Source organism: Pristiophorus japonicus, chromosome 18 (genome assembly GCF_044704955.1).
Source record: "Pristiophorus japonicus isolate sPriJap1 chromosome 18, sPriJap1.hap1, whole genome shotgun sequence".
Classification (NCBI taxonomy): domain Eukaryota; kingdom Metazoa; phylum Chordata; class Chondrichthyes; family Pristiophoridae; genus Pristiophorus; species Pristiophorus japonicus.
The window spans coordinates 29,738,838-29,810,926 of NC_091994.1; the positions used below are offsets into that span (position 1 = coordinate 29,738,838).

Here is a 72,089-nt window from a genome sequence, read left to right on the forward strand (position 1 = left end):
TTCGTAGCTTGTGAAACATGGGCCATTATCGCTAACGAGGATGTCCGGCAAGCCGTGGGTCGCAAAGACCCCGCACAGACTCTCCACAAATTCAAAATGATGCACTCGATCTATTTCGTGTACACATCAACCACAATGAGAAACATTTTTCCCATGAACGGGCCCGCGTAATCTACATGAGTACGTGACCATGGCCTGGTGGGGCATGGCCACGGGCTGAGCGGGGCCTCCCTGGGGGCATTATCTAGCTGGACACACGTCGTGCACCTGCGAACACAGTGTTCCAGGTCTGAATCAATTCCCGGCCACCACACATGTGATCGGGCAATGGCCTTCATCAGCACGATGCCTGGGTGCTCGCTATGGAGTTCCCTGATGAATGCTTCCCTGCCCCTCTGGAGCATGACTACCCGGCTGCCCCACAGTAGGCAGTCGGCTTGGATTGAGAGCTCATCCATCCGTCAGTGAAACGGTCTGACCTCCTCAGGGCATGCTCTGTGTGCGGGCGCCCAATCCCCAGTCAGGACACATTTCTTAATCAAGGATAGGAGGGGATCTCTGTTGGTCCAGATTTTGATCTGGCGGGCTGTGATGGGGGAGCCTGCGCTGTTAATGGCATCAACAGCCATGACCATCTCGGCAGTTTGCTCCGCTGCCCCCTCAGTGGTGCCCAGTGGAAGCCTGCTGTGTGCGTCGGCACAATTTGCGATGTCGGGCCGGTGCCAGATGGTGTAGTCATATGCAGCGAGCGTGAGAGCCTATCGCTGTTTGCGAGCTGACGCATTGGCATTGACAGCCTTGCTGTCTGACAGCAGGGATGTTAACAGCTTGTGTTCCGTTTCTAATTTGAACCTCCTGCCAAAAAGGTACTGATGCATCTTTTTCACCCCATAGACATATGCGAGTGCCTCCTTCTCAACCATCCCATATCTCTGTTCTGCTTGAGAGGCATAGGCCACAGGTTGTAGTTGGCCCTCAGTGTTACCCTGCTGCAACACGCACCCAACCACACAGGACGTTACATCACATGTCAGAACCAATTTCTTACGAGGGTCGTAAAGGTTCAACAACTTATTTGAACAAAGTAGGTTCCGCGCCCGATTGAAAGCCCATTCCTGACAGTCCCCCCAAAACCAATCACAACCCTTACGCAGGAGCACGTGCAGCGGCTCCAATAATGTGCTTAAGTTCGGCAGAAAGTTCCCGAAATAGTTCAAGAGTCCCAGAAATGAACGCAACTCCGATGTGTTGCAGGGCCTGGGCACTCGTCGAATCGCCTCCGTTTCGGATTCGGTGGGCCAAATCCCGTCTGCAGCAACTCTCCTGCCCAGGAACTCAACCTCAGGAGCCAAAAACACACACTTAGACTTCTTGAGTCGCAGGCCTGCCCAGTCCAGTCAGCGTAGCACCTCCTCCAGGTTGTGGAGGTGTTCCTCAGTGTCACGACCGGTGATGAGGATGTTGTCCTGAAATACGATTGTTCCGGGAATGGATTTGAGCAGGCTTTCCATGTTTCTTTGAAAAATCGCGGCCACTGATCGAATGCCAAATGGACACCTGTTGTAAACAAACAGTCCCTTGTCCCTTGTGCGTGGTGATGCTGGTCAGTAGTTTAGATTCGTCGGCCAATTCTTGGGTCATGAAAGCTGAAGTGAGGTCCAACTTGGTGAACAGGTTGCCGCCTGCCAGCATGGCAAAAAGGTCCTCCGCTCTCAGGAGCGGATATTGGTCTTGTAGGGACACCCGGTTGATAGTGGCCTTGTCGTCGCCACAGATCCTGACCGAGCCATCCGCTTTTAGGACGGGAACGATGGGGCTCGCCCAGTCGCTGAATTCAATGGGCGAGATGTTGTCCTCTCTCAGCAACCGGTCCAACTCGCTTTCAATTTTCTCCCGCATCACATACGGCACAGCTCTGGCTTTGTGGTGCACTGGTCTGGCATCCGGGGTGATGCATATCACTACTTTGATACCTTTGAACGTCCCGACGCCAGGTTGAAATCGTGATTCAAATTGCTGTAGGACCTGTGAGCAAGACCTTCGCTCCACAGATGACATGGCGTGCACATCCCCCCATTTCCAGTTCATCTCAGCTAACCAGCTCCTCCCCAACAGTGCAGGACCATTGCCCGGGACAATCCAGAGCGGCAGCTGGTTCACCGATCCATTGTGTGTGACCGCCAACATTGCACTGCCTAGCACTGGAATGATTTCTTTGGTGTACGTCCGTAATTGCGTCTCAATGCGTTCTAGTTTGGGTCTGCTGGCTTTGAGTGGCCACAGCTTTTCGAATTGTTGAACACTCATGAGTGACTGGCTGGCTCCCATGTCCAGCTCCATGCGTACAGGGATGCCGTTTAATAGGACTTTCATCATCATGGGTGGCGTATTGGTATATGAGCTGTGAATGTTTGCCACATGAACCCGCTGAACTTCAGCGTCCATTGATTTGCCCCAAGCGTCATCCTGCCTCGCAGACCCCTCATCTGGTTCATCCGCCTCTGCACATTCTGGCTAAATGGCCACTGAGGTTACAATTTCTGCAGACGAACTGTTGAAACCTGCAAGTCCTGGCAGCATGTCTGCCCCCACACCTCCAGCATGAACTGAGATTCCCATTGTTGTGAACAAAAGAGCTGTTACAAGGCATTCCTCGCTGATTGTCCCTTTGACTGCTCTTGAGCACCCTGTTAGTGGGTGTCAATGGCCCCATCCTGGGCCTCATTTTCCACTGGGGTGGCGTAAATATCGGTTCAGCCTGCCATTGTCTCTGTTGGAGACTTACTCTTGGGTCTATTGGCGCCTGGGGTGTGTTGAACTGCCCTTACCTGCCTGCGGGGTTCTGTGTCGCGTTTATGATATTGACTCCCTGATCCACGTTGGAGGCAGAATGCGCGCGTATATTATCTTAGTTTCCTCCTCCCCCACCATAAAAGTCTGAGCCATCAACGTCGCCGCTTCCAAGGTGAAGTCCTTGGTTTCGATTAGCTTTCTGAAAATCCCAGCATGACCGATGCCCTCAATAAAGAAATCCCTTAGCATCTCCCCCCTGCAGGCATCTGTGAACTTAGAAAGGCTGGCCAAGCGCCGGAGGTCTGCAACGAAATACGGCATGCTCTGTCCTTCCCGACGTCGGTGGGTATAGAATCTGTGTCGGGCCATGTACGCTGCTCGCTGGTTTGAGGTGCTCACCGATTAGTTTGCTGAGCTCTTCAAAGGTTTTGTCCGCTGGCTTCTCAGGTGCTAGCAGGTCTTTCATGAGCGCGTAAGTCTTAGGTCCACAGCTGGTTCGCTTGTTGGCCGCTGCATCTCCCAGCCAGTCCTTCATGACAGAACTCTGCTGGAGCCTCTCAATGAAATCATCCCAGTCCTCGCAAACACAGTACCATTCATCTGAGCTGCCGGTGGCCATTCTCGTGGGTTGTTTCTCGTCGCCAATATAAAGTCGTTACACAATACCACAAATCAACACGAGGCACATTCTATGGACAAGGTCACTCCATGACCTGAACCTTTATTCACAGGACCAAGAAGTGATGAGCCTACATGGGACCTCCCTTTATATCCTGGATGACCAGGTGAGGAATGTCTCCTAGAAGTTCATCCCTGTGGTCAAGGCGTGCATTTCTTACGTATATACAGTATTGCAGTGTTGTTTCATAAAGGTTACATACATGACAGCAACCTTGCTCACACATCATCCCGGGACCATCTGCCTCCCATGTAAAGTTGAAAGTTACTTCCTTGTTTTTATGGAGGATCAGTACAAAATTCCCAAAAACTGGTGCCAAATAGGTCCACCGTCTACAGTCAAACGGTAAATTAAAAACAGGACATTCAATTCCCGTGGGGCATGTATAGTTTCCCTGGGTTACGTTTCGTTGCGACTTCCACATCATATAACGTTTAAGCCCTTTTCCTTCCAACTGTGGAGGCACTGGGAGGGCCAGAGCAGCCACTAACCCAGTCGCCACCAGCACTATCCACAGGTTCATCCCGTTGTTTTCTGGCCTGCTTCCTTATCGGACGCTTCCGAGGTCGCCGGGTGCACTGTTACTTTGGGTTAAAACAGACGGGGGTTGTTTAGTATTATATGGCTTAACCTGTGTCCAGTGCTTCCACCTAATCCCAGTGGGCTCCTGTAGACAAACACAAGTATCACTTGTCATTAGTACCGAGTATGGCCCGATCCATCGGGGCTCCATTCCCTTTCGCATCCCTGTTACCTTTATCATGACCTGTTCTCCTATTTTAGGTAATGTTTCGGGTCTCATTCCCTCATTCTGAATTTCTAGATCTCTTATCTGCTATCTGGTTTTAACTTCTTTATTCATAGCCTGCACCTCTTGGTTTAGCTGGACCAAGTACCGCCTTAGCCTATCCTGAATTGGTCCTGCTTCACCTGTCACTCCGGCTAAGTCCTCTGGTAGCCTCATAGCCCATCCAGTCATCAGCTTATAAGGTGTTCGTCCCATGGTGTAATGTTAGTACTGTAGTGCCACAACTTGCTCCTGGGGACCCCATACCCATATGTCACCCTTTTGGTGGGCCCCGTGCTTACTCCATTCACGTCTTTCTTCCTGATCGACACTATGGTGGACCTGTGTTATATTTATGTCTGTCTGAACACTGTTAGTCATTAAACTGGCTGAATTTCAGCCTTAAATGCTGGCTCTGGCTTCTGTTCAGCTGCCACTTGTTTGGCTGCTAGGTCTGCAAAATGATTCTCCAAGGTGGGTAGGTCTTGGGGGTGTGTGCGGCCCTTACTAGTTAGTTTTGTGTGTGCCTTTACCTTGCTTACCATTGCTTTCCATGGTTCCTTTGCTGCTTTCACTAGCCTTTCTACTAGCCTTCCATGTTTTACCACCTCGCCAGTAGATGTCACGAACCCTCGTTGTGACCAGGCTGCCATATAGTTGTAAACCATCCCGAAAGCATATCTAGTGTCTGTATATATGTTTATTCGCCTTCCTTTAGCTGACTTGAGAGCCTTTATAAGGGCCACCAGTTCTGCCACCTGAGCTGACTTATCTCCTGGGACTGCTCCTGTCATTATTGTCTCTCCCTCCTGTGTTACCAGCACCCACCCAGTATGGGGTTCTCCATCAAAGTATTTTCTGAATCTGTCCACATATAAAGTCTCATCTGGGTTGTCCAATGGCTCTTCCTTTACCCTGCTATCCGTTTCCTCCTCTACTTGTTCCCTACAGCTATGTTCCTCCCCTTCTGTTAGTACCCCGGTAACGGGGTTAACTCCATTATGCTTTTTTATTATTACTGACTTGTCTTTGGGCAGCAATACGGCCTCCCACTTAGCCTTTCGGCTGTCCAAGATCGACCGCAGATTTCCAGTATTTAGTAATTCTACCAGGGTATGTTGTGTGTGCAAAATGGTCTGTCCCACCAGCATCACTACTGGTTCGCTTACTTTGACCGCCCAAGTTGCACAGTTCAGTGCGGCCACACATCGGGGCATCCCACTAACCACTGGGTCTTTCTTCGTCGGTTAGTAGGCTAAAGGTCTCTGCAGGCCCCCAATCTATCTTCTGTAGGGGTCCCCCAGTCCCTTTAATTAATTTCTGTATGGGTTCCGCTATCGTTGTATGTTGAGGTATAAAATTCTGACTATAATTAAAGGGTCCGAATACCTTCCTTACTCCCCTGGTTTACAATGCTCAGGTAACATTCTGTTACCCACTCATCTTGTGGCTTCAAGATAAACGCTCCTGACACTCGGATGTCGCCTCCTAGGGGCTGCTTTACGTAGTTGTTGTACTCTTATTAGCTCATAGCGGGTTAATACTGTCATTTGATTTGATGTGGCACGTAACCTCATTGGTATCATGGGTATAATTCTGGCCAGGATTGTCTGGTTTCCTCCATTCAAAAACAAGTCATAGTTTATAAACTATCTTAACATACAAGTGCTCGGAATTTAAGTTCTCGCAAATCATTTCCAAGGCTACTTCCATATCTTATCTCATCTCCCCCAAACGGCTTTTCTGTCTCTCATCAGAAAAATTGACATTTTTTGATTGTTTTTAGTTTTTTTTTCCCCACACTGTTTGGTATTATTTCTTTTAAAAAGGTTTCCAAACCCAAGATTTTCCAATACAACCGAAATGTTTATCAAGGAGAATCACCTAAAATATCTCAAAATCCCAGTTCAAAAACTGTACTGTCAATCTTTGATTTAAATGTCTTTTACTAAGCGAGAAGCTTTCATGTCATTTAAAATACGATTAACTAGGGCGATGCTTCCCCCAGCCTAGAGCCTCGAAAAACCCACGCAGGCTTTTTAAAAAAAAAAGGTGTTTAGTATCTTTCAACCCAATGTAATCAATGATTACGTGTTTTCTTATGACAAGTAAGTGAGCAGGTCGGAATTTTTAAAAAAAACAAGAGCATGCATTTTTTTTACTGTAATCCAATGAGAGTGTCCAAGAGCTGAAGCTTCTGTGTCGGTTTTATTTTCTTTTTTTTATCCATTTTTTTGTTAAACAAACCCCTCGCTCCGTAAATCATAATCAAAATAAATCTACACCTGCGTTTCTAACTTAAAATGTAATTCAATTCGAGGTAAACTATGAATATAAAACTTCCCACATCCATGATAAAAGGGTTAACCAGCTAGCTTCTGCACAGAAATGGGTGGAGCTTAAACAAAGATGACAGACACTTGATTTTAAAGACAGACATTCGCACCAACTTCCATTCAACAAAGCTTATTTTCTTTGAATTTATTAGTTTTTTTTTTAGCAACTTATTTTCTGGTCCCTTGTTTTCCTTCATCAGTCTCTGTCCCAACTGTCCGGTGGGTGTCATTCTCAAACTACTCACTTCTACTCTTCACCTCCATAAATGTAGGCACTGACTTATTACCATTAATCCTGCTTTGGTTGTTTTCTTATTTTTTCTGTTTCTCTCTACATCTATTTTTCCACTCCTCCTTCTTTTCTCCTTGCATTTGCGAAACACACTATAACCGCCTCCTTCCCTTTGTTTCCCTTTCTTTGCAACCACCAGTTGGGTTTCCAGGGTATCTCGTTTTTCTTCATCATATCCTTCCTTGACCATTTTCCTCTAAACCTTTGCATATTTATCTCTCAGAAACTCTTCTGGTAGTTTGTACCTCACCCCTCCAAGGGCCTTGGCAGTTTCCTTTGCCCTTTCTCACACCGGGGCATTTGAGTTAAGAATTTGTGAGATGTTAGATTAGAAGGCAAAATTCCCCAATCTCATTCTCCAAGCAGTTAGAGGTCTTGAAGGAAGTGCTGGGCACAGAGAGGGCTGAAGTCCTGTCATCCTGAACATCTAGGTCACGGTCCCTTCAAGCACTGATTTTCACTGGTAGCACAGGATCATACAATCTTCCCTATAAAGACTGCAAAGGTGTAGAATTCTGTTCTTTCCATAAATGAATCAAGGGCAGCTCAATTACCCATCTTCTTTTTCACTTGCAGCAACCTTTCCACAGTTGACATCTACAGTGCTCAGTATAACAGAGACAGCAAATTCATCACCAACACAATCATCTTCCTCAGTGAGCACTACTGTGACATTAGCCACAATGGAAACAAGTAAGACAAAATAATTGTACAACACTTTGGGGACAACAGTTTGCAGCACTCTCTTTCAATTGTTTTACAATGTGGAGTTTCATATAAGAGAGCAAGTTGAAATTCTGTGTCTTGCAACAAGAACCTGTATTCGTTACATCCTTGCACAATATGGATTCATGCGCATAAATGTTTCTGTTCTTTCAAAAGGTGCATCCATTGCAGCCACATCAACTAAATCTGGGTCATCAGTAATAACATCTGCACAGGCAACACCTTCATCTGGCAGTACAGTGCAGGCAACAAATTCCATATCAACAAGAGCAAGCTCAGCCACACAATCATCTTCACCAGGAAGCACATCACTGACATCAGTTGCTACTGAAAGAGGTAGGATGGAAACCATTGCAACACTTTGTCAAACACTATTTGTCAATGCAAGGCTTTCAGAAATTTAGAAAAATGGATTGAAAAGTTTGCAAAAAATGATATTACTCTTTTATCAAAAGGTGCGTCAAGTATATCAGCATCAACTCCATTCACATCATCTCCAGAAACAACTCCACATTCATCAGTGTCATCCATTGGTTCAAGAGAGACAACAAATTCCCCACCAACACATTCACCTCCACTGACAAGCAGTACTGGGACATTATTCACAACTGAATCAAGTAAGACAAAGTCAATGATGGAATTCATGGTGTACAATGTGACATTTATGGCCAGAAAAATATTCATTCTTTTCCATTCTAAAGGTGGATCCAGTACAGTGCGATCATCTGCCATTAAATCATCTCCATCATCTCCACTGTCAACATTGTCATCTTCTGGTACAGCAGTCACAACAAATTCTATATCAACACCAACAATTTCACCATCTGAATCATATTCCCTGACAAGCACGCCAGTGTCACTTGCGATAACCGAAACAGGTACGATGGAAATTATGACACCACACTTTGTGAAACTCTACAAGTAAGGTTTTTGAGTTATGAATTTGTGAAATGTTAGATAAGAAGGCAAAATTCCCCAATCCCATGCTCCAAGCAATTAGAGGCTTTGAAGGAAGCGCTGGGTACAGAGAGGGCTGAAGTCCTGCAATCCCGATTTTCACAGGAAGCACAGGATCTTACAATCTGCCCGAAAAGATTGCAAAGGGGTAGAATTCTGTTCTTTCCAAAAAGGAATCAAGGAAGCTCAATTAACCATCTTCCTTTTCACTTGCAGCAACCTTTCCAGAGTTAACATCCACAGTGCTCAGTACAACAGAGACAGCAAATTCATCACCAACTCAATCATCTTCCACAGTGAGCACGACTGTGACATCATCCACAGTGGAAACAAGTAAGACAAATCAATTATACAATACTTTGTGGGACAACAGTTTGCAGTGCTCTCTTTTAATTCATTGTTTGTTTTACAACGTGGAGTTTCATGTAAGAGAGCAAGTTGAAATTCTGTGTCTTGCAACAAGAAACTGTATTTGTTACATCCTTGCACAATATGTATTGTAGAATTCATGTGCTGAAATGATTCTGTTCTGTCAAAAGGTGCATCCATTGCAGCCACATCGACTAAATCTGGGTCATCAGTAATAACATCTGCACAGGCAACACCTTCATCTGGCAGTACAGTGCAGGCAACAAATTCCATATCAACAAGACCAAGCTCAGCCACACAATCATCTTCACCACGAAGCACGACATTGACATCAGTTACCATTGAAACAGGTAGGATGGAAACCATTGCAGCACTTTGTCGAACACTATTTGTCAATGCAAGGCTTTAAGAAATTTAGAAAAATGGATTGAAAAGTTCACAAAGAATGATATTACTCTTTTATCAAAAGGTGCGTCAAGTATATCAGCATCAACTCCATTCACATCAGCTCCAGAACCAACTCCACATTCATCAGTGTCATCCATTGGTACAAGAGAGACAACAAATTCCCCACCAACACAATCACCTCCACTGACAAACATTTCTGGGACATTATTAACAACTGAAACAAGTAAGACAAAATCAATGATGGAATACATGATGGACAATATGACATTCACAGCCAGAAAAATATTCATTTTTTTCCTCTCTAAAAGGTGGATCCAGTACAGTGCGATCATCTGCCATTGAATCATCTCCATCATCTCCACTATCAACATTGTCATCTTCTGGTACAGCAGTCACAACAAATTCTGTATCAACACAACCAATTTCACCATCTGAATCATCTTCCCCGACAAGCCCGCCAGTTTCACTTGCTGCAACTGAAACAGGTACGATGGAAATTATGACACCACAGTTTGTGAAACTCTACAGTCAGGTTTTTGAGTTAAGAATTTGTGAAAGGTATCAAGGGGTATAGAGAGAAAGCAGGAAAGGGGTACGGAGGTGAATGATCAGCCATGATCTTATTGAATGGTGGTGCAGGCTCGAAGGGTGGAATGGCCTACTCATGCACCTATTTTCTTTGTTTCTTTTTTTCTATGCATCCATTGCAGCCACATCAACTAAACATGCATCACCAGTAATAACATCTGCACAGGCAACACCTTCATCTGGCAGTACAGTGCAGGCAACAAATTCCATATCAACAAGACCAAGCTCAGCCACACAATCATCTTCACCAGGAAGCACGACATTGACTTCAGTTACCACTGAAACAGGTAGGACAGAAACCATTGCAACACTTTGTCGAACACTATTTGTCAATGCAAGGCTTTAACAAATTTAGAAAAGTTGATTGAAAAGTTCACAAAAAATGATATCACTCTTTTATCAAAAGGTGCGACAAGTATATCAGCATCAACTCCATTCACATCATCTCCAGAAACAACTCCACATTCATCAGTATCATCCATTGGTACAAGAGAGACAACAAATTCCCCAACAACACAATCATCTCCACTGACAAGCAATACTGGGACATTATTCACAACTGAATCAAGTAAGACAAAGTCAATGATGCAATACATGGTGTACAATATGACATTCACGGCCAGAAAATCATTTATTTTTTTGCTTTCTGAAGGTGGATCCAGTACAGTACGATCATCTGCCATTGAGTCATCTCCATCATCTCCACTGTCAACATTGTCATCTTCTGGTACAGCAGTCACAACAAATTCTACACCAACACCACCAATTTCACCATCTGAATCATCTTCCCTGACAAACATGACAGAGTCATTTGCTACAACTGATACAGGTACAATGGAAATTATGACACCACAGTTTGTGAAACTCGACAAGTAATTTCTTGAGTTAAAAATTTGTGAAATATTGGATTAGAAGGCAAAATTCCCCAATCCCATGCTCCAAGCAGTTAGACGTCTTGAATGAAGAACTGGGCACAGAGCGGCCTGAAGTCCTGTAATCCTGAATGTCTCGGCCACAGTCTCTTCAAACACTGATTTTCACTGGTAGCACAGGATCATACAATCTGCCCTATAAAGATTGCAAAGGGGTAGAATTCTGTTCTTTCCAAAAAGGAATCAAGGACAGCTCAATTAACCATATTCCTTTTCATTTGCAGCAACCTTTCCACAGTTAACTTCTACAGTGCTCAGTACAACAGAGACAGCAAATTCATCACCAACACAATCATCTTCCACAGCGAGCACTACTGTGACATTAACCACAAAGGAAACAAGTAAGACAAAACAATTATACAATACTTTGTGGGACAACAATTTGCAGTGCTCTTTTTTAATTCTTTGTTTTACAACATGGAGTTTCATGTCAGAGAGCATGTTGAAATTCTGTGTCTTCCAACAAAAAACTGTATTTGTTACATCCTTGCACAATATGGATTGTATAATTCATGAGCATAAATAATTCTGTTCTTTCAAAGGTGCATCCATTGCAGCCACATCAACTAAACCTGGGTCATCAGGAATAACATCTGCACAGTCAACACCTTCATCTGGCAGTACAGTGCAGGCAACAAATTCCATATCAACAAGACCAAGCTCAGCCACACAATCACCTTCACCAGGAAGCACAACACTGACATCAGTTACCAGTGAAACAGGTAGGACGGAAACCATTGCAGCATTTGTCAAACATTATTTGTCAATGCAAGGCTTTAACAAATTTAGAAAAGTTGATTGAAAAGTTCACAAAAAATGATATCACTCTTTTATCAAAAGGTGCGGCAAATATATCAGCAAAAACTCCATTCACATCAGCTCCAGAAACAACTCCACAATCATCAGTGTCATCCATTGATACAAGAGAGACAACAAATTCCCCACCAACACAATCACCTTCACTGACAAGCAATACTGGGACATTATTCACAACTGAATCAAGTAAGACAAAGTCAATGATGCAATACATGGTGTACAATACGACATCCACGGCCAGAAAATCATTTATTTTTTTGCTTTCTGAAGGTGGATCCAGTACACTGCGATCATCTGCCATTGAGTCATCTCCATCATCTCCACTGTCAACATTGTCATCTTCTGGTACAGCAGTCACAACAAATTCTATATCAACACCACCAATTTCACCATCTGAATCATTTTTCCCGACAAGCCTGCCAGTGTCACTTGTTGCAACCAAAACAGGTACAATGGAAATTATAACACCACACTTTGTGAAACTCTACAAGTCAGGTTTTTGAGTTAAGAATTTGTGAAATGTTGGATTAGAAGGCAAAATTCCCCAATCCCATGCTCCAAGCAGTTAGACGTCTTGAAGGAATCGTTGGGCACAGAGCGGGCTGAAGTCATGTAATCCTGAACGTCGAGGTCACGGTCTCTTCAAACACTGATTTTCACTGGTAGCACAGGATCATACAACCTACCCTATAAAGATTGCAAAGTGGTAGACTTCTGTTCTTTCCAAAAAGGAATCAAGGACAGCTCAATTAACCATATTCCTTTTCATTTGCAGCAACCTTTCCACAGTTAACTTCTACAGTGCTCAGTACAACAGAGACAGCAAATTCATCACCAACACAATCATCTTCCACAGCGAGCACTACTGTGACATTAACCACAAAGGAAACAAGTAAGACAAAACAATTATACAATACTTTGTGGGACAACAATTTGCAGTGCTCTTTTTTAATTCATTGTTTTACAACATGGAGTTTCATGTCAGAGAGCATGTTGAAATTCTGTGTCTTCCAACAAAAAACTGTATTTGTTACATCCTTGCACAATATGGATTGTATAATTCATGAGCATAAATAATTCTGTTCTTTCAAAGGTGCATCCATTGCAGCCACATCAACTAAACCTGGGTCATCAGGAATAACATCTGCACAGTCAACACCTTCATCTGGCAGTACAGTGCAGGCAACAAATTCCATATCAACAAGACCAAGCTCAGCCACACAATCACCTTCACCAGGAAGCACAACACTGACATCAGTTACCAGTGAAACAGGTAGGACGGAAACCATTGCAGCATTTGTCAAACATTATTTGTCAATGCAAGGCTTGAAGAAATTTAGAAAAATGGATTGAAAAGTTTGCAAAAAATGATATTACTCCTTTATCAAAAGGTGCGTCAAGTATATCAGCATCAACTCCATTCACCTCTTCTCCAGAAACAACTCCATATTCATCAGTGTCATCCATTGGTATAAGAGAGACAACAAATTCCCCACCAACACATTCACCTCCACTGACAAGCAGTACTGGGACATTATTCACAACTGAATCAAGTAAGACAAAGTCAATGATGCAATTCATGGTGTACAATGTGACATTTACGGCCAGAAAAATATTCATTCTTTTCCATTCTAAAGGTGGATCCAGTACAGTGCGATCATCTGCCATTAAATCATCTCCATCATCTCCACTGTCAACATTGTCATCTTCTGGTACAGCAGTCACAACAAATTCTGTATCAACACAACCAATTTCACCATCTGAATCATCTTCCCCGACAAGCCCGCCAGTTTCACTTGCTGCAACTGAAACAGGTACGATGGAAATTATGACACCACAGTTTGTGAAACTCTACAGTCAGGTTTTTGAGTTAAGAATTTGTGAAAGGTATCAAGGGGTATAGAGAGAAAGCAGGAAAGGGGTACGGAGGTGAATGATCAGCCATGATCTTATTGAATGGTGGTGCAGGCTCGAAGGATGGAATGGCCTACTCATGCACCTATTTTCTTTGTTTCTTTTTTTCTATGCATCCATTGCAGCCACATCAACTAAACATGCATCACCAGTAATAACATCTGCACAGGCAACACCTTCATCTGGCAGTACAGTGCAGGCAACAAATTCCATATCAACAAGACCAAGCTCAGCCACACAATCATCTTCACCAGGAAGCACGACATTGACTTCAGTTACCACTGAAACAGGTAGGACAGAAACCATTGCAGCACTTTGTCGAACACTATTTGTCAATGCAAGGCTTTAACAAATTTAGAAAAGTTGATTGAAAAGTTCACAAAAAATGATATCACTCTTTTATCAAAAGGTGCGGCAAATATATCAGCAAAAACTCCATTCACATCAGCTCCAGAAACAACTCCACAATCATCAGTGTCATCCATTGATACAAGAGAGACAACAAATTCCCCACCAACACAATCACCTTCACTGACAAGCAATACTGGGACATTATTCACAACTGAATCAAGTAAGACAAAGTCAATGATGCAATACATGGTGTACAATACGACATCCACGGCCAGAAAATCATTTATTTTTTTGCTTTCTGAAGGTGGATCCAGTACAGTACGATCATCTGCCATTGAGTCATCTCCATCATCTCCACTGTCAACATTGTCATCTTCTGGTACAGCAGTCACAACAAATTCTATACCAACACCACCAATTTCACCATCTGAATCATCTTCCCTGACAAACATGACAGAGTCATTTGCTACAACTGATACAGGTACAATGGAAATTATGACACCACAGTTTGTGAAACTCGACAAGTAATTTCTTGAGTTAAAAATTTGTGAAATATTGGATTAGAAGGCAAAATTCCCCAATCCCATGCTCCAAGCAGTTATGTCTTGAATGAAGAACTTGGCACAGAGAGGGCTGAAGTCCTGTAATCCTGAACGTCTCGGCCACAGTCTCTTCAAGCACTGATTTTCAAGTGGTAGCACAGGATCATACAATCTGCCCTATAAAGATTGCAAAGGGGTAGAATTCTGTTCTTTCCAAAAAGGAATCAAGGACAGCTCAATTAACCATATTCCTTTTCATTTGCAGCAACCTTTCCACAGTTAACTTCTACAGTGCTCAGTACAACAGAGACAGCAAATTCATCACCAACACAATCATCTTCCACAGCGAGCACTACTGTGACATTAACCACAAAGGAAACAAGTAAGACAAAACAATTATACAATACTTTGTGGGACAACAATTTGCAGTGCTCTTTTTTAATTCATTGTTTTACAACATGGAGTTTCATGTCAGAGAGCATGTTGAAATTCTGTGTCTTCCAACAAAAAACTGTATTTGTTACATCCTTGCACAATATGGATTGTATAATTCATGAGCATAAATAATTCTGTTCTTTCAAAGGTGCATCCAGTGCAGCCACATCAACTAAACATGCATCACCAGTAATAACATCTGCACAGGCAACACCTTCATCTGGCAGTACAGTGCAGGCAACAAATTCCATATCAACAAGACCAAGCTCAGCCACACAATCATCTTCACCAGGAAGCATGACATTGACTTCTGTTACCACTGAAACAGGTAGGACAGAAACCATTGCAACACTTTGTCGAACACTATTTGTCAATGCAAGGCTTTAACAAATTTAGAAAAGTTGATTGAAAAGTTCACAAAAAATGATATCACTCTTTTATCAAAAGGTGCGGCAAATATATCAGCAAAAACTCCATTCACATCAGCTCCAGAAACAACTCCACAATCATCAGTGTCATCCATTGATACAAGAGAGACAACAAATTCCCCACCAACACAATCACCTTCACTGACAAGCAATACTGGGACATTATTCACAACTGAATCAAGTAAGACAAAGTCAATGATGCAATACATGGTGTACAATACGACATCCACGGCCAGAAAATCATTTATTTTTTTGCTTTCTGAAGGTGGATCCAGTACACTGCGATCATCTGCCATTGAGTCATCTCCATCATCTCCACTGTCAACATTGTCATCTTCTGGTACAGCAGTCACAACAAATTCTATATCAACACCACCAATTTCACCATCTGAATCATTTTTCCCGACAAGCCTGCCAGTGTCACTTGTTGCAACCAAAACAGGTACAATGGAAATTATGACACCACACTTTGTGAAACTCTACAAGTCAGGTTTTTGAGTTAAGAATTTGTGAAATGTTGGATTAGAAGGCAAAATTCCCCAATCCCATGCTCCAAGCAGTTAGACGTCTTGAAGGAATCGTTGGGCACAGAGCGGGCTGAAGTCATGTAATCCTGAACGTCGAGGTCACGGTCTCTTCAAACACTGATTTTCACTGGTAGCACAGGATCATACAACCTACCCTATAAAGATTGCAAAGTGGTAGACTTCTGTTCTTTCCAAAAAGGAATCAAGGACAGCTCAATTAACCATATTCCTTTTCATTTGCAGCAACCTTTCCACAGTTAACTTCTACAGTGCTCAGTACAACAGAGACAGCAAATTCATCACCAACACAATCATCTTCCACAGCGAGCACTACTGTGACATTAACCACAAAGGAAACAAGTAAGACAAAACAATTATACAATACTTTGTGGGACAACAATTTGCAGTGCTCTTTTTTAATTCATTGTTTTACAACATGGAGTTTCATGTCAGAGAGCATGTTGAAATTCTGTGTCTTCCAACAAAAAACTGTATTTGTTACATCCTTGCACAATATGGATTGTATAATTCATGAGCATAAATAATTCTGTTCTTTCAAAGGTGCATCCATTGCAGCCACATCAACTAAACCTGGGTCATCAGGAATAACATCTGCACAGTCAACACCTTCATCTGGCAGTACAGTGCAGGCAACAAATTCCATATCAACAAGACCAAGCTCAGCCACACAATCACCTTCACCAGGAAGCACAACACTGACATCAGTTACCAGTGAAACAGGTAGGACGGAAACCATTGCAGCATTTGTCAAACATTATTTGTCAATGCAAGGCTTGAAGAAATTTAGAAAAATGGATTGAAAAGTTTGCAAAAAATGATATTACTCCTTTATCAAAAGGTGCGTCAAGTATATCAGCATCAACTCCATTCACCTCTTCTCCAGAAACAACTCCATATTCATCAGTGTCATCCATTGGTATAAGAGAGACAACAAATTCCCCACCAACACATTCACCTCCACTGACAAGCAGTACTGGGACATTATTCACAACTGAATCAAGTAAGACAAAGTCAATGATGCAATTCATGGTGTACAATGTGACATTTACGGCCAGAAAAATATTCATTCTTTTCCATTCTAAAGGTGGATCCAGTACAGTGCGATCATCTGCCATTAAATCATCTCCATCATCTCCACTGTCAACATTGTCATCTTCTGGTACAGCAGTCACAACAAATTCTGTATCAACACAACCAATTTCACCATCTGAATCATCTTCCCCGACAAGCCCGCCAGTTTCACTTGCTGCAACTGAAACAGGTACGATGGAAATTATGACACCACAGTTTGTGAAACTCTACAGTCAGGTTTTTGAGTTAAGAATTTGTGAAAGGTATCAAGGGGTATAGAGAGAAAGCAGGAAAGGGGTACGGAGGTGAATGATCAGCCATGATCTTATTGAATGGTGGTGCAGGCTCGAAGGATGGAATGGCCTACTCATGCACCTATTTTCTTTGTTTCTTTTTTTCTATGCATCCATTGCAGCCACATCAACTAAACATGCATCACCAGTAATAACATCTGCACAGGCAACACCTTCATCTGGCAGTACAGTGCAGGCAACAAATTCCATATCAACAAGACCAAGCTCAGCCACACAATCATCTTCACCAGGAAGCACGACATTGACTTCAGTTACCACTGAAACAGGTAGGACAGAAACCATTGCAGCACTTTGTCGAACACTATTTGTCAATGCAAGGCTTTAACAAATTTAGAAAAGTTGATTGAAAAGTTCACAAAAAATGATATCACTCTTTTATCAAAAGGTGCGGCAAATATATCAGCAAAAACTCCATTCACATCAGCTCCAGAAACAACTCCACAATCATCAGTGTCATCCATTGATACAAGAGAGACAACAAATTCCCCACCAACACAATCACCTTCACTGACAAGCAATACTGGGACATTATTCACAACTGAATCAAGTAAGACAAAGTCAATGATGCAATACATGGTGTACAATACGACATCCACGGCCAGAAAATCATTTATTTTTTTGCTTTCTGAAGGTGGATCCAGTACAGTACGATCATCTGCCATTGAGTCATCTCCATCATCTCCACTGTCAACATTGTCATCTTCTGGTACAGCAGTCACAACAAATTCTATACCAACACCACCAATTTCACCATCTGAATCATCTTCCCTGACAAACATGACAGAGTCATTTGCTACAACTGATACAGGTACAATGGAAATTATGACACCACAGTTTGTGAAACTTGACAAGTAATTTCTTGAGTTAAAAATTTGTGAAATATTGGATTAGAAGGCAAAATTCCCCAATCCCATGCTCCAAGCAGTTATGTCTTGAATGAAGAACTTGGCACAGAGAGGGCTGAAGTCCTGTAATCCTGAACGTCTCGGCCACAGTCTCTTCAAGCACTGATTTTCAAGTGGTAGCACAGGATCATACAATCTGCCCTATAAAGATTGCAAAGGGGTAGAATTCTGTTCTTTCCAAAAAGGAATCAAGGACAGCTCAATTAACCATATTCCTTTTCATTTGCAGCAACCTTTCCACAGTTAACTTCTACAGTGCTCAGTACAACAGAGACAGCAAATTCATCACCAACACAATCATCTTCCACAGCGAGCACTACTGTGACATTAACCACAAAGGAAACAAGTAAGACAAAACAATTATACAATACTTTGTGGGACAACAATTTGCAGTGCTCTTTTTTAATTCATTGTTTTACAACATGGAGTTTCATGTCAGAGAGCATGTTGAAATTCTGTGTCTTCCAACAAAAAACTGTATTTGTTACATCCTTGCACAATATGGATTGTATAATTCATGAGCATAAATAATTCTGTTCTTTCAAAGGTGCATCCATTGCAGCCACATCAACTAAACCTGGGTCATCAGGAATAACATCTGCACAGTCAACACCTTCATCTGGCAGTACAGTGCAGGCAACAAATTCCATATCAACAAGACCAAGCTCAGCCACACAATCACCTTCACCAGGAAGCACAACACTGACATCAGTTACCAGTGAAACAGGTAGGACGGAAACCATTGCAGCATTTGTCAAACATTATTTGTCAATGCAAGGCTTGAAGAAATTTAGAAAAATGGATTGAAAAGTTTGCAAAAAATGATATTACTCCTTTATCAAAAGGTGCGTCAAGTATATCAGCATCAACTCCATTCACCTCTTCTCCAGAAACAACTCCATATTCATCAGTGTCATCCATTGGTATAAGAGAGACAACAAATTCCCCACCAACACATTCACCTCCACTGACAAGCAGTACTGGGACATTATTCACAACTGAATCAAGTAAGACAAAGTCAATGATGCAATTCATGGTGTACAATGTGACATTTACGGCCAGAAAAATATTCATTCTTTTCCATTCTAAAGGTGGATCCAGTACAGTGCGATCATCTGCCATTAAATCATCTCCATCATCTCCACTGTCAACATTGTCATCTTCTGGTACAGCAGTCACAACAAATTCTGTATCAACACAACCAATTTCACCATCTGAATCATCTTCCCCGACAAGCCCGCCAGTTTCACTTGCTGCAACTGAAACAGGTACGATGGAAATTATGACACCACAGTTTGTGAAACTCTACAGTCAGGTTTTTGAGTTAAGAATTTGTGAAAGGTATCAAGGGGTATAGAGAGAAAGCAGGAAAGGGGTACGGAGGTGAATGATCAGCCATGATCTTATTGAATGGTGGTGCAGGCTCGAAGGGTGGAATGGCCTACTCATGCACCTATTTTCTTTGTTTCTTTTTTTCTATGCATCCATTGCAGCCACATCAACTAAACATGCATCACCAGTAATAACATCTGCACAGGCAACACCTTCATCTGGCAGTACAGTGCAGGCAACAAATTCCATATCAACAAGACCAAGCTCAGCCACACAATCATCTTCACCAGGAAGCACGACATTGACTTCAGTTACCACTGAAACAGGTAGGACAGAAACCATTGCAGCACTTTGTCGAACACTATTTGTCAATGCAAGGCTTTAACAAATTTAGAAAAGTTGATTGAAAAGTTCACAAAAAATGATATCACTCTTTTATCAAAAGGTGCGGCAAATATATCAGCAAAAACTCCATTCACATCAGCTCCAGAAACAACTCCACAATCATCAGTGTCATCCATTGGTACAAGAGAGACAACAAATTCCCCACCAACACAATCACCTTCACTGACAAGCAATACTGGGACATTATTCACAACTGAATCAAGTAAGACAAAGTCAATGATGCAATACATGGTGTACAATACGACATCCACGGCCAGAAAATCATTTATTTTTTTGCTTTCTGAAGGTGGATCCAGTACAGTACGATCATCTGCCATTGAGTCATCTCCATCATCTCCACTGTCAACATTGTCATCTTCTGGTACAGCAGTCACAACAAATTCTATACCAACACCACCAATTTCACCATCTGAATCATTTTTCCCGACAAGCCTGCCAGTGTCACTTGTTGCAACCAAAACAGGTACAATGGAAATTATGACACCACACTTTGTGAAACTCTACAAGTCAGGTTTTTGAGTTAAGAATTTGTGAAATGTTGGATTAGAAGGCAAAATTCCCCAATCCCATGCTCCAAGCAGTTAGACGTCTTGAAGAAATCGTTGGGCACAGAGCGGGCTGAAGTCATGTAATCCTGAACGTCGAGGTCACGGTCTCTTCAAACACTGATTTTCACTGGTAGCACAGGATCATACAACCTACCCTATAAAGATTGCAAAGTGGTAGACTTCTGTTCTTTCCAAAAAGGAATCAAGGACAGCTCAATTAACCATCTTCCTTTTCATTTGCAGCAACCATTCCACAGTTAACATCTACAGTGCTCAGTACACCAGAGACAGCAAATTCATCACCAACACAATCATCTTCCACAGTGAGCACTACTGTGACATTAGCCACAATGGAAACAAGTAAGACAAAACAATTATACAATAATTTGTGGAACAACAGTTTGCAGCGCTCTCTTTTAATTCATTGTTTGTTTTACAAGTGGAGTTTCATGTAAGAGAGCAAGTTGAAATTCTGTGTCTTGCAACAAGAACCTGTATTTGTTACATCCTAGCACAATATGGATTGTAGAATTCATGCGCATAAATGAATCTGTTCTTTCTAAAGGTGCATCCACTGCAGCCACATCAACTAAATCTGCGTCATCAGTAATAAGATCTGCTCAGGCAACACCTTCATCTGGCAGTACAGTGCAGGCAACAAATTCCATATCAACAAGACCAAGCTCAGCTGCACAATCATCTTCACCAGGAAGCACAACACTGACATCAGTTGCCACTGAAACAGGTAGGATGGAAACCATTGCAGCACTGTGTCGAACACTATTTGTCACTGCAACGCTTTAACAATTTCAGACAAATGGATTGAAAAGTTCATAAAGAATGATAATATTCTTTTATCAAAAGGTGCGTCAATTATATCAGCAACAACTTCATTCACATCATCTCCAGAAACAACTCCACATTCATCAGTGTCATCCATTGGTACAAGAGAGACAACAAATTCCCCACCAACGCAATCACCTTCACTGACAAGAAGTACTAGGACATTATTCACAACTGAAACAAGTAAGACAAAGTCAATGATGCAATAGATGATATACAATATGACATTCAGGCAAAAAAAATTATTCATTTTTTTGCTTTCTCAAGGTGGACCAAGTACAGTTCGATCGTCTGCCTTTGAGTCATCTCCGTCATCTCCACTGTCAACATTGTCATCTTCTGGTACAGCAGTCACAACAAATTCTATACCAAGACCACCAATTTCACCATCAGAATCATCTTCCCCGACAAGCACGACAGTGTCACTTGCTACAACTGAAACAGGTACGATGGAACTTATGTCACCGCACTTTGTGAAACTCGACAAGTCAGGTTTTGAGTTAAGAATTTGTGAATTGTTGGTTTGGAACGCAAAATTCCCCAATCCCATGCTCCAAGCAGTTAGACGTCTTGAAGGAATCGCTGGGCACAGAGAGGGCTGAAGACCTGGAATCCAGAACGTCTAGGCCGCAGTCTCTTTTTTCAGTGGTAGCTCAAGATCACACAATCTGCCCTATGAATATTGCAAAGGAGTAGTATTCTGTTATTTCTTTCTCTGTTTCTATTTCCAAAATGGAATCAACGACAGCTCCATTAACCATCTTATTTTTTATTTGCAGCAACCTTTCCACAGTTAACATCCACAGTGCTCAGTACAACAGAGACAGCAAATTCATCACCAACTCAATCATCTTCCACAGTGAGCACTACTGTGACATCATCCACAATGGAAACAAGTAAGACAAAACAATTGTACAACATTTTGTGGGACAACAATTTGCAGTGCTCTCTTTTATTTCATTGTTTGTTTTACAATGTGGAGTTTCATGTCAGAGAGCATGTTGAAATTCTGTGTCTTGAAACAAGAACCTGTATTTGTTACATCCTTGCACAATATGGATTGTAGAATTCATGTGCTGAAATGATTCTGTTCTTTCAAAAGGTGCATCCATTGCAGCCACATCAACTAAATCTGGGTCATCAGTAATAACATCTGCACAGTCAACACCTTCATCTGGCAGTACAGCGCAGGCAACAAATTCCATATCAACAAGACCAAGCTCAGCCACACAATCATTTTCACCACGAAGCACGACATTGACATCAGTTACCACTGAAACAGGTAGGATGGAAACCATTGCAGCACTTTGTCGAACACTATTTGTCAATGCAAGGCTTTAAGAAATTTAGAAAAATGGATCGAAAAGTTCACAAAGAATGATATTACTCTTTTATCAAAAGGTGCGACAAGTATATCAGCATTAACTCCATTCACATCATCTCCAGAAATAACTCCACATTCATCAGTGTCATCCATTGGTACAAGAGAGACAACAAATTCCCCAACAACACAATCAACTCCACTGACAAGCAGTACTGGGACATTATTCACAACTGAAACAAGTAAGACAAAGTCAATGATGCAATACATAGTGTACAATATTGTCAGGGTTAACTTCAAACCACCACTCAGAGTCCATTAGCCTTAAAGTAAATGCAGTTTTATTAATCAATACAACCAATAGGGGAGCTATTCCGTAAGGAACGCTCAAAGAGGACTTGCAGACATTGGGCTCAAATTTCCCCGGGAGTTGCCCAGTTTTTTTTGGAGTAAATTGCTTTTTTTGGAGTAACTTAAAAATCACAAATTTCCCCATTTAACTTGCTCCAGTGTCAGTCAGTTAGTTAGGTTTTTTCTAGTTTAGTTTTTTCTCTCTAAAAGGATGCGTGACCAGCCACTTATGCCTCTTTTGGCCAAAGAAGCAAAATTGGCCAGCTAATAGTTCCTCCAAACTAACTTAGTCCAGTGTATGTGGCCACTTTTGTAGGCACAAAAAAACCTTACCTACATTTAAGAAATTAGCGCAGGTAGCTAGTGATAGGGTGGGGGAAGATGAGTTCGAGGATTCTAAAGCACTAAGCACCTTCACAACATCAGCACAGCATCACGTCTTCATCACAACAGTTGCGCAACATCATCAAAAATAAATGAAAGATAAATCATGTACTGAAAATAGAGCACTCCTACCTTGCTGACTGCAGAACGCAGAGGCTAGCACTCCCGCCAGGGCTCGGGGCAGCAGGCATGCATGACTGTCGGGGTGAGGGATTTTTACTCTTTACAGTTGTTCCTAAATGTTGTGTGGTTCCAATGGAACATTATTCAGTTTTAATGCAAAATGTCTTTTAATGGATATTTTATAATGCACTTCAATAACAACAACAACAACAGCAAAGAAAGGCTGCACCCATCCCTCACTCACATCTCGGGGAAAATGCACTTCCTTATAGGGTCGGTGATGGTGGTGGGGGGGTGTTGGGGGCCCGGCTTGCTTCTCCCCAGTGGCTGGTGCGTGGATTGAAGTGGGAGTGGCATTTGAGTATCCAACATTTGTATCCTTATTGCAGCAGCTAGCTCCCTCATGGCATTTGCCACCATTTGCACACTCTCTGAAATGCCCACCCTCAGTACCCATCTCAGTGCTGATATTTCTCCCGACACTGTCGCTACTTCATCACACTCCCCACTGACGGTCGCCACAGGTGATCTTGTAAGGGCATTGGTCTCCTCACCCAATGACATAACCTGATTAATATCTGATAAAGGCTGCATCTCAGGGGAGACTGGTTGGCTTCTCCTTCCCCTCGCCGTGGGTCTGCCTAGTGGCACCCCTCTGGGACGGTGGAGCACTGGGAGTTCCAACATGCATTTCACCACTGCCACTGGGACCCGCAACCTCGGAAGGTGTGAAACCATGGAATGTCGCCGCGGAGCTCATGGAGGTTTCTGGCAATGTGATGCCCTGTACTATGGACTGATCCATATCACGATCAGCATTCTCCCGTGAACACATTTCCATGGATCCCTCCTCCCCACACCCACCTTGGTCTGGAGCGTACACATCTGGATCTTCTGGTGGACCTTCAGGATTGTCTTCTTCTTCTTCAAAATACTGCAGCACAGTCAAATGGTTAGCAGCACAGGAGGGGGCAGGATAAGTGGCATGAGTAGTCTCACGTGTAGCAGGCCTGTCAGCGGGTTGATTTGAAGGTTCATTTTAATGACTCACCCTCACCCTCGCGTGTGGGTCCAGCTTGTGCAGAGCTGATTCTTTTTCTGCAGATGCGACTCAGCAAGGCAGCAACCCTCTGTTCCAGGGGTGATATTTGGTGCAGATTTGGTGGCCCTCCTCCTGTTCTAAGTCTTACCCTTTTGTTGTGGGCCAATTTCTTCTGCAAAGATGAAAATATAAATTTTTACCAATGGTGCGCTTCTGATGGGTGGGACATATACAGATGCTCACATTTACAATTTAATTCATTTAAAGATGAAGATATTACTTACACTCACCATTTGACCTACGTCCTGCCATTTCTTTTTGCGCTGGCATCCAGATCTTGCGGTATTCACCCCTGCGGAGTACTCTTCTGCAACTAGGTTCCATCGTCTTCTCATTTCTTTGGGTGAAACTTTTGTGGGACCACTCTTAGGGCCCAAGTTTCCACAGGATAAAAAACGGGCGCCCCTCCCAGCTGGGCTCCCGTTTTTCGCGCCTAAAACGGCGCCAGAAATAAAACGCGCTATTCTCGAGCGACCTGCAGCTCCTTGTCTGTTTGGCGCGGCGCCCAGGGGGGCAGAGCCTACACTCACGCCGATTTTGTAAGTGGGAGGGGGCGGGTACTATTTAAATTAGTTTTTTTCCTGCCGGCAACGCTGCGCGTGCACGTTGGAGCGTTCGCGCACACGCAGTGTGAAGGAAACATTGGCACTCGGCCATTTTTGTAGTTCTAGCTGTTTAATTTTTGAAAATTTTTTAATAAAATCACATTGCCATCAGCACATCAGCACTGAGGCTTCCCTTCTCACTGTCTCCTTCCCCTCCCTCCCCTCTGCGGCAACAAACGGCTGTCTCCTTCCCCTCCCTCCCCTCCACGGCAACAAGCCACTGTCTCCTTCCCCTCCCTCCCCTCCTCTGCGCGGCAACAAGCCGCTGTCTCCTTCCCCTCCCTCCCCTCTCTCCACCGCAACAAGCCACTGTCTCCTTCCCCTCCCTCCCCTCCTCTGCGCGGCAACAAGCCGCTGTCTCCTTCCCCTCCCTCCCCTCTCTCCACCGCAACAAGCCACTGTCTCCTTCCCCTCCCTCCCCTCCACAACAACAAACCGCTTTCTCCTCCCCCCCCCCCTCCCGCTCAGCGGCATGAATGGCTTTCTCCCCCCCCACCCCTCCCGCTCAGCGGCACGAACGGCTTTCTCTCCCCCCCACCCCCCTCCCGCTCAGCGGCACGAATGGCTGCAGAATTCTCCCTGGCTGAAGCACTTTCACACAGGTAGGAAGATGGTTTATTTAATCTTTTCTTTGCTTATAAATGTTTATTCAGGTTGGATTTATTTGTATAATATTTGTATAAGTATAAATAAGGATTTAATATAGAATTTAATGACTTCCCTTCCCCCCCCCCCCACCTCGTTCTGGACGCCTAATTTGTAACCAGCGCCTGATTTTTTAATGTGTAGAACAGGTTTTTTCAGTTCTACAAAAATCTTCACTTGCTCCATTCTACTCCATAATACCATCTCATGCTCTTCCTCAGGTTCCTCAGTGTCCATGCTGAACCTTTTTTTTACTTGGTCCAAATGCTTGTGGCATTTCTGCCCATTGTTAAGTTTAACCACTATGACCCTATTCCCCTCTTTGTCTATTACAGTAACCTCAAGCCATTTGGGCCCCAAAGAGTGATTGAGAACAAATACGGGGTCATCAATTTCTATACATCTCCCCCTTGAATTTCAGTCATGGTACTTGTTTTGGGACTGGCGCTTGCCCTCAACAATGTCAGACAGGACTGGATGAATGAGGGACAGCCGAGTTTTGACTGTTCATTTCATGAGTAGCTCCGCGGGCGGGACCCCTGTGAGCGAATGCGGTCGGGACCAATAGACCAGCAGGAGGCACGATAGGCAGCATTGAAGGGAGGGTCCTTGAATCCAGAGTTTTATGATTTGGACCGCACGTTCCGCCTAGTCATTGGAGGCGGCTTGTACGGTGCTGTCCTGACATGGTTAATGCCATTACCCGACATGAACTCCCGGAATTCGTAGCTTGTGAAACATGGGCCATTATCGCTAACAAGGATGTCCGGCAAGCTGTGGGTCGCAAAGACCCCACGCAGACTCTCCACGAATTCAAAATGATGCACTCGATCCATTTCAAGTACGCATCAACCACAATGAGAAACATTTTTCCCATGAACGGGCCCGCGTAGTCTACATGAATATGTGACAATGGCCTGGTGGGCCAGGGCCACGGGCTGAGCAGGGCCTCGCTGGGGGCATTATCTAGCTGGTCTGAATCAATTCCCGACCACCACACATGTGACCGGGCAAAGGCCTTCATCAGCATGATGCCTGGATGCTCGCTGTGGAGTCCCCTGATGAATGCTTCCCTGCCCCTCTGGAGCATGACTACCCGGCTGCCCCACAGTAGGCAGTCGGCTTGGATGGAGAGCTCATCCATCTGTCTGTGAAACGGTCTGACCTCCTCAGGGGATGCTCCGTGTGCGGGCGCCCAATCCCCAGTCAGGACACATTTCTTAATCAAGGATAGGAGGGGATCTCTGTTGGTCCAGATTTTGATCTGGCGGGCTGTGATGGGGGAGCCTGCGCTGTCAAAGGCATCAACAGCCATGACCATCTCGTCGCCAAAGATCCTGATCGAGCCATCCGCTTTTAGGATGGGAACGATGGGGCTCATCCAATCACTGAATTCAACAGGCGAGATGTTGTCCTCTCTCAGCAACCGGTCCAACTCGCTTTCAATTTTCTCCCGCATCACATACGGCACAGCTCTGGCTTTGTGGTGCACTGGTCTGGCATCTGGGTTGATGCGTATCACTACTTTGGTACCTTTGAACATCTCGACGCCAGGTTTAAATAGTGATTCAAATTGCTGTAGGACCTGTGAGCATGAACTTCGCTCCACAGATGACATGGCGTGCACATCCCCCCATTTCTAGTTCATCTCAGCTAACCAGCTCCTCCCCAACAGTGCGGGACCATTGCCCGGGACAATCCAGAGCGGCAGCCGGTTCACCGGTCCTTTGTGTGTGACCGCTAACATTGCACTGCCTAGCACTGGAATGATTTCCTTGGTGTACGTCCGTAATTGTGTCTCAATGCATTCTAGTTTGGGTCTGTTGCTTTGAGCGGCCAAAGCTTTTTGAATTTTTGAACACTTATGAGTGACTGGCTGGCTCCCGTGTCCAGCTCCATGCGTACAGGGATGCCGTTTAATAGGACTTTCATCATCATGGGTGGCGTTTTGGTATATGAGCTGTGAATGTTTGCCACATGAACCCGCTGAAATTCAGTGTCCATTGATTTGCCCCAAGCGTCATTCATCCTCGCAGACCCCTCATCTGGTTCATGCGCCTCGTATGTTAGCCTGGTTACAGGCTTTCTGCACATTCTGGCTAAATGGCCACTGAGGTTACAATTTCTGCAGACGAACTGTTGAAACCTGCAAGTCCTGGCAGCATGTCTGCCCCCACACCTCCAGCAAGAACTGAGATTTCCATTGTTGTGAACAAAAGAGCTGTTACAAGGCATTCCTCGCTGATTGTCCCTTTGACTGCTCTTGAGCACCCTGTTAGTGGGTGTCAATGGCCCCAGCCCGGGCCGCATTTTCCACTGGGGTGGCGTAAATGTCGGTTCAGCCTGCCATTGTCTCTGTTGGAGAATTACCCTTGGGTCTATTGGTGCCTGGGGTGTGTTGAACTGCCCTTACCTGCCTGCGGGGCTCATGTCACGTTTATGATATTGACTCCCTGATCCATCGTCACGTTGGAGGCAGAATTGCGCGTGAATATTATCTTAGTTTCCTCCTCCCCCGCCATAAAAGTCTGAGCCATCAACGCCGCCGCTTCCAAGGTCAAGTCCTTGGTCTCAATTAGCTTTCTGAAAATCCCAGCATGACCGATGCCCTCAATAAAGAAATCCCTTAGCATCTCCCCCCTGCAGGCGTCTGTGAACTTACAGAGGCTGGCCAAGCGCCGGAGGTCCGCAGCGAAATCCGGTATGCTCTGTCCTTCCCGACGTTGGTGGGTATAGAATCTGTGTCGGGCCATGTGTATGCTGCTCGCCAGTTTGAGGTGCTCACCGATTAGTTTGCTGAGCTCTTCAAAGGTTTTGTCCGCCGGCTTCTCAGGTGCTAGCAGGTCTTTCATGAGCGCGTAAGTCTTAGGTCAGCAGCTGGTCAGCAGATGAGCCCTTCGCTTGTCGGCCGCTGCGTCTCCCAGCCAGTCCTTCATGACAAAACTCTGCTGGAGCCTCTCAATGAAATCGTCCCAGTCCTCACCAACACAGTACCGTTCATCTGTACTGCCGCTGGCCATTCTCGTGGGTCGTTTCTCGTCGCCAGTGTAAAGTCCTTACACAATACCACAAATCCACACGAGGCACATTCTATGGAAAAGGTCACTCCATGACTTGAACCTTTATTCACAGGACCAAGAAGTGTTGACCCTGCGTGGGACCTCCCTTTATATACCTGGATGACCAGGTGAGGAGTGTCTCCCACAAGTTCACCCCCTGTGGTCATGGCGTGCATTTCTTACGTATATACAGTATTGCAGTGTTGTTACATAAAGGTTATATACGTGACAGCACCCTTGCTCACACATCATCCCGGGCCCGTCGGCCTCCCATGTAAAGTTGAAAGTTACTTCCTTGTTTTTATGGAGGATCAGTACAAAATTCCCAAAGACTGGTGCCGAATAGGTCCACCGTCTGCAGTCAAACGGTAAATTAAAAACACGACATTCAATTCCCGTGGGGCATGTATAGTTTCCCTAGGTTACATTTCGTTGCAACTTCCACATCATATAATGTTTAAGTCCTTTTCCTTCCAACTGTGGAGGCACTGGGAGGGCCAGAGCAGCCACTAACCCAGTCGCCACTAGCACTATCCCATTGTTTTCTGGCCTGCTTCCTTATCGGACGCTTCCGAGGTCACCGGGTGCACTGTTACTATGAGTTAAAACAGACTGGGGTTGTTTAGTACTATATGGCTTTACCTGTGTCCAGTGCTTCCACCTAATCCCAGTGGGCTCCTGTAGACAAACACAAGTATCACTTGTCAGTACCGAGTATGGCCCGATCCATCGGGGCTCCATTCCCTTTCGCATCCCTGTTACCTTTATCATGACCTGTTCTCCTATTTTAATGTTTCGGGTCTCATTCCCTCATTCTGAATTTCTAGATCTCTTATCTGCTGTCTGGTTTTAACTTCTTTATTCATAGCCTGCACCTCTTGGTTTAGCTGGACCAAGTACCGCCTTAGCCTATCCTGAATTGGTCCTGCTTCACCTGTCACTCCGGCTAAGTCCTCTGGTAGTCTTATTGCCCATCCAGTCATCAGCTCATAAGGTGTTAGTCCCGTGGTGTAATGTTAGTAGTTGTTGCCTACAACACTGTAGTGCCACAACTTGCTCCTGGGGACCCCATACCCATATGTCACCCTTTTGGTGGGCCCCGTGCTTACTCTATTCACGTGTTTCTTCCTGATCGACACTATGGTGGACCTGTGCTATATTTATGTCTGTCTGAACACTGTTAGTCATTACTGGTTGAATTTCAGCCTTAAATGCTGGCTCTGGCTTCTGTTCAGCTGCCACTTGTTTGGCTGCTAGGTCTGCAAAACGATTCTCCAAGGTGGGTAGGTCTTGGGGGTATGTGTGGCCCTTACTAGTTAGTTTTGTGTGTGCCTTTACCTTGCTTACCATTGCTTCCCATGGTTCCTTTGCTGCTTTCACTAGCCTTTCTACTAGCCTTCCATGTTTTACCACCTCGCCAGTAGATGTCACGAACCCTCGTTGTGACCAGGCTGCCATATAGTTGTAAACCACCCCGAAAGCCTATCTGGTATCTGTATATATGTTTATTCGCCTTCCTTTAGCTGACTTGAGAGCCTTTATAAGGGCCACCAGTTCTGCCACTTGAGCTGACTTATCTCCTGGGACTGCTCCTGTCATTATTGTCTCTCCCTCCTGTGTTTTCAGCGCCCACCCAGTATGGGGTTCTCCATCAATGTATTTTCTGAATCTGTCCACATATAAAGTCTCATCTGGGTTGTCCAATGGCTCTTCCTTTACTCTGCTATCCATTTCCTCCTCTACTTGTTCCCTACAGCTATGTTCCTCCCCTTCTGTTAGTACCCTGGTAGCAGGGTTAACTCCATTATGTGTTTTTTTTATTACTGACTTGTCTTTGGGCAGCAATACGGCCTCCCGCTTAGCCTTTCGGCTGTCCAAGATCGACCGCAGATTTCCAGTATTTAGTAATTTTACCAGGGTATGTTGTGTGTGCAAAATGGTCTGTCCCATCATCACTACTGGTTCGCTTACTTTGACCGCCCAAGTTGCACAGTTCAGGGCGGCCACACATCGGGGCATCCCACTAACCACTGGGTCTTTCTTCTGTAGTTGGCTATAGGTCTCTGCAGGCCCCCAATCTATCTTCTGTAGGGGTCCCCCAGTCCCTTTAATTAATTTCTGTATGGGTTCCGCTATCGTTGTATATTGAGGTATAAAATTCTGACTATAATTAAAGGGTCCGAATACCTTCCTGACTCCCCTGGTTTCCAATGTTCAGGTAACATTCTGTTACCCACTCATCTTGTGGCTTCAAGATAAACGCTCCTGACACTCGGATGCCGCCCCCTCGGGGCTGCTTTACGTAGTTGTTGTACTCTTATTAGCTCATAGCTGGTTAATAGTGTCATTTGATTTGGTGTGGCGCGTAACCTCATTGGTATCATGGGTTCCCCCATCCTAGAGCCTCGAGAAACCCACGCAGGCTTTTTAAAAAAAAGGTGTTTAGTATCTTTCAACCCAATGTAATCAATGATTACGTGTTTTCTTATGACAAGTAAGTGAGCAGGTCGGAATTTTTTAAAAAACGAGACGATGCATTTTTTTTACTGTAATCCAATGAGAGTGTCCAAGAGCTGAAGCTTCTGTGTCGGTTCTATTTTCTTCTTTTTATACATTTTTTTGTTCAACAAACCCATCGCTCTGTAAATCATAATCAAAATAAATCTACACCTGCGTTTCTAACTTAAAATGTAATTCAATTCGAGGTAAACAATGAATATAAAACTTCCCACATCCATGATAAAAGGGTTAACCAGCTAGCTTCTGCACAGAAATGGGTGGAGCTTAAGCAAAGATGACAGACACTTGATTTTAAAGACAGACATTCACACCAACTTCCATTCAACAAAGCTTATTTTCTTTTTTTTTATTAGTTTTATTTTAGCAACTTATTTTCTGGTTCCCTTATTTTTCTTCGTCAGTCTCTATCCCAACTGTCCGGTGGGCGTCATTCTCAAACTACTCACTTCTACTCTTCACCTCCATAAATGTAGGCACTGACTTATTACCATTAATCCTGCTTTGGCTGTTTTCTTATTTTTTCTGTTTCTCGCTACACCTATTTTTCCACTCCTCCTTCTTTTCTCCTTGCATTTGCGAAACACACTATAACCGCCTTCTTCCCTTTGTTTCCCTTTCTTTGCAACCACCAGTTGAATTTCCAGGGTATCTCTTTTTTCTTCATCATATCCTTCCTTAATCATTTTCCTCTTAACCTTTGCATATTTATCTCTCAGAAACTCTTCTGGTAGTTTGTACCTCACCCCTCCACGGGCCTTGGCAGTTTCCTTTGCCCTTTCTCACACCGGGGCATTTTCCCCGGTTCCCGTTTTTCCGCCTTTACTTATACTGAACCTTTTTCCGCCTTTACTGATGCGGAACCTTGTTTCTGGCTGGATAGCTAGTCCACCCTCACCGGGGATTCCCCGTTATCTCATATAAGTACATATTCTCCCGACACACTTATTTACTTATAGTGCCCTGACACGCCCCTCAACTGGATTTACCGGCTGCACGGACTCCGCTTCAGATTCGTTGGATCTCTGGCCGGGCCTCTTGGGAGGAGAATTTCTCAAGGCAATTCTCTACTCACTCGGTTTTAGGTTGGTTCGGCTTTTGAGTTGAATTTGCCCGTCCAGAGGACCCTGCTCGCAGCACCAAGTTGTAAGAATTAACTTCAAACCACCATTCGGAGTCCGTTAGCCTAAAAGTAAATGCAGTCTTATTAATTAATACAAGCTAGCAAGAAAGCTATTCCATAAGGAACGCTCAAAGAGAACTTGGAGATATTGTCCATGATACAATTTCAGATTAAGTCATTACGTAATTACGCAAGTTACAATTAATGCATGATGATTGATCAATACATGATTGCTTGGGACAGCGCTTGCTCCAGATTGGTTTCCACATGCCTTAAATGGCAATTCTGGATAAAATTACTTTCTTCCATTCTATTCTACCCTTATCTTGTTATTCACTTCACTTTCTATGTTTTCTGTCTGTTCTCCTGCTTCCCAAGATCTTTGCTCTGCGAACTGGAATGTTTTGTTTTCCATGGAATGTTTCCCACGGTCTGTGGGTTCCATTTTAAAATATATTAGGTAAGTTTCAAAATGGTACCATGTTTTACTATTTTAAAGATTTGTAATTTAACTCTTCAAATATGACATTCACGGCCAGAAAAATTTTCATTTTTTTGCTTTCTAAACGTGCATCCAGTACAGTGCGATTATCTGCCATTGAGTCATCTCCATCATCTCCACTGTCAACATTGTCATCTTCTGGTACAGCAATCACAACAAATTCTATATCAACACCACCAATTTCATCATCAAAATCATTATCCCTGACAAGCACGACACTGTCACTTGCGCAACTGAAACAGGTACGATGGAAATTATGACACCACAGTTTGCTAAAACTCTACAAGTAAGGTTTTTGAGTTAAGAATTTGTGAAATGTTAGATTAGAAGGCAAAATTCCCCAATCGCATGCTCCAAGCAGTTAGATGTCTTGAAGGAAGCGCTGGGCACAGAGAGGGCTGAAGTCCGGTAATCCTGAACGTCTAGACCACAGTCCCTTCAAGCATTGACTTTCACTGGTAGCACAGGATCATACAATCTTCCCTATAAAGACTGCAAAGGTGTAGAATTCTATTCTTTTCATAAATGAATCAAGGACAGCTCAATTAACCATCTTTCTTTTTATTTGCAGCAATCTTTCCACAGTTAACATCTACAGTGTTCAGTACAACAGAGACAGCAAATTCATCACCAACACAATCATCTTCCTCAGTGAGCATGACTGTGAAATTAGCAACACTGGAAACAAGTAAGACAAAACAATTATACAACACTTTGTGACTCAACAGTTTGCAGTGCTCTCTTTTAATTCATTGTTTGTTTTACAATGTGGAATTTCCTGCAAGAGAGCGAGTTGAAATTCTGTGTCTTGCAACAAGAACCTGTATTTGTTACATCCTTGCACAATATGGATTGTAGAATTCATACTCATAAATGATTCTGTTTTTTCAAAGGTGCATCCATTTCAGCCACATCAACTAAATCTGGGTCATCAGTAATAACATCTGCACAGGCAACACCTTCATCTGGCAGTACAGTGCAGGCAACAAATTCCATATCAACAAGATCAAGCTCAGCCACACAATCATCTTCACCAGGAAGCACAACATTGACTTCAGTTACCACTGAAACAGGTATGACAGAAACCATTGCAGCACTTTGTTGAACATTATTTGTCACTGCAAGGCTTTCAGAAATTCAGAAAAATGAATTGAAAAGTTCACAAACATAGGTATTAATGTTTTGTCAAAAGGTGCGTCAAGTATATCATCATCAACGCCAATCACATCATCTTCAGAAACAACTCCACATTCATCAGTGTCATCCATTGGTACAAGAGAGACAACAAATTCCTCACCAACACAATCACCTCCACTGAATGATTGATATATTGGGCTCAATTTTCCCCAAAGCTGTTTTTTGGCATACTTGGAAGAGTTACGTCTGTTTTTATTGGCCCAAGTACGCCAAAAAAAAAATCATCCAAGTTTCCCTGTTTGAATTCCTCATTTTAGAGCCTCCTAGCCTGTCGTTTAGTTTTGGGTGTGGAGCCTTGATCTGCGCCAAAAAGATCGGGTTGCCACGGTAACCAGGGACACAATGCAGACTGAGGCTGCAAAGTGAAACATACAGCCAGGTCACAGCAACCTGAACAAGCACATTAAACATTGCAGCAACTTACCTCCATTACATTTTTGAAGTCCCCTCCCCCCTCCCCTCTCCTTCCAATGCCGGTCCCCACTCCTATCCCAGGCCCTGGGATAGGTGCCGGGTCTGGGAGGCCATTCGGCCAGGAATAGGAGCGGGAACCGGGACCGGGAGGCCATTGGGCCAGGGATAGGTGCTGGGACCGAAAGGCCATTCGGCCAGGGATAGATGTGCGGACCGGAATCGGGAGACCATACGGCCAGGGCTAGGTGCAGGGACTGTGAGGGAGGGGGCCATTTGGACAGGGATAGGAGCCGATCCGTGCTCCTATCCCTGGCCAAATGGCTTCCCGGTCCCGGCACCTATCCCTGCCCCAATGGCCTCCCGGTCACGGTTCCCGCTTCTATCCCTGGCCGAATGGCCTCCCGGTCCCGGCACCTATCCCTGACCCAATGGCCTGCTCTCTCCCGGTCCCCACTCCTAACTATGCCTGAAAAGCTTCCCCCCCTCTCTCCCACTCTCTCTTAGCTGCTGCTGTCCGGGCATCTGCTGCGTTGATTTACTTACCTGCCCCAATTTACTTACCTGCGCTGATTTTTTTAACTCATCAGAAGCTTTTTCTACAGAGGCCACATATGCCGGCCAAAGAAGAATTGGAGTAAATCGGAGCTCGGCAAACTTGCCTAAATGGCCAGAATTGGCGCAGGTGGCAGGTTACTCAAAAAAACCCCTAAAAGAATCATAACTAACTGAGTTACGCTGGCGCACATTGATTGGGGAAATTTGTATTTTCTAACTGAGGCCAAAAAAGCGGCACGTGCCCAAAAAACGGCGCAATTCACTGGGGAAAATTGAGCCCATTCTTTGGAATACAAAGTGAAAATTGCAACATGAAGGTCCCGTTATGATATTTAATCTGATTAATAAATAGCTGAGGAAGATTTAACGTGAGACAAAATTATCCAATGCCATCGAATCTAGCAATATTTACACTCAGGAATAAATGTGGCAAAACTTACATGTGGCAGTCTGGGATAGGCATAAGATTTTGAAACACCGAGGCCCTAAGTGAAACTATTTGGATCTTCTGACGCCAAACTTAGGCAGGAGACACTGACTTCGCACTTGTTTGGGTTGACATCAAAGATTGTCCTCATGCCATCAACGTTATGCTTTTGTTTCTAAACCCCATGGTGGGTATAGTGGCCATGGCTACATGGAGCATCGCCTGCTGGTAGTGTCAGCTGTGCCTTTATCATAGCACTCGCGCATCTGAGTCGGAAGGGTTTTGTGTTCAAGTCTCCCTCCAGGCCCTTGAGCACATAATCAAGACTGAGACTTCAATACAGTACTGAGGGAAAGCTGCAATTATGGAGGTGGCTTCTTTTGTTTCATACATTAAAGGCCCTGTCTGCCCTTTCAGGTACATGTAAAAGTTTGTATGGCACTATTCAAAGAAGAGGAAGGGAATTCTCCTGGTGTCCTGGCCAACATTTATTTTGCTGTTATTTATGGGACCTAGCTGTGCACAAATTGTCTATACTTCAAAAGTACTTCTTTGGCTGTAATGCACTTTGCGATGCCCTGAGGATGGGGAAGGCGCTGTATAAATGGACATTTTCTTTTTAGTGCTCATTGTGAATTCAGGTGCACACTGGTCACAGTTTCCAATCATTAATTTTAAGAGTTGGAAAATGATGCATTTTGCATTTCCATGAGCCAGGCACATGATAACAATACATAAGGCAATTAGAATGCTTTTGTCACTTTAACAAAGTGGTTTTTAAGTACATGTAACCTGCGAATAAAAATTAAACTGAGTATTATGATTATAATAGGGCTGCAAAGTGCATCTGGTGAAACTATTTAGTTGCTTATAAGTCACTTAACAAATGGAACAATATTGTTGAGCATCTCAAATAGTGTGGGGGCAAAATTGCCCCTCGCCCCGTTTGGGGCATGCAATTCCAACTATATATTGATTAATCGCCCGGCGAAAGCGGAACCTAAATGACCCGGAATTGGGGTCTAGGTGCATGAAAAAACACCTGGGTAGTATCGGAGGTGTTAGCGTGACGAAAAAGGGGCGGAAGCGCGGTGATGTCACTCTGCACGGTGCTGACGCATCACAATGTCCCTCCCCTTCTCTTAAAGGAAAGGGAGGGACATTGCAACCACTCCTGTGGTGCCTAGTGGGTCACTAGGGTGGGTTTTGGCCGGGCCAGCGGCCTGGCACCCAAGAGGAGACTGCAAAGTCAGCCAACAAAAAAAAAGGATGCCGGCTGCAGTGCAAGACCCTTCCCTTTGAGTGCGGATGGGGCACCCCAGCCACCACAGATTTGCGACCCACAAATCTATCGGTGGCATCGCCCTGCGCTAACCTCGCTCCCACGTGGCAATTTCGCCCGCGGGGAGTAAAGGGGTCGGCACGCACAGCGATGACGTCATTGCTGTGTGTGCTGCCACCCAGGGTGAAAACTACGGGGCGTGGCACAAAGCTATTTCCGCCGCCACCGCCATCCAGGGGGTAATTCCAGGTGGGTCACTTCCGCCGCCTGCCCCCAGGCGAAAAGTTCTTATCGGCCCGTTAGTGCGCCCGGAGGCGCTAGCGGGCCTTTCGGGAAACGGCTATTTCGGCCTCCCGTATATTTTACATTTTAATAAACATATGCAAGAACTACTCATTTTATGTTTAATATTTTACTTTATTTTATAGTGGAAGCACCTATTATAATCCAAACACACGATCCAAACCAGGGAGCACTGCCGAATAATTTTAATGTGACCTTCATTATAATTAATCCACCAATGAACATGAGTTTACAAAATCCTGGTTCAATTCTGTATAGTTTTACATCGAAGACTATTAGTGATAAGGTGAGTGTCAGCGCTACATTCCGAAGTGTTATTTTAAAAACTGGTTTCTCTTCTTTTTACTTCTAAAAATTGACACATTTGTTCCACCAGCTCAACAATCTGTATAGTCAGAGCAGTTTAAACTCTACCTTCTCAAGTTGCACAACCGTCCTTTTCCGGTAAGAATAATTATTTTTAATACAACAGTGGAAATTTTGAAACTGTTCAGAATGAATTATCTTTTGGGATAGGGAAACAGATTTTCAAAGAAATGTACAAAAAAAATACCTTTAATTTAGAGAATCCAACTCATAAAGGTTATACGAATAAGGTTAGCACACTGGGCAGGATTTTGCTCTCAGCAGTGAACGAACGACACTAGCTGTTCATTTCACTTACACATGCCCACAGACTTTCGCTGGGATTTTGCACTGGAACTTTCAGTACAGGTGATGTGTGGTACCTATGTGAACAGGGCAAGCAATTGTGTTTCTCCTTAACCAATCAGATTGAAGAATCATTAATGAGCACTGCAGAATCTGAACTAGGAAAGGTCAGTTAGAATACTGAATTCAATGTCAAATCAAGTACAGAAAGTGAACTAGAGAGGGAAAGAAAGATGGAATAAAGAGAGAAATAAAAGAGGCAGAAAGAAAAAGTTTTTAAAAATGTACTTTTTTTATTTAGTAATTAAAATCTGAAGAAATGAGACTCCACACTTGTGAAATGTACTCTTCAGTGCCAGAGAGGTTGTTTGGCAGTAATTAAGACTTATCACACCATTAAAAATGTACTTACACTGGAATGGACAGGCCTTAACTTTTTCTGGCAAGTTTATGGGCAGATATAGAATTTAAGTGCAGCAACTTCACGCCATTCCATGTATTTCTATCGTGAGTGTCACAGCGAGATACCATTAAAGCACAGCGTCCATAGGGGCAAGGCCTCTCGGACAGCAACTTTCTGATTTCTCTATTTTACTGCGCATGTGGAATCGGCGGATGTTGCTGTTCAATTTCTACTTTAATAATGGTGAGCGCTGTTAGCCTCAACTTATTTCTACAGCAAAATCCAGCCCAATGTTTTCAGAAGCCTGTGTGATAGAAATTAGGAAGTTTGGAATACTGCAAAAGAAATGTAAGCATTAAAACTATCAAGTTGAATTTGCAGCAGTTTGTTAGGGCCTCAAGTCAAATAATGCTAGACTGATTGAAATTCCATTAATTGTAGGAAAAATAGATGCACAATATGTGACACTGGACTATAATCGAGTGCCGAGCAAATTTTTAAACTTAGCATCAGACACCAGCAGCTATAATATAAAATCAGTCCAGAAATGCATAAATCACTAGTCAACATGTATATTAATGATATGAACTTGATATTTCAAATTGAAAATGTATATTAAATATGATTTATTTTCAATGCATTCTTGAGATTGCTAACATCTTTTGAAATAAAGTTATTTATAATTTAACTTAATTATTTTTTTTGTTGCCAGTCTTGTAAATAATGGTAGCACTGTAGTGGAGGCACGCTGTACTTTCAAAAAGTTCCTTATGGGTCAGCAAGTTGATAGAGTTGATGTCTATCAGGAGTTCAGAGAAAGTACGAGGAAGATCTCCACCTTAGGAATGTATTCACTGGACAGCAACAGCCTCTACGTAAATGGTAATTTTTCATTCATACCAAATATCTTATTTCCGAGATTGCATTGTGTCTCTGGGAATAATTAATGCTCATTTGATCTCGATGTCAACATCAAATAGAAAAACCTAAAAATGTTACAGCTCAGAAATTTGCTAATTTTTAGCTTATGTCATACTAACTGTATGTGCTTATATTACAGGTTACCACGAATCAATTCCTTCACCGAGTGAGTATTTTAGCAGTTATCCTGTTCTGTGAATTACACGTGTTTATGATCCAGGACAGCCACAAAGCAAATACATTAATTTAGAGTCTTATTTAAAACTATCAAATTCAAGATTGAGTTGACTTTAATATATGGTCAATTCTAGGAGCACAATGCAAGGAATATAAGCTCTAAACACTCCTTCCTGGTGAAATAGCGATTTACTAGTACTTCTTTCAATTTAATATACTGTGTTCGCTGCTCACGATGTGATTTCTTCTACACGGGGGAGAGCAAACCCAGATTGGGTGACTGCTTTGCAGAACACCTCCATTCAGTCCGTAAGCATGACCCCGAGCTTCCAGTCGTCTGTCACTTTAATTCTCCCCTCCGCTCCCACTCTGATCTCTCTTTTCTCGGCCACTTACACTGTTCCAATGAAGCTCACGCAAGCTCGAGGAACAGCATCTCATCTTTTGTTTAGGCACTTTATAGCCTTCTGTGCTCAACATCGAGTTGAACAATTTCAAATCATAACCTCTGCCCCTATTTTTTTTCTGTTTTTTTTCTCTTTCCGACGGCAGCTGTTGATGATTCTGCCACCTCCTTTTACACCCTATCTAGACTCATCTTTAGTTTCTTAACTTGTCCCATTACCATATCCTTTTGCCTTGCACCATCATCTGTTTTGTCGCTTAATCTCTTTGGCCTTCCATCCTATCACAGACCTTCCCTTTTGTTCTTTCCTTCCCTCCCTGCTTTCCCTGCCCCTATACTTGCTTAAAAACTTGTTACATCTCTAACTTTTTCCAGTTCTGACGAAGGGTCATCGACCTGAAACGTTAACTCTGTTTCTATGTCTACAGATGCTGCCTGACCTGCTGAGTATTTCCAGCATTTTCTGTTTTTATTTCCGATTCCAGCATCCGTAGTATCTTGCTTTTGTAGCAAGGAATATACACTTGTACATGCATTTAAGCCACTATTTATCCCAGTAATCTGCAGGGGTGATTGCTTCAGTGGTTAGTTTCATACATATAAGTATGCTTCAAAATACTTAAATAGCTACTATTAGCAGCTGCAAATTCTACTCCTTAGTGGGAGTGCAAATCAGAGAATTAACCCTTAAAACTCAATGCATTATTAAAGTATTCTTGATCTTGAACAGTAACATATGCTATTTCTTAAAATGCTGAATGCAAATCAGCGAGAACAACCTATTTTTGTATTACATTCCTCACTCAAGAAAGTGCTTTCCAGTGCTTAACAGAAAGCAGAGATGGGAAAGATAAGTCAGATGGGAATTAAATCATTTATAAAATGAGCAGGAACGTTAGGAGGCTTTTGAAGGCAATGGGTGAGGCAGATGTGGTGAGGAACAACCTGAAGGAGAGAGTAAGACTGGCTGATCCAGCAAACCTGCTGGGTAAATGTAGTTGAGGTATGGTCATGATCTAATTGAATGGTGGAATAGGCCTGTGGAGCTGAAAGGCCTATTCATATACCTATGTCACATATTGTCAGTGTGCAACTGATGTACACCCCAACCCCATCTGCCCTCTCAACTCCACCCCAATGAGCCACATAATCTCCCGAGAGAGGCAAAGAAACAGGAAAAACACCACTAGGCAATTTAGGGGAAAAAAAACTCTGGGAAATTTCCCTCCAATTCCCAAAGGCAATCAAATAAGCTCCAGGAGACCATAGTGACTGGGAAACACATCTCTCAATATCCTTTTTAGGGAATTATATGGTTACTTTAAAAGAAGAATATTAAAGAATATGGGAAGCAAGCAGGAGATTGAGATTAGACAGGTCTTAGGAATGTAAGAATTTCTGGAGTAGATAAAAAAAACCAAAGGCCCTTTACCATCCTGGAAGTCACATGACAAAACAAGATGGAGAAAAATACTGGTGCAGACTTGATGACAGAAATGACTTGTTACTGTGCTGTAATGTTCTATAATTCTATAAGATGTCATTCTCTACATAATGTGGACTGCAACAAGTGAAGAACCTTGTGCTTTTGAAAAGGTGCAAGTGGAGCAGCAGCAGCTACTACTCGGTCATCTCCAGCAACATCTGGGTATCCAACCGTTACAAATGCTGTAACGATGTTCAGCGGAACTTCCCTGACTACTTCATCAACCTCTTTGTCTTGTATTCTACATGGCTACTGTTGGTACTATTTCAAGGTGTGCCACCAGAGGGCACAGCAGTGGGAAATTCGTAGGTTACCTGTACAGGTGTGCCTGGCCTAGTATAAAAGGCAGGCCACCAGGTGTGATCCTCACTCTGGAGTTAATTAAATAAAAGACTAAGGTCACTACAGTTCAAGTACAACACACTGCCTTGTGGAGTCATTGTGAGAGCATCTATGGACATAACAACTGGCGACGAGATTATGAACTTTCACGCGGAAATGGCTACCCTTGGTACGTTGCAGCAGTTCGCCAATGGTGATGATTGGGATGACTTTGTGGAGAGGCGAGAACACTCCTTCACAGCAAACAACCTGGAGGGAGATGACCCAGCCGCATTGGCTGATAAGCGGCGCGCTATCCTGCTAACTATTTGTGGGTCCAACATCGATGGCCTCGTCAGGGACTTGCTGGCATCAGCGAAGACAACGACCAAATCATATAAGGAGCTTGTAATCCAGGAGCAAGTCAAGCCCAAGGAGAACATCCTCACAGCCAGGCACGGGTTCCATACCCACCGACGGCCCGAAGGCCAGGAAGTCGCGAAGTACGCCGTGGACCTCAGGAGGCTGGTGGCACCGTGCGAGTTCGGCTATCTCAACGAAGCGCTGTGGGACATTTTTGTCATTGGAACTGACCATGAGGGCCTTCTTCACAAGCTGTTGTCAGCGGATACCACAGTCACGCTGCAGAAGGCCATCTCTGTGAGCCAGTCATTCATGACCTCGACCTGCGGTTCTAGGCAGATGTTTCACCCTCAGGACTCAAACCCGGCAGGTACTGTGCACAGAGTGGCGTTGATCAGGGGCTGGACTGTAGAGCGCGAATCCTCTCAGGGAAGAGAGAACAGACCCCCGAGTCCCTTAACTCAGAGTCCGCCGAGGGGGGCTAATCGAGTAGCACCATGCTGGCGTTGCGGAGGAAATCACAGGGCTCACCAGTGCCATTTAAAAGACTATGTTTGCAAAGGCTGCAGCACAAAGGGCCACCTCCAGTGAATGTGTAAGAGAAATAGGACTCACTGTGTCGATGAGGAGTCCGCAGATGGCCATGAATCCAGCGTGGATTATGAATTGTTAGACAGAGAGGCGGCCCAGTCCCACGGGGAGGTACATAGATTGTTTACCTGCACCACCGAGTGCTCCCCGCTGAAGAGGGAAGTCCAGTCTTCTTGGAAGTGGACACGGGAGTGAGCCAGTCAGTGATGAATTAAGGAGCCTTTGAGAGGCTATGGGACAATCCAGCTGAATGACCCGAGTTGGCCCCAGTTCAGGCAAAGCTACGCGCCTACACCAATGAAAGCATCCCAGTCGTTGGTAGTGTGAATGTAAAGGTCCTCCATGATGGCGCGATGCACAAGTTACCTCTGTGGATTGTTGCAGGTGATGGACCAACGCTGCTCGGCAGAAGGTGGATAGAGAAGATCCATTGGAATAGTAAGACTTCACCCCTCCAGTGATCGAAGCCCACTGCGCTCAGAGGCAAAGCAAGCCCTCACCTGGCACCGGAGAGCAGACCCGCACAGTGTTGATTTCCTAACACAGATGAGACTGCACACAGTGAGGTTAAAGTAACAGTGACCTCAGTCTTTATTAAGACACTCCAGAGTGAGGAACAGGCCTTAGGGGCCGGCTTATATACAGTGCTCCCAAGGGATGATGGGATCCCTTGGGACTTCAGGAGATGCGCTCCCTGGTGGCGGAACATGGAAGTGCATGCTTTACAGATACACAACATCACTCCCCCCCAAAGTCAACTATTTACAAGGTGAGGCGAACGGGAGCCTTTCTTTAACTGGTGGTCCGCCTCGATACAAATGTCTGTTCTGGTGTGTTGGCTGTGCCCTCGCTGGGCTGGCGTGTTGTTGGCCCTGTAGGACTGCTGGGTGAGCCTGGCCTTGCTGGGCTGTTGGGCGTGATGGGTTTAATTTCCTGGTCTGGGGTGGTGTCATTGATCCTTTGGGTGTGTATTGTGGGCTCGAAAAAGGTGGTGTCTGCTGTGGGTTGTTCAGGGCAGTCTGTGAACCGCAGCATCATTTGGTCCAGGTGCTTTCTGCAAATTTTTCCATTGTCTAGTTTGACTACAAACACCCTACTCCCTTCTTTAGCTATCACCATGCCCGCGATCCACTTGGGACCATGTCCACAGTTTAGCACATACACAGGGTCATTCAGATCAATTTCCCGTGACACAGTGGCGCGACCATTGTTTACATTTTGTTGCTGCCGCCTGCTCTCTGCCTGATCATGCAGGTTGGGGTGAACCAGCGAACGTCTGGATTTAAGTGTCCTTTTCATGAGTAGCTCAGCCGGGGGCACCCCTGTGAGCGAGTGGGGTCTCGTGCGGTAGCTGAGCAGTACTTAGGACAGGCGGGTTTGGAGTGAGCCTTCTGTGACTCGTTTGATTGTTTGTACTGCCCACTCTGCCTGCCCATTGGAGGCTGGTTTAAACAGGGCCAAGGTGACATGTTTGATCCCATTGCGGGTCATGAATTCTTTAAATTCGGCACTGGTGAAACATGGCCCATTGTCAGGCAATATGTCAGGCAGGCCGCGGGTGGCAAACATGTCCCTCAGGCTTTCAATGGTGGCGGTGGCGGCGCTTCCCAACATTATTTCACATTCAATTCATTTTGAAAAAGCATCCACCACCACCAGGAACATTTTACCGAGAAACGGGCCTGCATAGTCGACATGGATCCTTGACCATGGTCTGGAGGGCCAGGACCACAAACTGAGCACACACGCGGCATTGCCGTACACAGGACTCAAAGTCAGAGTTGATACCGGGCTACCACACGTGGGATCTGGCTATCGCTTTCATCATTACTATACCCGGGTGTGTGCTGTGGAGATCCGAGATGAATGTCTCCCTGCCCTTTTTGGGTACCACTACGCAGTTACCCCACAACAGGCAGTCTGCCTGAATGGACAGCTCGTCCTTTCGCCGCTGGAACGGCGTGATTAGCTCTTGCATTTCAAAGGGGATGCTGGCCCAGCTCCCATGCAGTGCACAGTTTTTTACTAGGTACAGCAGACGATCTTGGCTGGTTCAAGTGCTAATCTGGCGGGCCGTGACAGGTGATTTATCATTTTCAAATGCTTCCATGACCATCAACAAGTCTGCGGGCTGTGCCACCATCAACAAGTCTGCGGGCTGCACCATTTCCACCCCCGTGGTGGGCAATGGTAGCCGACTGAGAGCATCCGCACAGTTCTCGGTGCCTGGCCTGTGGCGGATGGTATAGTTATACGCTGATAGCGCGAATGCCCACCTTTGTATGTAGGCTGAGGCATTAGTATTTATCCCCTTGTTTTCAGCGAACAGGGATATGAGGGCCTTGTGATCGGTTTCCAGCTCAAATTTGAGGCCAAACAGGTACTGATGCATTTTGTTTACCACAAACACACACGCTAATGCCTCTTTCTCAATCATGCTATAGGCCCCCTCGGCCTTAGACAAGCTCCTGGAAGCATAGGCAACAGGTTGCAACTTCCCCGCAACGTTAGCTTGTTGTAATACACAGCAGACTCTGTGCGACGATGCATCACATGCTAGCACAAGTCTTTTACACGGGTTATACAATACAAGCAGCTTGTTGGAGCATAAAATGTTTCTGGCTTTCTCAAAAGCAATTACTTGGTTTTTTTCCCCAGACCCAGTTCTCACCTTTACGCAATAACACATGTAAGGGCTCTAAGAGGGTGCTTAACCACGTTAGGAAGTTACCAAAATAACTGAGGAGTCCCAGGAACGACCGCAGCTCCGTGACGTTCTGTGGCCTGGGCGCATTCCTGATAGCCTCTGTCTTGGCGTCTGTGGACCGAATGCCGTCCGCCGCGATCTTTCTCCCCAAAAACTCCACTTCTGTTGCCATGAAGACGCATTTCGACCTCTTCAGCCGCAGCCCTACGCGATCCAGTCGCTGGAGGACCTCCTCCAGGTTTTGTAAGTGTTCGACGGTGTCCCGACCCATGACCAATATGTCGTCCTGAAAAACCACAGTGCATGGTACCGACTTGAGTAGGCTCTCCATGTTTCTCTGGAAGATCGCTGCAGCCAACCGAATTCCAAACGGACATCTGTTGTAGATTAACAATCCCTTGTGCGTGTTGATGCAGGTGAGGCCCTTCGAAGACTCCTCCAGCTCCTGCGTCATGTAGGCTGAAGTCAGGTTGAGCTTGGTGAACGTCTTGCCTCCTGCCAGCGTCGCAAATAGGCCGTCTGCCTTAGGTAGCGGATATTGGTCCTGTAGCGAGAGACGATTAATAGTTACTTTATAATCGCCGCAAACCCTGACCGTGCCATCACTTTTGAGTACTGGAACAATCGGGCTGGCTCACTCGCTGAATTCCACTGGGGAGATGATGCCCTCGCGTTGCAGCCTGTCCAGCTCAATTTCCACTCTCTCCCTCATCATGTGAGGTACCGCTCACGCGTTGTGGTGAATGGGTCGTGCCTCTGGGACCAAGTGGATCCGCACCTTCGCCCCGGAAAAGTTTCCAATGCCTGGCTCAAAGAGGGAAGGAAATTTGTTAAGGAACTGGCTACATGAGGCCTCATCGACATGTGATAGCGCTCGGATGTCATCCCAGTTCCAGCGGATTTTGCCCAGCCAGCTCCTTCCAAGCAGTGTGGGGCCATCGCCCGGGACAATCCAGAGTGGCAGTTCGTGCACCGTGCCCTCGTAGGTGACCTTGACCATGGCGCTGCCCAGGACAGTGATGAGCTCTTTGGTGTACGTTCTCAGTTTCGTGTGGATGGGGCTCAGGGCTGGTCTGAGTGCCTTGTTACACCACAGTCTCTCAAACATCTTTTTACTCATGATGGATTGGCTAGCGCCAGTGTCCAGTTCCATGACTACGAGTAAGCCATTCAATTTTACATTTAGCATTACAGGTGGACATTTCATCGAAAATGTATGCACCCCATGTACTTCAGCATCTACCTCCTCTCTCTGAGGCTCGAAATTGCTTTGATCCACCATGGACCGATCTTCCTCTGCCGCGTGGTGGTTAGCAGGTTTTGCAGAGCTTGCAGCTCGTTTGCAAGCTCGTTGGAGGTGCCCCATTGTTCCACAGCTCTTGCAAACATACCCTTTAAAGCAGCATGAATAGGCTGAATGGAAGCCTCCACAACACCAACCAGGTGTGAATTGCCTTGCATTCATCCTTTATTGCGGACTCTGAGTCATCTGGGTCACCTGAGGCCTGCTGGCAGTTGCAGACACGTGGGTTCTGCCCTGTACATTTCTGCTCGCAAACACAGTTCCAGTTAATTGATGAACATTGCTAGCACTTGTGTGCTGAGAGATTTGTTTGGTGTTATCACTGGTGGACATAAACGCCTGTGCTATCACAATGGTCTTACTGAGGGTCGGTGTCTCTACAGTCAAAATTTTTCGTAGGATGGTCTCGTGGCCAATGCCCAGTACAAAAAATTCTCTGAGCATCTGTTCCAGGTAGCCATCAAACTCACATTGTCCTGCAAGTCGCCTTAGCTCGGCGACGTAGCTCACCACTTCCTGACCTTCAGATCGCTGGCACGTGTAGAACCGATACCTCGCCATCAGCACGCTCTCCCTCGGGTTAAGATGCTCCCGAACCAGTGTACACAGCTCTTCATATGACTTATCTGTGGGTTTCATCGGAGCCAGAAGATTCTTCATGGGGCTGTAGGTCAGTGCCCCGCAGACCGTGAGGAGGACCACTCTCCTTTTTGCAGCGCTTCCTTCTCCGTCCAGCTCGTTGGCTACAAAGTAGCCGTTCGACATAGGCTTCCCAGTCCTCACTCTCCAACTTCCCAACTGCGGAGGCACAACCCGGGGAGAAGAGGATCACCGCAGTCGACAGCGTGGATGAAGGAAAGATGGCGTCCGAACCACGAGGTGATGCGCTGAAGACAAAGATGGCCGTTGCCAGACCATGAGGTGTAGCGCTGATGGAGCAATACGTGGCCCCAAACGGAGAAGCGGATTGGGGTAAAGCAAGCAAGGCTCTCTTAAAGGAGGCCTGCAACCCACTACAATTAAAGGGACAGTTCCTCACATTTAAGCAATGTAATTGTAAGTTGGAGACAAAAGGTGTAACAGATTATGTAAAGTGTGTAACTGATCATGTAAAATGTGTAACCAATAATCGGAATTGTATACATGCAACCAATGAGGAAAAGTTGCGCGATTATGCACAATATGTGATTGATGATCTGAACTGTGCATATGCAACCATAAGTCAGGAAAAGCTGTGCGATGCAGGATTCCCACTGCACGCAGCCAATGCAGCGGGCAGACATCCATCGGGTGCACATAGGTCCAGCGAGCTACCCAATGCTGTAACCTGCGTCTCGCGACCAGAGTCATGCACCACGAAGTGTGGCCACAAGCAGCCAACACACACGAGCTGCGAAGCAAGCGACCTCAGCAGGGTAACAGCAACGGTATTGATACCACGCCCTGGGTCGGCTCCATCTCTCAGGCAACCGATAGCACCAACTACCACGAGCCTGAAGGAGCAGACTGCACCAAAGCCACACCCCTAGATGTAGGGTCACTTGCCACTGTTCCCCCAGTGGAAACAAGCACCAGCCAGGATTCCAAACCAAACGACGCTCAGGCCAGCGAGTCAGCGTTCCCTGTGCACTGTTCGACAATAGCTCCTCAGGGAGCAGCTGTGACCCAGGGCGTAAAGAAAGGACAGAGAGGTCACAGACATCTGTGCACCCGCCCGACGCTAGAGACCACGGCAACAGCACCAAGAGCAGGCTACGTGAGCCAACCGGGTTCCCACTGCCAGCACCGGGCACTGAGCCACCACCAGACTGAGGGACACAACCCAGCAGCTCCAGACCTAGCTTGTTCTCACGCACCGGTCACCGCATCGACAAGGCATCTAACGTACTTGTCGCACGACGGAACCACAACAAAGAAACGGCAAAACCCACTCACCTGAACTTGAATGTAGATGAATGAATGTATGGAGCTCCTGCCACATCAGTGTGGGAAGGGGTGGAGAATGGAATGGTCAGGAACACACACACACAAACAGCAACCACCAGCACGCTACTGCACCAACTACCCACCCAAGGTTGAGCCGGCCCTCCAGAGGTCAACCAGACAAAACCCACATAGAGCTAAGCCCAGAGCACAGTCAATGCAGAGGCGATTTGCACTGAGGGTTCAGGGGGGAGTGATGTCATGTATTCTACATAGCTACTGTTGGTACTATCTGAAGAGGGCACAGCAGTGGGAGACTCGTAGGTTACCTGTACAGGTATACCTGGCCTAGTATAAAAGGCAGGTTACCAAGTGTGATCCTCAGTCTAGAGTTAACTAATAAAGGACTAAGGTCACTACAGCTCAAGTACAACATACTGCCTCGTGGAGTCATTGTTAAAGCATCTAAGAACACAACACTCTTCAGTTCAATCAACAACAGTTACAGGAGCATCAGTCACAGTGAAACAATGAGTAAGATTAAAGTTATACATAGGGCCTGTTGATTAATAATTTTCTTTGAAACTACTATTGAATCTGTATCCGCCACCCTATCAGGCAGTGCATTCCAAATCCTCACCACTCGCTGCGTAAAAAGGTTTTTCCTCGTGTCGCCTCTGGTTCTTTTGCCAACCACTTCAATCTGTGCCCTCTGGTTACTGATTCTTCAGACATTGGAAACTCAGAGGAGAAACGTTGCAGGTGTATGGGGAAAGAGCGGGGGGGGGGGGAACTAACTGGATTGCACTTCGAAAAAGCCGGCGCAGACATGATGGGCCGAATGGCCTCCTTCTGTGCTGTAAACTAAGTCAGCAAATGCAGAGAAATGTAGCTAGCCAGGGTGTAGGTGGCCACTGATGGTCTTGCAGGCCGGGATCGCGCCGATTTCCGGGCCGTGCCGCCGTGCGTTGCTCCCTACAATGGCCCCAGCTTGCAGGACCATCAGCAGGCCGGGGCCATTGGAGGGAGCAACGTGCGGCGGCATGCCACTGCAGGCAGCAGCGCGTGCTGCTGCAGGTCAGCGACGGCTGCAAAAAGGACAACTGGATTTAACATCACCCAAATCTAGGTCATGATTGCAGTGCAAGCAGGTACAGCACGAGCGGCAAGGTCGGGGCAAAGGAGCGGCAAGAGTTTATAGAGCATTGTGACCGGGGCCCAGGAGAGGCAAGGGCCCAGGGGCAGCACGGGCCAGCCCACATTGTGATACATTTGCGCACTCGGTCCGTGCAGCAGAGCTGGTCTGTCATCTAGGTTAATCCTTGCCACTGGACCAAGACCTAGCTCTGTAAAACTCATGTGGTGGCTGGTGTCCATGCACAGGCATCTTCCACCCTTCAAGATGTAGTTCGGGACCTGGAATATTAGGTCCTTCATTGAGACACCTGTGAACTCATCCCTTTTTAGAAGCAAGTCATCCTCATTTTGAGGGACTGCCTATTATGATGATGATTAGTAACCATCTGATAAAGTATTTGACGTGAAAAGTAAGTCAAAATCATATCTAAAGCTGAATAATGCTACTTAAGATTGTAATGTTTCACAATATTAATTGATTTTGTGGTTGATGATGACGGCGAACTGTCAGCTTTTGCCGTCATTACCCCTCTAAAACTGACCGTAATTTCAGGATTAAGCACACGCGCAACTAAACGCGGAAATCCTGACGTTGCGGTCAATCATTCACTGGTCCAACACTGGCTACGCTGTGGACAACCCCACCCTCCTATTGCTGGCAATCAGTGAAATCAGTGGAAATGACAAAAACTTAAGCCTTTCCTTGCTAATATCGCTGTTAAACACCCCATCAAATGTTAAGCATTGGAAGAAATGTAATTGGGGTTTTAACAGTGTATTAACTGCTAAACAAGCTTTCTGGCCCTGGAAAACTAATTTTATATTTGTGGAATGTCAAATTTCTCCATTATGATAAAAAAATCTAGATTTTTAAAGAAATATATATACTTTAAGTTTGTTTATGATATTTCTGCTTTTACCTTAACCCCATGAATATGTCCCAATCTTTATTTCGCTCTCGGTAACATTTTTAAAAAGTGCAAAAAATCAGTGCTTTTCATTTCCTGGTTTGCTGTCTGGTCTGTGAGAATTCTTCAATGTGATTGTCTGCTTAGACAGCTTGCTGACATCACTGCTGCTCTTCACTGCAGTTCCTCTTTTGACAGTGCTACAATCAATTTCATGTCGAGGAAACTAAAGTTTTCATCACAGAGATCGTGAAAGGCAGCTTTTTCCAAGGTCAGCGGCGATTGCCATCACTTCGCCACTGACTGCAAATTATGAGACAATATGTTGGGAATGATTTTCCTTTCCCCTCTCCCCCAATGTACTATGGTTTGTATTGTTTGAGCACCATTGCAGCATCTTCTTGTTTAGAAGTGTTGGGAGAGCCTTGTGATGCTGGCCAGAATTTTGCCTCTCTGGGCAGGTCCAGTGTGGGCAGTGGCCAACGCGGGTCATGACCCCGCTGCTAGCTTCATCCTGCTGCTGAAAATAACTTTCCCTCAATAGGGCCTATTAAGCCCGACCTGCGCGTTACCCAGCCCAATTAAATGGTGCGGGTCTGGTGACGTCATCGAAATTGCGTTTTCAGCCTGGATCTTTTAAGGGGCCATGGCCACATTGGATTTGAATGTCAATGTAACATAGTGCTGTCAGTGCACTACAGCATTGGAGTGCTGCAAAGACTGACTGTACAGAGGCAAAGGGCGACATGCAGGTTCTCCGATGGCTCCCTCCACATGCTTACGGAGGGACTCAAGAGCATGCAGGGAGGTCCTCTCCCCTTCCGATGGGTGGAAGAGACCTCCCCATGACACCAAAACAGTCTGGTTGGAGATTGCAGAGGAGGTCATCAGCAGGGATGTGGTCAGGAGGACCTGGGTGCAGTGTCGCAAACATTTCAATGATCTCATTAGATCAGGAAACATGAGTGCAAAGCCACACATCCCCATCACTCTGCCTTCCCAACCCTACCCCTGCACATCCTTACTCACACCAACATACCTTGCACATCCACCCATCCCTCTCTCTCTATCTACATTATCACATTGCTATCTCATTAGCCACCCCGCACACTCACCCTCATCCTAGTGCCATCATACCAACTCACAACACGCAAGGAGGCCACTTGGGTGTTTTATCCAATGTGTATGTAAAGTTTCCATTAATGTGCTGTCAAACATTAAAACCTTTATTTTCAACATTTTCCGGTGTTGGATTGTTAACATTTGTTAGCATCTTTGTAAGTGGTTTAGTGAGTTGCAGTGAATGGTGAGACATAACAGTACTTCCAGCAATGGTGGTGAGTGTGAAAGGATCGGCTTGGACATTGCAGGATGCTTTATGGTGTCCATGTGGGATGGTGCCAACCAGGTGCATCATGTGGCACACATATGGGTGTGCAGCATCAAGTTAAGTAAATCTGGCCATGATGAGGCCATCCCTGGCCTCCTGGGCAGCAATGTGCTCGGGTGCTGATGCCCTCTGTCCTGTGCAGCATCAGGTGATTGTAGAGAAGGTTGGTGTTGTTGTTGGTGCTGCTGGTGTGCCTGGTGCTGCTGATGTTCATCGTGGTCAGATTCTGAGGACCAAGGTGAGACAGCATAAATAGATTCCATGCTGATGGAACGGATGGCAGGTGAAGTAGAGATGACAGAAGCAATTTATCAATGTGAGAGAGGTTCTTCCAATGAGGTGACACTGGATGGAGACTTTGCTGGAATGCAGAATCTGTGCTGGGAATGCAGGTTCTGCTGAGGAAAGTGATCATCTGTCAAGTTGGAGCTTTTATAGTACATTTGATGCTGTCAATTAATCAACTGGAGCAAAGGCCACTGAACTCCCACCTTAGGTTGATAGACGTGGTTCTTGAGCAGCGTGTTTCCCGTGGCCATGCAGTTAAATTTAATAGGTAAGGCTATCTCTGTAATCTCCTCCAGTCCCACAAACCACCGAGATGTCTGCACTCCTCTAATTCTGCCCTCCTGAGCATCCCTGATTATAATCGCTCAACCATTGGTGGCCGTGCCTTCTGTTGCCTAGACCCCAAGCTCTGGAACTCTCTGCCTAAACCTCTCCACATCGCTACCTCTCTTTCCTCCTTCAAGACACTCCTTAAAACATATCTCTTTTATCAAGCTTTCGGTCACCTGCATTAATTTCTACTTATGCGGCTCGGCATCAAATTTTTATCGCGTAATACTCCTATGAAGTGACTTGGGACGTTTCACTACGTTAAAGGCGCTATATAAATACAAGTTGTTGTTGATACTTGCTATATAGACAATTCCAGCCTATCTATGGATTATTTATTATATTGAATATTAAATGATGAGAATTCTTTACACTGGCAAAGTAATAGATTGCTGTTTTCATGCTGGTTTATGCATTTCAGTTACAAAATTACTTTTTTCTTATAATCAAATAGAAAGTAGTTCAAGAGCCGTTAGATTTCTATTGCTTTTTCTGTTCAATAATTCCTTCCTATTTCTTTACAGCGGAAGAAACAATTGTGGTAGTAACACAAAATACCAGCCAGGAAGCATTGACAAAAATATTCAATGTGACGTTCATTATTACCAATGTGCCATTCACATCAAATCTAAAAAATGTTAGTTCTCAACTCTACCAGTCCGCATCAATGGTTATTGCCAACAGGGTAAGATTGCGGTACCAGAATTATCAAAATTTAAAAGTAAATCATGCACCAAGTTGTTTGGAGGATTATGATTTACAGCTTCAGGAAAGCAGATTTTGTGCTATGAGAATCACTTGAAGCTAAGTTTAAAGGAAGTAAAGGAAAGGCATGGGGACAGACATTATGGGGGAATTTTAAGCTAAAAAAAATGGGTGTGTTTGGAGCGTGGGAGTAGTTAAATTGTTAAAAATGGGATTCCCGACCTAATCCCTCCTCTAAACCGCCCACTTCCAGTTTTAACCAACCCCCAGGGGGCACAGCGTCAATTTAAATATTATAATGAGGCTGGCAGCCTCTTTTTTTAAGCTCCATTTTGTTTCTAACTGCAAGTGTACGGGTTTCACACAATTTGTGAAATAAGGCATAACTGGGTTTCCACCATTTTCTTGGTGCTTGGCCGTATTCCCACTGGAGTTATAACAGGAGACCCCGATGGAATTTCAGGGCCCATATCTTTATTTAGCCATCTCGGTCTATGTCTGCTGTTCTCTTGTTTGTTGCTGGTGTAGTGGCCGGAATTATCTGGAAGAAGGCGGGTTGGGGGCAGGGGTGTTCCGATGCGGTGGGGAAACCCAGGAGGCTGGGTTTCCCACAGACCTTGCCGACTTTAATGTGAGGGCTGAGCTGTTAAAAGGATCGAGGTGGAGGGGGGAGAGAGGACCGGGGATTGGGGCCGGGCACAGGATCGGGGGTTATGGGGGGGAGACAGAGGACCGGTGATGGGGGGGCAGGGGTGGTCGTCTAGCGATCAGGGATCAGACCGTGCCGTTAAAAGGATCTGGGGTGGGGTCGGGCACAGATGGGGTGAGGAGAGAGGATCGGGGGATTGGGCGGACGATCAGGGGTGGGGTAAGAGAGCATTGGGGCCGGCCAGCCTCAGCATCATCGTTGGGGGGGGGGGGGGGGGCCTCGTAAGGAGTCTCTGATCGTGAAATTTGTGAAACCCGGCAGTTACAGCAAGACGTAGGTATAAAGCCACTTACCTCCTGGATCCAGCGTCCCTTCCTAACCTACCCCCACGATCCCCGATCGCTGGCTGACCACCCCCCCACCCCGATCACCGGTCCTCTGTCTCCCCCCCATAACCCCCGATCCTGTGCCCGGCCCCAATCCCCGGTCCTCTCTCCCCCCTCCACCTCGATCCTTTTAACAGCTTGGCCCTCACATTAAAGTCGGCAAGGTCTGTGGGAAACCCAGCCTCCTGGGTTTCCCCACCACATTGGAACACCCCTGCCCCCAACCCGCCTTCTTCCAGATAATTCCGGCCACTACACCAGCCACAAACAAGAGAACAGCAGACATAGACCGAGATGGCTAAATAAAGATATGGGCCCTGAAATTCCATTGGGGCCTCCTGTCATAACTCCAGTGGGAATACGGCCAAGCACCAAGAAAATGGTGGAAACCCAGTTATGCCTTATCTCTGACATTTCCGGGTGTTTCCTCAGCGATTTCTACGAAATGGAACTTCCATCCACCTCTTACAAGGTAAATGACGGGCAAGGTGCATGGCCAGGGGTGGGGACTCCCTAAATGCCTGCTCCTACTCCACAGTCAGGACAGTGTGGCATCTAATCTGCCAAATGAATGGAAGTGCATCGACCTCCACATATGGCCCGGACGCCAAAAGTATTAAAATATATATTTTTTAAATTTAACCAGATCAGCGCCTTAAATGAGAAGGGTGAAGAACATTGGGGGCCCTGGGCAACCCCTCTCTCCTAAGGGTGGGCAATTGTGGTAGTTTTCCTGGGCATGGGGCAGACGGTCGTCAGAGATGCACCGCCTGCATCATGCAAATGAGGCACCCTTCCATTGACCTCGCAAACTGCGTTGGGATCAGTGCTGGAGTGCATTATCGGGCATGATCCCAGTGTAATCGCTGGGATCGTGACCGGAGGAAATGTGAAGCCAACCGAACCCAACTACCAGAGACAGCTGTCACACACCGCAAGGTATAAATGAAAAGTAACACATAATAACATGAATGGTATTATAACGTCATTCATTTAGGTCTATGCTATTTTTTATTCAAAAATTTTAAACTATTGCTTTGTCTTCATTGTACTACCATCCTGTCCATTTTAACAGTTGCTGACTTGTTAGCTGTAACTTTGTTCATTTTAGTGCATCAGCTGGTTCTGGCAGTGGGACTTGAGATCCTGAATGGCAGTGGGGTAGGTAGAGTTCGGATCATGGCTGTTTGCTGACTTGACAAGTATAACCAGACCATTCTACCAGGTGAGAATTCATTGGTCAGTTCACTTCGACTGAGACTAATGGTTTCAAAATGCAAGCAGCAAATTAGAGGAAATTGCAATATTCTATATACAGGTACATAGAAACCAAGGAGGTTAGGGCTATTAACCTGGTTGCTGTGTGCAATCTTAAAAGTTACATTTGAAGCAAAGATAATTCAAGTGCTGAGGTTTCCCAACTATCAGAAGAAACTCAGAGGTAAATTTACTGTCACTTGAAAAAATTGCTTAAAATGAATGGATGAAAGATTGTATAGGACTTGGTGATCTTTACATACACGTTCCTGATATTGATTCTGTCATGAAGCTCTGTGTCAGGAGAACTAATTTATAAATCTACCCCTCAGATTGAGATGACCCAATTCTTTGTGTTAATGCTAGGCTGACAGTGTCAGGGGGGGTTGTCACCTGTGGAAAGCAAAAGTCCGATACTGAATGGTGGAAATATAGAGATGAATAAATATTCTCAGTTTTGCCTGATTACAGTAGATTGTATATTTTGTGAAAATAACTGGGTAATATATAACATTTTGATATTCAATGCATTTTTCCTATGTTTTCAGCTTGATAACTTGTATAATAACAGCAACATTAAATCAACATTCTTAGGTTGCAAAACAGAATCTCTCAGGTAAGAATTTTTGCTTATAACGCTACACACTGTTTGATGCTTGTTTTTAACAGTCTTTTTAGTGATTATTCTAATATTTTCACCACAAATAAAATATCAACAGGAGAAATAGGTTGGAAATGTCCCAGTACATTGAGACACTGGTTATAAAACACCAGAAATGTTACAGACAAGAGGGGAGCTGGCCGAATAGCTCCTCGGGAATTTCCTACCACATTCCATTTCAGTTACACCAGCTTCCTGGCATTACTCCAGTGGAAATTCTGGATCAACATCTATATTCAGGGACTTTGCGTATAAAAGCAAGTTGGCCTATTTTTTGTGAGTGGTTTTCAATCCCACAAGTGCTGTGGATTATCATAGACAAAAGTGGTCAATTTTTCAAAACATGAGTTGCATTTAAATAGCAGAAAGTTGCTGTTTTATCGAACCTCCTTGATACATATATAGAGTAAGCAGTACTATCATTAATTTGTGTTGCACAATAAATATACACATGCCCTCACTAAATTAGACTAGGAAAGACTGAAGGAACCATAAGTAATTGTATGCATAATTAAAATGATCAGATCCAAAATAGATATTATTCAATTCATTTGTTTTACAGGGGTATTACTTTTTATAATGGCACAAATTAATTTTGGGGTTGATAATATTGTTATAATGTTTTGTTTTGCATGGCATGTTTCATTAATTGACTCTTTTATTCGGCAGGCATGCAAATGTCGATAGCACCACAGTGCACGCAATTTGTACTTTCAAAAAAGATGCTGCTGTTCAGCAGGTTGATAAAGTTACCGTTTACCGTGAGTTCAGAGAGAATACGAAGAAGATCTCTGCTTTAGGACCATATTCAGTGGACAGAAACAGTCTCTATGTGAACGGTATTTGTCCTTTCAATGGAAATTTCTTATTTTTGTTTAAGTGTACGCTTTGTAGTTGAAGATTGCGGCCCCAAGATGCGCCAAGCAGTAATCCTGGCTCTTACACTGGGATTGTTCCCGGTCCGGTTTCCCTGGTAACGCCAGGCGGGCCCTGTCTGCGAGGTGCGCCGGGCCTCACATCCACCAGGCTCCACTGAACACTCGCACCCAGCAACTCAGGCGTTTCATGTCCCCATTCCCGCCCCTTTGTACACTGGCCATATTTGGGTTTCCATCCGTTTTGATATATTCTACCAAATGTTACAGCAGGGGTTTGCTGGAATGGCCACAGATTTTCACAGCTGCATTTGTTATTTGATGTTAGATGTAAATAAATCAGAGAGGTTAAATAAAAGAGAAATAATTAACTGTCTTTTCACCAATTCATCTTAATTTCTCAGGTTATCACGAGTCAGCTTCTTCAACCAGTAAGTACAATTTAAAATGAAATATTGTGATTTTTTTTATTTTGGAATATCACTATATTGTTTTTTCAAGCACATATACAACCATGATCATTTAACCGTGATAAGGAGCTGTTAAGTTTTTGTTTGGGCTATTTTCTCCAGTTCAGCGTCCCAGATGGTTTCAGGTGGACAATTTAACTGGAACACGACAGGCTGAGAAAGAGATTAAAAAATTTGACTGGGATAAAATAAATGTAAAGATGTGTCTCAGTAACTGAACAGGAGCCGGCAACCATCAAAGCACGCTAGATTGTATTTGGTTTGAATGGCTTGGCCCCTCCACCGACACAGGAACTGGTTTTCCCGTTTCCCTCTGACCTTTAGCAGAGAAAACACATAGCCTGCTGACACTGCGCAGCACCAGTCCAGCAAGAAAAGTGCCTGAAGTTGGCACAGGGCCCCCTGACAGATGTGGGAGGAAAGGGAGCACAGCTGCAGACCTGAGACTCCTACAGCTGGGATCCTGGCAACTGGCCTTGAGGTCTTCTGGCTGCTGTTAATGGCAGTCAGATGGCATCAAGGCCCAATGAGCTGGAGAGGCAGTGGAAAATAAATGTATTTGGTCCTACAGGCTCCTTTCAAATTGCTACCAGGCCTCCTGAGACTTTCCAATCTGAGGGGGTTCCCAGCAAAAGGCTCAGCTTCTTGAGGTACCCCTGTATCTCGACACTCTTAGGCTGCAATGCAAATTGTTATACGAAACTGGGAACTGCCCCTCTTGCCTCATTAACATAGCAAAGTAGGGCCTGCATCTCTTTCAAGTGCAGGCCCTGCTTCACCACCTTGGAAATTCTGAGGCACCATAAAGAGAGGATCACCCGGCCCCACAACTTTCCTGACCATTGTGCCCAGGGTAGAGGTGTCCTGATCTGTGCACACGGGGGCAAAGGGCAGAAAAATCAATCTACATTCTGTTTTTTTCTTCCCATGAATGAACCTGGTTTTTAATACTATATGTACCATGATAGAAAGTGAGACACTTCAGGAAGCAAGAATAAGGATTAAAAGTTATTTATTGCCTAATTATACTGTAATTTGATGCAACAAGGATTCCAAATTGACACAAAAACTGCAGTATAATTAGGGATTGAAGTCACCAATTTGATAGCACTTCAAATTCTGCCAAAGCAATATGAGGCCAACTCAAGGGACTGATGTTAGAACACTGCTTTAAAGCAAAACACAGCAACTTTAACAATTTGAACCTGATTGCAACTTTTCAACTTAATTATTAAGCATTCTAGTGTCCGCAGCAAGCAGAGTGTAGCTTTTTGCTAAAATTAAAAATGTAAGGCTGGAAATTAACAGTCATGATATTCACAGAGGAGTGCATAACATTTCCTATAACATTCCTTTATCCTTTATTTTAATGGACGTATCTAATTTATTTTAAACGGGTTAACATCTCCACTAAAACAAGGGACTGAAGATTGTCATACCAGTGAATTAAGTGTTCATACGCTAAGAACACTAACTCTTAGGCTATAATCAGCATTTGGGTACTGGTGGGTGGGCCTCTGTTTTGTCTAGCCAGAGTGATGCCAGCATTATAAATTAATACTGTGGGCTCTGCATCGCACTGAAGCAGGGCCCAGTGCAAAATATAATAGCACTGTAACAGGGCCATTAAAGAATATAACTCATACTAACAAATAATAGTGCTCACTACCAGTGTTGCTTTTTAAGCCATGAGGTTGCATCAGATTAAGTCAATAAATTACCTTGCATTCACATTCAACATTACTCATCAGTGGGTGTCATTGAGCATGACCTCAAGTGATCTGTGATTTTGAATTTTAAAACCATATTTTTCTTGTCATTGCCAAACTGATACCTGCACTACTGAAAATATAATTCCCTCCAGGATGATACTACAGTACTGTACAAACCATAGCAAACATTTCAGTATGGGGTTGGGGTTTAAAATTTGGTGATGATGGTCTCCTGAGTTTAAATAGGGAGACAAGAGTATTATTAAGTGCATATTGGAGACTTTAGTTGTTATTTAAACTCAATAAATTAATGTAATTTTTTGTTATGCATTTTTAATACAATTTTACTGAAAGAAAGAACTTCCATTTATATTGCACCTATCAACTCCTCAGGATGTCACAAAGTACTTTGCAACCAATAAAATATTTGTGAAGTGTCGTCACTGTTATATAGATAAATGTGGCAGACAACTTGTGCACAGCATGGTCCCACAAATAGTAAATGAGATAAATGGCCAATTAATCTGTTTTGGTGGTGTTGGTTGAAGGATAAATGTTGGCCAGGACAATTTATCTGTTCTTTTTTAAAATAGTACCATTTAATTTTTCACTTCCACCTGAAAGGGCACACAGGACCTCAGCTTAATATCCATTCCAAAAGACAACACCTCTTACAATGCAGTGCCCCTTCTGTATTGTCTTGCAGTGTTGGCTGAGATCAAGCCCTGGAGTGGGGCTTGAATCCACAACTGTCTAACTCGGAGGATTGAGTACTATCACTGAACCGAGCTAATACTCTTTTCGTTCAGGTAAATATAAAGTGGCTGAAAATCCAGGAAGGGAAAAGATCATCTTTTCAGAGGTGCCAGGTGCACCCACCAAAGACATCCAGTTCTTACCCTGCCAAACTTGACAGGATCAGTGGGACGTCCCTTACTCTGAATGCCAATGGCAGTGTCTGCACCACAAAAGGCATTTCCCCCAGAGGCATAGAAACCATCCATCCTTTGCCAGTCTGGGGTGGTCAGGTCCCTCCCCCAGGAAGAAATATAAGGTGCCCCCATCAGTCTCCTTTTTTAGGACCAGCCCACACTGCGATATGTGTGCACACCAGGTCTGTGCGGCAGAGCAGGTCTCCAGTCGTCCTGGTTAATCCTTGACACTGGACCAAAACCTAGCTCTGTCAAGCCCGTGTGGTGGCTGGAATGCAACGGTCACCACACGTTAAAAAAATCCAAGCACAGGCAACTTCCACCCTTCAAGATTTAGTTCGGGACCTGGACTATTGGGTCCTTCATTGAAACACCTATGAACTTTTTAACGTGGAAGCAAGTCATCCTCGTTTCGAGGGACTGCCTATGATTTTCAGGACCACTTTTTTCTTCAGCCGTCCAGGATATGGTCCAGGCTTGGACCCCTGATGAGACCCAGATCCTCCATTCTGCAGCCTGATATGTCGGGCCTCTGCATCAATGGCCTTTTCTTGGGGCAGGCAGAAAATTCCCCCCACAAGGTGAGAGACACTGGGCCAAGGCTGGGACACAGCATTTCTGAGTCCCGACATAATCTGTGTCACTTTGCTGCATACCTGCCAGAGTTACGGCAAAGAATACGTAGCAAGGACTGCAGATTTCCAGCCCTATTGTATTTGAAGTGCAAATCCATTTTTATGGTGTTTTTAGTTTAATACTTTAATTTTGTCTCTGTGTAGCAGAAGAATCAACAGCATTCAATGTGACCTTCATTGTTACTACATTACCATTCACATCACTGCTAAAAAAAAACAATTCTCTACTCTACAAGTCGGCATCAATGGTCATTGTTCACCATGTAAGCAGTTGGAAGAATATTTGTTGTCAAATTGCAATTTTAATTGACATGTTTTATGTGTCAAGCTGGTCTCATACATTATTATGCTTTGTTCCTCCAGCTTGACCATTTGTATAACACCAGCAGCATCAAATCAACTTTCTCAGGATGCAAGATAAAATCTCTCAGGTCAGAATTCCTGTTTTTAACATTCCAATAAATAAAAACAACCAGAAGAAACCAGGTGAAAATATTCCAGTTACTTGAGACAATGGTGATAAGATGTTAACACTGCTGTTATATTGCACATACCAATTTAAGTCCAGTGGAATACGATGTACACTGACAAGACCAGAGTTATGCTGCAGGCATCACATTACTGAGTCTTGCAATAAACTTAGCCAAAAGAGAACATCCCCTGTGTGTGAAAATGGTCTGCTCCCTGGCTGGCAAGTTTTGTTTTCATAGCACATACAGAAGAATCCACATTCTCATAACATTAAAAAGGATCCACTTCAGTTAATAGTGTTCACACTGTCCAACAGACTTGCATACCGCCTGAACACCTTTTAAAAATGACTTCATACAGCATCTGAGTTAAACTAAACCTACCATAAACTAGAGGGGCACAGTAGTGCAGTTGTTATGTTACTTGTGACAGGGATTGTGATTCTCGTATTGGACTGTTCAGTCACCTAAGGACTCAGTTTTAGAGTGGAAGCAAGTCTTCCTCTCCGAGGGACTGCCTATGATGATGTTATGTTACTGGACTAGTAATCCAGAGGCTGAGTTCAAATCACGCCATGGATGTTTGAGAAATCTGCTAAAAAATCTGGAAAGCAAAAGCTAGCATTGGTAAAATTGGCGACAAAGCTGTTGGATTGTTGCAAAAACCCAGCTCATTCACTAATGTACTTTAGGGAAAGAAATCTGCTTCGGCTCACCTGAAATTGGCCTCAAGCCTCATTGTAATAATCTGGAGACATGACAGCCACTTGGCCCATTTCCATCCATCCAATTTAGGCCACCTGCCTCGCTGGCAGAGAACCTCAGCTAAGTCCTGGGGGCACTAAGGTGGCGATGGAGCCTGGAGAGGCACTTCTGGCTCCTCATTGTTGGGGGCCACTTATTACATGCCAGGAAAACAAAAGAAGAGCAGGTCCAGCACCTGGAGCACTCCGGTGAGCCCAATTGAGGAAGGGGTCCCTAAAACAGGCATCGGTCCCTCATTAACAGATGCTTGATATTTCTTATCTTAGGCAAAGATTAATGAGGCAATTTCACTGGAGAGATGAACTAATTTCGATCTGAACAGGGATCCAAAATAAGACTTCCATGTTCTTTGTGGCTCATTGGAAGATAGGAATTGCTCGATGAATAAAGACCACGGTCCATCTAGTTCACCTTTTATAATCCTGATAGTTGCATGATACATTGAAAATGGAGTTGCTGACTAGTCATGGTACTCAACCTCTATCAATTAGTCTACAACAGACCAGAATTGAGGCGAGGAAAATACCCAGTGGTGGAAAGCTTTGGGAACTATGACCTAGAAATCTTATTTTTCAAATGCAAAGCAGGCACTTAAGGATTCAATGTGGTGGGTGTGGTGCTCGCACTCATTCTCGCCACAAGTGTACTGCTCAGTATATTGGTGAAGGCCAGGACCAGCGCCTGATGCAGGCATTAGGGGACCAAAATTGCTCCTTTCAATAAGGCCTCTGACCGCCGGAAAGCGGTGGCCACGGGGCGGCGCGGAATGGCCGCTGACTTTCCGGTGGAGGGGCCCCATTTTAGAAATTTCCCTTCCTCAGGAGCGGAGCAGTGTCCAGGACCGCTCTGCCCGTTTTCCCGCCACGGCGTGCTGTCGGTGCACTCTGTGTGAAATGGTGGCACAGCTGCCCTTAAAGGGGTGGGCGCACTGCCACGGCCGCCATGTTATTTATTTTTGTTGGCCGACTGCCAGGTCGGCCCGACAATTATGCCCTCAGGTTCGGCCGTACCGCCAACAGGCAGCCTGGCACCTCTTCTTGTGCTTGTCTTCAATGGTATGTCGAGGCAAAAAGCCACAGAGCTGCAGCTTCTTGTTGATAGAGGATGAGAGGTTTGCCGATGGGAAGTGCGGGGAGTAGGCTGTTCTGTAAGAGAAGCTGTTCTCATTGGCGGAAGGGTCAAGAACCAGAAGACACAGATTTAAGGTGATTGGCAGAAGAACCAACAGCAACATGAAGAAAAAAAAATTTACGCGGCGAGTGGTTAGGGTCTGGAATGCACTACCTGAAAGGATGGTGGAGGCAGATTCAATTGTGACTTTCAAAAGGGAATTATATAAGTACCTGAAGGAAAAAAAATTGCAGGGCTATGGAGAGAGGGCGAGGGAGTAGGACTAGCTGAAGTGCTCTTGCAGAGAGCCAGCACAGGCTCGACGGACCGAATGTCCTCCTTCTGTGCTGTAACCATTCTATGAGAATAATCATTATTACACCCTAAATTATATCTCACCGATGGAAGTGAGCTGCGAGAGATGCCAATATATACACTAAACCTCTTCACCTTTCCCTTGTCCCCATCTACTTGGCATCCTTCCATTACGAAGCACTTTGAGACATCATCCTGGACATTAAGAGCACACTAGAATGGTTAGACATGTAACACTGTAATCATTAATGTGCTGCACAGTGAAATTATACTAATTGTTACAGTAAGTTACAGTATAAAAGATGCAATAAATAGGCGTTCATTCATAACTCAGAGTCTTTCAAATCTGATCATATATAAAAAGTTACATTGCATTTATTTATGATCCTGCAAGTCATAGTTATTTTGTGAAAACAATCTAACTTTATAATATTGTGTTTGACGTCTTTTTTCATTAATTGGCTTTTTTTTAACTTGGCAGCGTTGCAAATGTTGGTGACACTAAAGTGCACGCCATCTGTGCTTTCAAAAATGATGCTGGTGCTCAGCAGGTTGATAAAGTTACCGTTTATCGTGAGTTCAGGGAGAACACGAAGAAGATCTCAGCCTTAGGACCTTATTCACTGGACAGAGACAGTCTCTATGTGAATGGTATTTATGTATTCAAGTTACAAATATCCTCCATGTTAAAGCATAGTCTCTGTAGTTAAAAGTTATGCGTTGGTTCATCCTGTTAAGAACAGTTAAACCAAATAAACTGTTGTAAGGGAAATAATTCACTGAATTAAATCATCCTATTTCTGTTCCACAGATTATCATGAATCAACTGCTTTAACCAGTAAGTATTATTTTTTGGCAGTAATATATTTTAACATGGGAGATCATAATCAAACCAATTACTGACTACTATATTAGAAACAGTAGCCCTCCTCAGTCAGTGGTAAAAAGAATGTAGGAAACACAGGTAATGTAGGAAACATGACAGACAATCTGCAATGAATAAATGACCAAATAATCTGTTTTTTTAAAAGAGAAAAACTTGCATTTATATAGCGCCTTTCATGACCACCAGATGTTCCAAAGCACTTTACAGCCAATTAAGTACTTTTTGAAGTTTAGTCATTGTTGTAATGTGGCAAACGTGGCAGCCAATTTGCGCTCAGCAAGCTCCCACAAACATCAATGTGTTAATGACCAGATAATCTATTTGAATTATGTTGATTGAGGGATAAATATTGGCCAAGACACCGGGGATAACTCCCCTGCTCTTCTTCAGATACAGAGGGGATGAAATTGCCCTGTGCACCGATTGGGGGCGGGACTTTTAGCGCCCGTCACGGAATTTCCATCCCCGTCGCGGAACTTCCCTTACCGCCGCTCAAAGGAAGCGGAGCGCAATCTCCCGCTCTCCACTTCCTTTGGGGTGGTAACCCAGGGCGATACAGGGGAGGTTGAAGGACCTCCCCATGTATCCACGTGGCACTGACGTATTTCAATGCCTCTTCCCTTCAATTAAAGGGGAGGGCCGCTGCGCACTCTGCAAGGCCTCTGATGGCCTTCACTGGGCCACCAGTGCAACGTGAGACCGGACCAGCAGCCTAGCACCCAAGACGAAGTGCTGGGCTGCACGATGGCGGCCCGGGCCACGCTAGGGCTGCCATCTTTGAGCCAACCCAAGAGTTGGCCGACAAAAAAAGATGGCAGCCGGAGGCACTGGCACCCTCCCCTTTAAGTGCCGCCCCGAGAGCAACTGTCGGTCAGCTTTATGACTTACAAAGCTGCCGTTGACATCCGCTCCAATCAGCCTTGCGACCCTTCAGCCTTTATTTACGATATCTAAATCCTTCATGATTTTAAACACCACGGCTATAAGAGCAGGTCTGAGACTGGGTATTCTGCAATGAGTGACTCACTTCCTGACTCCCCAAAGCTTTTCTACCACCTATCTAAGTCAGGAGTATGATTATATACTCTCCACTTGCCTGGATTTTAATTATAGTTGGAGATTTAAAAAAATAAAAAAATTTAATTAAATTTTTATTTTTATTCCTGTCTCTTTTATCTCTCTCCCATAATCCAATCGATCTTTCTCTCGCTTTACTTTCCTTTGTGTATCTGATTTGACATTGAATTAAATATTCCAACTGACACTCCTGGTTCAGACACTGCACTGCTAATTAACGCTTGTTCAACGTGATTGGTTAAGGAAGTGCACAATTGATTGACCTGTTCACACAGGTCCCAGATCTCCTGGAGAGGGCGCTGCACTTTTTGGCTTTCTAATTTAAAGTAATTTGCAGCGCAAAATCCCATAGAAAGCCTGTGGGCAAGTTCAAGAGTAGTGAACAATTGGTCCCGTTTGTTCACCGCAGATGGAAAAATCTGGCCCATTGTGCCCGTAGTTATCAACCAGTGTATCATCTAATGCTCTGTAAGCAAAGCCATGGGACATCCACTAGTGATTTAAAAAGAAAGTGGTTGAAGAGCTCATTCATTTCTATTGCATGCTCATTTTAAAATTCCATTGTGTTTCTTTCCAGCGGAAGAACCAATTGAGGTGGTAACACAAAATCCAAACCGGGGGAAAATATTCAATGTGACATTCATTATTACCAACCTGCCATTCACAGCATATTTAAAAAATGTTCATTCTCTACTCTATCGCTCCGCATCGATGGTTATTGCTAACAGGGTAAGATATTTAATTCTTTCGCAATTTATTTCTTAATAATAATAATAACTTTTATTTATATAGCACCTTTAACATAGTAAAACATCCCAAGGCCCTTCACAACAGTGTTACAGACAAACAGATACATTTGACACCGAGCCACAGAAGAAATTAAGGCAGATGATCAAAAGCTTGTTGAAAGACGTAGGTTTTACCGAGCAACTTAAAGGAGGAAAGAGAGGTAGGGAGGGATAGAGTTTTAGGGAGGGAGCTCCAGAGCTTAGGGCCCAGGCAGCTGAAGGCATGTCCACCGATGGTTGAGCAGTTATAATGAGGGATGTTCAAGAGGCCAGAATTTGAGGAGCGCAAACATCTTGTAATATATTGTGTTTTTGTTTCTCCAGCTTGACCATTTGTATAACAACAACATCAGTTCAACATTCTCAGGATGCAAAGTAGAATCTCTCAGGTGAAAATTTTTGCTCTTAAAACTATTCACATAGGGAATGAAATTCCATTGCGTTCAATTTGTAAACCCTTGATTAACACTTTTGTGTGAAGTTCCTTTGTTCCCCACTACAACTATGTGGCAGGAATGGTGCATGAGTGAGATTTAAATTATCCGAGTTCACTTTCTGGCCCAAGGCCGCACCATTCCCAGTGACATTTTATCTTCGCCGACTTTGAAGTCAGCCGAGGCTCATTGAGCAAGCCAGTGGGAGTCTAACTTAAATCTAAATATCGAAAATATTGAGCCACGATTACAAAATTGGTGCCACGATGTAATTTTAACAAAGAATCAAGGAGGCCCGTGTGGTAGCCAAACCGCCAGAGAAGCCTGGCAGCATATAGGAGAGTGGCCAGAAGAGGCCAAAATAAATAAAAATTGTATTCCTTTGATAGGTTTCTTTAGGGCTAGGAGTAGGAGGAGTGCTCCCTCAGGTCCCGGAAGGATCAGCAGACCCTACATGGCATCCTTTTCGAACCCTCCCCCACGTCCCCACTCAAGCATTTACCTTATATTGGGAACCATTTCCTAATAGCAGGAAATAGAATATCACAGAAACATGTTGACATCTAAGTTGCTACTATCACATAGTGTGATTTCATGGATTCATAGAATGTTAGAATGGTTACAGCGCAGTCGAAGGCCATTCGGCCAGGCCATCTCTCTGCAAGAGCATGTCATGTATGTAACCACAATGTAACACCACTGTATTACTGTATACACTCAACCTAGATGCACACCTTGACCACAAGGGGTGAACTTGTGGAAGACACTCCTTACCTGATCACACAGGTATAAAAAGGGAGGTCCCACGCAGGGTCATCGTCTTTGGAGTCCTGCAAATAAAGAGTTAAGGTCACAGAGTGGCCTTGTCCCCAGAATGTGCCTCGTGTGGTTTCATACTGCAGAGTAAGGACTTTACATTGGCGACGAGAAACGGGAATTCACGACCCACGAGAATGGCCACCGGTAGCACAGAGGAACAGTACTGTGTTGGGGAAGACTGGGACGATTTTGTCGAGAGGCTTCAGCAAAGCTTCGTTACGAAAGATTGGCTGGGGGATGCAGCGGCCAACAAGCGAAGGGCTCATCTTTTGACCAGCTGCGGACCAAAGACTTACACGCTCATGAAGGGCTTACTAGCACCCAAAAAGCCGGCAGACAAAACCTTTGAAGAACTTAGCTAATTGATCGAGGAGCACCTCAAACCGGCGAGTAGCATACATGTGGCCCGACACAGATTCTACACCCACCGACGTCGTGAAGGACCTCCGGCGTTTGGCCAGCCTCTGTAAGTTCACAGACGCCTGCAGGGGGGAGATGCTAAGGGACTTCTTTATCAAGGGCATCGGTCATGCGGGAATCTTCCGCAAATTAATTGAGACCAAGGATTTGACCTTGGAAGCGGCGGCGTTAATAGCTCAAACTTTCATGGCGGGGGAGGAAGAGACGAAAATAATATCCGCTCACAATTCTGCCTCTAACGCGGCGATGGATCAGGGAGTCAACATCAGCAATGCGATTCAGAGCCCCGCAGGCAGGCAGGGGCAGTCCGACATCCCCAGGCAGCAATAAACCCCAGAGTAGGACTTCAACAGAGACTATGGCAGGCTGAACGGACATTCACGCCATCACAGTGGACAATGCGGCCCGGGATGGGGCCATTGACACCCACTAATAGGGTACTTAAGAGCAGTCAAAGGGACAGTCAGCGCGGAATGCCTGGCCATAGTCCCTTTGTTCCTAACAATGGAAACTTTAACTCATGCTGGAGGTGTGGGGGAAAACACTCAGCTAGATCTTGCAGATTTCAACAGTTTGTCTGCAGGAACTGCAATCTCAGTGGCCACTTAGCTCGAATGTGCAGGAAGTCTGCAACCAGACTAATATATGAGGCGGATGGACCAGAAGAGGGTTCTTTGAGGCAGGATGACTTTTGGGCAAATCGATGGACGCCGAGGTTCAGCGGGTCCATGTGGCGAATAGTCACAGTTCATACACCAAAATGCCACCAATGATGATGAGGGTTTTATTAAACGGTATCCCTGTATGCATGGAGCTGGACACTGGGGCCAGCCAGTCACTCATGGGCGTTCAGAAATTTGAGAAGCTTTGGCCACTTAAAGCCAGTAGACCCAAATTAGCACGTATTGAGACACAATTACAGACTTGCACTCAAGAAATCATTCTGGTGCTAGGCAGTGCAATATTGGCTGTCACACACAATGGGTTAGTGAACCGGCTGCCGCTCTGGATTGTCCTGGGCAATGGTCCCGCACTGTTGGGAGGAGTTGGTTAGCCGAGATGAACTGGAAATAGGGGGATGTTCACGCAATGTCATCTGTGGAGCGAAGTTCGTGCTCACAAGTCCTTCAACAATTTGATTCACTATTCCAACCTGGCGTCGGGATTTTCAAAGGCACTAACGTAGTGATACACATCACCCCGGACGCCAGGCCAGTGCACCACAAAGCCAGAGCTGTGCCGTATGTGATGCGGGAAAAGATCGAGAGCGAATTGGACCAGCTGTTGAGAGAGGGCATCGTTTCGCCTGTTGAATTCAGCAACTGGGCGAGCCCCATTGTTCCCGTCCTAAAAGCAGATGGCTCTGTCAGGATCTGTGGCGACTACAAGGCCACTATCAATCGCGTGTCCCTACAAGATCAATACCCGCTCCCGAGAGCGGAGGACCTCTTCGCAAAGCTGGCAGGCGGCAAGCTGTTCACCAAGTTGGACCTCACTTCAGCCTATACGACCCAGGAACTGGCCGACGAATCTAAACTACTTACCACCATCACCACGCACAAGGAACTGTTCGTTTATAACAGGTGCCCGTTTGGCATTCGATCAGCGGCCACGATTTTTCAACGAAACATGGAAAGCCTGCTTAAATCCATTCCTGGAATGATTGTATTTCAGGACGACATCCTCATCATGGGTCAAGACACCGAGGAACACCTTCACAACCTTGAGTCGCAGGCCTACCCGACTGGACCAGGTCGGCCTGCGACTCAAGAAGTCTAAATGTGTGTTCTTAGCTCCTGAGGTTGAGTTTCTGCGTAGGAGGGTTGCTGCAGATGGGATTCCGCCTACCGAATCCAAAACCGAGGCGATTCGACGAGCACCCAGGCCCTGCAACACATCGGAGCTGCGTTCATTCGTGGGACTGTTGAACTATTTTGGGAACTTTCTGCCGAACTTGAGCACGTTGTTGGAGCCGCTACACATACTCCTGCATAAGGGTTGCGATTGGTTTTGGGGGGACTGTCAGGAATGGGCTTTTGATCAGGCGCGAAACCTACTTTGTTCAAACAAGTTGTTGACTCTGTACGACCCCTGTAAAAAATTGGTTCTGACATGTGATGCATCATCCTATGGGGTTGGGTGCGTGTTGCAGCAGGGCAATGCTGAGGGTCAATTACAACCTGTGGCTTATGCCTCCAGGTCGCGCTCTCAAGCAGAACGGGGCTATGGGATGGTCGAGAAGGAAGCGCTTGCATGTGTCTATGGTGTAAAATAAATGCATCAGTATCTCCTTGGTAGGAAGTTTGAATTAGAGACGGACCACAAGCCATTAACATCCCTGTTGTCAGATAGCAAGGTTATCAATGGCAATGCATCAGCTCGCATACAGCCATGGGCTCTCACGCTGGCTGCTTATGACTACTCCATCCGGCACCGGAGTGGCACTGAAAATTGCGCTGACGCGCTCAGCAGGCTTCCACTGGCCAACACTGAGGGGGCAGCGGAGCAAAGCGCCGAGATGGTTATGGCTGTCGATGCCTTTGACAGCGCAGGCTCCCCCATCACAGCCCGCCAGATCAAAATCTGGACAAACAGAGATCCCCTCCTATCCCTGATTAAGAAATGTGTCCTGACTGGGGATTGGGCACCCGCACACGGAGCATGCCCTGAGGAGGTCAGACTGTTCCACAGACAGATGGATGAGCTCTCCATCCAAGCCAACTGCCTACTATGGGGCAGCCGGGTAGTTATGCCCCATAAGTGCAAGGAGGCATTCATCAGGGAACTCCACAGCGAGCACCCAGGCATTGTGCTGATGAAGGCCATTGCCCGGTCACACGTTTGGTGGCCGGGAATTGATTCAGACCTGGAACACTGTGTTCACAGGTGCACGACATGTGCCCAGCTGGGTAATGCCCCCAGGGAGGCCCCGCTCAGCCCATGGCCCTGGCCCACCAGGCCATGGTCACACATTCATGTTGACTACGCGGGCCCGTTCATGGGTAAGATGTTCCTTATTGTGGTAGATGCGTACTCGAAATGGATCGAGTGCATCATTCTGAATTCATGCACGTCAGTCACCACCGTGGAAAGCCGACATGCGATCTTTGCAACCCATGGCTTGCCGGACATCCTGGTTAGTGATAATGGCCCATGTTTCATAAGCTACGAATTTATGTCGGGCAATGGCATCAACCACGTCCGGACTGCGCCGTTCAAGCCGGCCTCCAATGGCCAGGCGGAATGTGCGGTCCAAATCATTGAGCAAGGTATGCTCAGGATTCAAGGACCCTCCCTACAATGCCGCCTATCGCGTCTCCTGCTGGCCTATAGATCCCGACCGCACTCGCTCACGGAGGTCCCGCCCGCAGAGCTACTAATGAAACGGACACTCAAAACTCATTCACCCAGTCCTGACCGGCATAGTTGAGGGCAAGCGCAAGTCACAAAACGAGCACCATGACCGTAATTCGAGGGGGAGATGTATAGAAATAAATGATCCTGTATTTGTCCTCAATCACGCTATGGGGCCCAAATGGCTTGAGGGCACTGTAATTGACAAAGAGGGGAATAGGGTCATCATAGTAAAACTCAACAATGGTCAGATATGCCATAAGCATCTGGACCAAGTAAAAAAAAGCTTCAGCATCGACATGGAGGAACCTGAAGAAGACCATGAGATGGAGCTCACAACACCGTCAGTGAACGAGCAACAAGAGCAATCAGAAGAATGCACAGTCCCTGCGGTCAGCCCGGACAGGCCGGAATCACCACAGGTGACAGACACTCACATCAGTGTCCAACAACCAGAGCCCCAACTGCGGCGCTCCACGAGGGAGCGTAGACCACCTGAAAGACTAAACCTATGATCCCAATAAGACTTTGGTGGGGGGGGGGGGAGGTGATATCATGTATGTAACCACAATGTAACACCACTGTATTACTGTATACACTCAACCTAGATGCACACCTTGACCACAAAGGGTTAACTTGTTGGAGACACTCCTTACCTGATCACACAGGTATAAAAAGGGAGGTCCCACGCAGGGTCATCGTCTTTGGAGTCCTGAGAATAAAGAGTTACGGTCACAGAGTGACCTTGTCCCCAGAATGTGCCTCGTGTGGTTTCATACTGTAGAGTAAGGACTTTATACCTTTGATAGGTTCTTTTCGGGCTAGGAGTAGGAGG

The 72,089-nt window shown here is 45.0% G+C and overlaps 1 protein-coding gene across 1 annotated transcript; it reads left to right on the plus strand.

Moving 5' to 3' along the window:
- The first annotated feature begins 10,733 nt into the window (after nucleotides 1-10,733).
- Nucleotides 10,734-29,827, plus strand: LOC139229009 (mucin-2-like). Its single transcript, XM_070860673.1, has 38 exons — nucleotides 10,734-10,764; nucleotides 11,092-11,208; nucleotides 11,410-11,589; nucleotides 11,708-11,869; nucleotides 11,954-12,130; nucleotides 12,459-12,575; nucleotides 12,777-12,956; nucleotides 13,075-13,236; nucleotides 13,321-13,497; nucleotides 13,723-13,887; nucleotides 14,007-14,168; nucleotides 14,253-14,429; nucleotides 14,756-14,872; nucleotides 15,074-15,253; nucleotides 15,373-15,534; nucleotides 15,619-15,795; nucleotides 16,124-16,240; nucleotides 16,442-16,621; nucleotides 16,740-16,901; nucleotides 16,986-17,162; nucleotides 17,388-17,552; nucleotides 17,672-17,833; nucleotides 17,918-18,094; nucleotides 18,421-18,537; nucleotides 18,739-18,918; nucleotides 19,037-19,198; nucleotides 19,283-19,459; nucleotides 19,685-19,849; nucleotides 19,969-20,130; nucleotides 20,215-20,391; nucleotides 20,720-20,836; nucleotides 21,042-21,221; nucleotides 21,341-21,502; nucleotides 21,587-21,763; nucleotides 22,099-22,215; nucleotides 22,422-22,601; nucleotides 22,721-22,882; nucleotides 29,778-29,827. Exons 1-38 carry the CDS (start codon nucleotides 10,734-10,736, stop codon nucleotides 29,825-29,827), a joined length of 5,868 nt encoding a protein of 1,955 aa, XP_070716774.1.
- Nucleotides 29,828-72,089: the final 42,262 nt, after the last annotated feature.

Excerpts from the sequence above, each read along its gene's own strand:
- LOC139229009 (XM_070860673.1), top strand. The coding sequence starts at position 10,734 with ATGACAGAGTCATTTGCTACAACTGATACAG. Across the intron at positions 20,131-20,214 it reads ATTATTCACAACTGAATCAA|GTGGATCCAGTACAGTACGA; the intron begins GTAAGACAAAGT and ends TGCTTTCTGAAG. Across the intron at positions 20,837-21,041 it reads ATTAGCCACAATGGAAACAA|GTGCATCCACTGCAGCCACA; the intron begins GTAAGACAAAAC and ends TTCTTTCTAAAG.